Source organism: Aricia agestis, chromosome 2, assembly GCF_905147365.1.
Source record: "Aricia agestis chromosome 2, ilAriAges1.1, whole genome shotgun sequence".
Classification (NCBI taxonomy): Eukaryota; Metazoa; Arthropoda; class Insecta; order Lepidoptera; family Lycaenidae; genus Aricia; species Aricia agestis.
Genome location: NC_056407.1, coordinates 16866229 through 16938317, shown reverse-complemented (window position 1 = coordinate 16938317; position 72089 = coordinate 16866229). Strand labels below are relative to the sequence as shown.

Here is a 72089-nt window from a genome sequence, read left to right as displayed (position 1 = left end):
GAGCATAAATTTAAGACAAAGATCTCTTTATCGTTTAAGTAATAGCTCTACGCGTTCATGAGGAAAAAAGTAATAAGTTTATATTTATTAAAAAATATATATTTTGTAATGCAACTAAAAATTTAAGGTTTTCGGAATTTTTCCTTTATGTGTGCTATAAAACGTTGCTTCATGCCAAATTTCAAGATTCTAGGTCGACTGGAAGTACCCTTTAGGTTTTGATTCCCTTGCGAGTACTTGCGAGTTTCAAAATATGCAGCTTAAATTGCTGTTTCTTTTGATTGCGTTGACATAGAAGTTTGATTTTGTTACAGCTTAAAGGTATTATAGACCTGAGTATTTGGTATGAATTTCAATTTAATACCTCTACGCGTTTATGAGGAAATGGGTAGTAAGTTTAAAATTATTAAAAAAAAATATATTATGTGATGTAACTAAAAATTTATGGTTTTCGTAATTTTTCCTTTATCTATGCTATAAGACGTTGCTTCGTACCAAATTTCAAGATTCTGAGTTCACGGGAAGCACCCTGTAGGTTTTGATTCCCTTGCAAGTGTCGAAAATTTGCGGCATAAACGGCTGTATCTTTTGATTGTGTTGGCTTAGAAGTTTGATTTTTTCACAGCTTCAAGGGACAGTAGACCTGAGTAATTGATATAAATTTCAGCTTCATACCTCCACGCGTTCCTGAGAAAAAGGGTCTTGACAGACGGACGGACGGACAGACGGACAACAAAGTGATCCTATAAGGGTTCCGTTTTTTCCTTTTGAGGTACGGAACCCTAAAAATTATTCATATATTTGACACGGACGAATTCGTGGGCAATAGCTAGTGAGAAAAAATTATATCCAACAGATAAATATACCCTTTCTATACCTGTTTGTTAAGGATAGCTCCATAAAGTAACGTTAATTACTACGATTTTGTGAACATAAAGCGCAAGAATAAATATACTAAAATAATCGTAGCTCAGCTTCGATATTACTTAGAACAATTTTTATTACTAATATGTGTTTCTCTAATGTAGTGCTACAAAATAGTATTGGTTTAATCCCTGGCCGCTGGAAAAATAAATGACGCCACAGGTCCATACAAAGTTACTCAATGCCCTTTGACACGTTTATATGATATTATGTCCAAGATAGGACTATTATAGTCTAGAGTCTAGACGCATTTGACGAGTAATTGCGCATTTATTGAACTGAACAAGTTTTTATCAAAATTGGTTCAACGTTTTGAACTCTACACACCAAAATCAAAGGAATTTTATATAGATATTGGGCCGTAGGCACACATTTAGCTTAAGCATTTTTTTAAGCAAAATTTTGTTTTGATAACTTTATACCTAATGGATTAAATGTAGAGCTCACGTTCCTTCCCATGTACAGATCAAACGCAATACTTTTAACATAGTACCTATATTACCTATACAAAACTTAATAGTATTTTAAAAAGATAAAACCGACTTCAAATTGTACGTACTTAATTATAAGAATTAGGTAAAATTCCCTATCTCAAAAACTACTGAACCGATTTTGATGAAACTTTCAGTATTCCCTAAGTCGAACAATACCTAGCAGTACAACAAAAAAAGAATCACTTAAATCGGACTTGCAGTTCCGGAGATATGCGTGCACAAACATAAAAACATACATACATACACTTTTGAAATTTGGCACATTTGTTCAGAAGCTGCTATAGATTAACATAATATACAAAAACTGGATAGTTCCGGAAATGTTACATACCTACATACGCGTCGAATTGATAATCTCCTTTTTTTGAAGTAAGATGGATGTTTTTACTACATAATTAAGAACCCATGAAGCAGCATTTTAATGATGTCTTCTTACCTTGTATGTCATTCTCAGCTCCGTCGCTGTCCACCTCGCTGCCCACGCTGACCGGGCTCTCTCTCTTCTCCTCCTCTCTGCCCGCGATTTGGGGCGGGAGACCAGACCCGAACACTCTACTGAGCCACGGCTCCTGGTATGCGAGTAGAAACGGAAAATTCACATTCTGCTGCAAGAACGGCGCATAGTACCGCATTCTTTCGACGTTGGGCCGATCCTCCTCCTCCTCCGACGTTCTCGAATGCTCGGAAATATTATTTTCGATGTCGATCTCTGGCGATTGGCGCCCACTGCCGATCAATGATTCTATCGAAAACGGTTTAGGTATCCTCCGCTTTGTCTCCGTATTCGTTTCCGGCTCCATTTCACTTTATTTGTCACGAAACACGGGCACAATTTATATTCACTGGCAAATAAGTGAGTAAAAAAAATCATGAAAGAGGACGTCGCGCAATTTAAAAAGTTAAATTCAATTTTGGAACATGCTGCACGTGTGTACGCCGCGGCACCGTAGTGATGTACTCGCATATTTTTCGTTCGGTACGTGACACGCCCACATATGGGGTGTAGACGAAACGTAATCTTATTTTATTAATGTCCCAACGCTTCGGCTGAACGAACATAAGCTTTATTACCATGGCCATAAAACCACGATCATTACGGCGCAGCGCTTTTCCGTAAGGGCGCAGCTACACTGCGCGATTTTCGAACTTGAGCCTTGCTCCCCTGTGATTGAGTAACTTTAACCTAGCGACAATTCAGTTCTTTGATTTGAACAGTATGAAAGGAAATGAACTCTAAATGCTCCGGTCGTAAGACAGTTTTTACATTTATACTTTTACACTTAACACCTTTGCATTATAAAGTAAAGTAGATTAAGTGTACTTTTGGCAACGTGTGAAAGAATAAGATGAAACACTTTGTCCACGTGAAGGAAAGAGACGGGTATAGAGATATTTGTGGACGCACTGAACAAGGATAATTGGTGATCACTGATCAGAGTGTTTTGCTGGTGTCAGCACTTTATACAGTGATCGTTTCGTGCTGTGCTTGAATAATACTTTTCTTCGACTCGCTAAATATCTGAGTTAATTTTCTCCTTCCACTTGAGTATGTACAAGTATTGCCTCGGCCACGTGACATAATGCAACACAAATTATGCTTACCTACTTAAGAGGGCGACTAACCCCAAAAATCAAACATCGTCCTTCTCTCTTCACACTCACGCCCGTCTTTCATATGCCAGGTGAAGAAGAACGACGCGGATTCATCGCCAAATTAGTTTTTTCTCAATAACTCGATAAATATTCAACATTTTAAAAATCCGCTAGGTCGATCTCTCAATGATAGAATTTTATACAATGTGTTAAAATATTAACTAAGTTCAATGCACGGTTACGACAATATATGAAAAATTCGTGAAAAATAGATGCATCTTTGTGTTTTTTTCCTATCGAGAAAATTTTAAGATATCGTGTTTTTGCTCAGATCGAATTGTCGGAAATATAATGATCTAATTTTAGAAAATGAAACAATTCGGGGCTTATTTTCAAGTACAAAAATGAATTATAAAATCGACTTTTTAGTCGCCCCCTTAAGTTACAGTGCAAGTAGAGATTCGTTAGTTTAGTTCAGAGGGTGCTTCCTTCAGCCATCTGTCCGGTACTGTAGGAGTCACTACGGGTATGCGACCCCGAACTGCTCTAGCTACTGCTGTCATGACCCTTCTCCTGTGACAGTAGTATCCTATGCCCCATTCACCTCCCAACTACCCAATAAGGTGGAAGCCCCCCACCAACACCGACTGGCGATCCTGGCCAGTCACAAGATCTGCTAATGTAGCAGCTTATATTAACGTTAGGGGTCTCGCTAACGTTCACGTCCCTACTTCTCTCCAATTGTAGCGGTTCCCCGTTCCATTGGACTCAGAGTGGCAGGGGCAAGAGTGCACCTGTGTTAGCGCGAACACTGACATTTTTATTGTATCGTGCACTATAATATCTCCTGCGCAAATGACTTGGCTATGGACATGGTTTTCCGATTAGATATAAAGTCCGGCGGCGATGGGCAGAGGTAGAGAGGTCTGTGTCTGATGCAACCAGGCCTTGTCTGATGTCTGCACGCTGGCGGCTGAGGGAAGGTGGTCGCTTCGCATTGCATGGGGCTGACAGTGTGATTCGGCAGCACCCTAAGTGACAAAGCAGCTCTATTCAGGGAGGCCCTGCTTTCCCCAATCCGGGGAGGGGACTAGAAAAGGTGTCCTAAAAAAGGCTTAGCCCCAATATATTCGGAGGTGGTAGCCGCGGCTGTCTCTGCATCACCTTTTACGCGGTCGAAAGCCACATAAGAAAGGACATAACATCTCAAAAATTTATGACATGACTTTTGCTGCGTGGAACGTGCGTACGCTTCTTGACCGCGAAGACAATCTGTGCCCTCCTCGTAAAACTGCTCTCGTGTCCCGAGAACTTCGACGCTACGGCGTGGATATCGCTGCTCTCAGTGAAACACGCCTGGCTGACGAGGGGGAGAGAGTTGAGCGCCTCGGCGGGTATACTTTCTTCTGGAAAGAAACTCCGTCGTCAGAGCCTAGAAGGTCTGGTGTTGGATTCGCGATCAAAAACAACATTGTACGCAAACTGGAGGAATGTCCAATTCACATCTCGGACCGCGTTACCACGTTACGTTTACACCTGGCCAATGACAAACATCTTAATGTCATCAGCGTATATGCGCCAACCATGGACAAGGATGAGGACATCAAGGACAAGTTCTATGAGGAAGTCACGCGCACCCTCTCTAGGATTCCACATAGAGAACAGGTACTTTTGATGGGCGACTTTAATGCGAGAGTCGGACGTGACTTTGAAGCTTGGCCTAAGGTCTTGGGAAGACATGGTGTCGGGAACATGAATAGCAATGGGCAACTTTTACTTACGCTTTGCGCCCAATTCCAGCTTGCTATAACCAATACCATGTTCAGACTCCCGGCAAAGTATAAGACCACATGGATGCATCCGAGGTCGAAACACTGGCACCTGATTGACTATGTAATTGTCCGACAACGTGATATTTCCCAAGTGCATATTACGCGTGTTATGCGGGATGCAAATGCGATCTGCTCTACTGATCACAGACTCGTCATCGCCAAACTGAGGCTTCGCCTACACCCTCCTCGTAGATCCCAACGTATTAAGCCTAAATGCCTAGACATTGGAAAAATGCAGAACCCAAGTGTGCGTGAGTCTTACAATCAGCAAATTGGTGATACTCTTCGATTGCTGGACCTTGAGAACGGTGATACTATTGCCAAATGGCAAACGCTCTCGTCCAATATAGTCGTCGCTGCATCGGAAACATTGGGTATCAAATCCAATGTGTACGAAGATTGGTTTGATGACAATGACGAAATTTTGTGCAGGGCTTTTCAGAAGCATCGTTCTCTGTTACGTCAGCAACTCAATAACAACCGATCGGAGAAAGTTAAAGAAAGTGGTGCGGAGTTGCGCAGGCACGTAAGAGAAATAAAAGACAAGTGGTGGAAAAATAAGGCCCAACGCATGCAGTGGCTTGTTGACAGTAACCAACTGGGAGCTTTTTATGATGAGGTCCGTAAACTTGTTGGTACTGCTAGCCGTATTAGTGTGCCCCTTAAATCACTCGACGGCACAGAGCTGCTGACCAACAAGCAAGATGTTCTTAATCGTTGGGGAGAGCACTTTAACAACTTGCTCAATATTGACCGAGCTGCAGACCTCGCCCACATCAGCTCAATGTCTGCATTGCCCACGAGTAATGAGTTGGATAGCCCGCTGACTCTGCAGGAGGTCGTCGTTGCTGTACAGCAACAAATGAACAACAAAGCGGTCGGCGTTGACCATGTACCCGGAGAATTGTTGAAGTATGGTGGCTCAGAATTGCATCAAGTCATTTTCAAACTTTTCGCTCAACTATGGACTGAAGAACGTGTTCCCGATGACTTTAAAGTCTCTTGTATTTGCCCACTTTACAAGAACAAAGGTGACAGAGCTGAATGCAATTCTTATAGAGGTATTTCCCTGTTAACTGCCCCGGGGAAGGTTTTTGCTCGAATCCTACTAAACCGCTTGATACCCTTGTCTGAAAACATCTTGCCCGAGACCCAGTATGGCTTCCGGCCTAATCGGGGCACATGTGAGGCTATTTTCTCTATCCGCCAACTTCAAGAGAAAAGCCGAGAACAAGGTCAACCACTTTTACTATGTTTCGTTGACTTAGAAAAAGCCTTTGATAGTGTGCCTCGAGAAGCTTTATGGGTGGTACTATCGAAACTTGGATGCACGGATAAGTTTGTTAGAATGATCCGACTCCTGCATGATGGTATGCGTTGTTGTGTCAATGTACACGGCGAGGAATCAGAGTTCTTTCCGGTGAGCTGCGGCGTTAAGCAAGGCTGCGTGCTCGCACCAACTCTGTTCGCTTTGTACTTTGCAGTAGTAGTTCGGGAGGCCCTGCAGACTTTATCCGAGGGAATTCGTATTCGATATCGTATCGACGGCGGCGGAGTCTTCAACCTAGCCAGGCTTAAAGCTCACACCAAAGTGTCTCACATGATCATCACCGAGATGATGTATGCAGACGATTTGTGTTTTGTGGCGGAATCCTCGGAGGGTCTACAAAGACTTATGGAGAGTCTCAATGAGTCATGTCGAAGATCAGCCTAAAAATCAGTGTAAAGAAAACCGAGGTAATGGCTCTGGATACACTGCGTAGACCTTCGCTCGACATCAAACTCGGTAACGACTCACTTAAAATTGTGGACAAGTTCAAATATCTAGGCAGCACTATATCATCTAAGTGCCTCCTTGATGACGAGGTCAACAGCAGAATTGGAGCAGCTGCAGCAGCATTTGGCAAGCTTCGTCTCAAGGTGTTCCGCTCACACGACATAAAGCTCACTACGAAGGTGGCTGTATACATGGCAGTCGTTCTACCCAATCTGCTGTATGCATCTGAAACGTGGGTCCTATACCGCAAGCATATCCGCACATTAGATAAATTCCATCTAAGATGCCTACGCGACATTATGAACATCCATTGGTCCCAACGTGTTCGAAACACGGAAGTTCTACGACGAGCTAATGTCAGCGGTATAGAGGCATATCTAATGAAACGGCAATTGAAGTGGTGCGGCCATGTCTCTCGGATGCCTAACACTGCTGTGGCCAAGCGCGTCTTTTATTCTGAACTTAGTAATGGCAAGCGAAAACAAGGCGGCCAATTACTGCGGTACAAAGACGTGCACATGCGCCACATGAAGAAGTGTGACTTAGATCCGTCACAATGGGAGACAATGGCTGCGGGCCGATCACTATGGAAGCGGACCGTGAGCACTAAGGTGTCAGAGTATGAGAAAGTGCGTGTGGCCGAGCTAGATGCTAAACGCGACGCGCTCAAGGCTCGACCACCTGTAGCCATACACTATCATTATGAAGGAGGGGTACTGACTTGCGCTCAATGTTCTCGCACGTTTAGTGCAAAAATCGGTTACGTCAGTCACCTGCGAGCACACGAACGACGCTTGCAATAGCCGTAGACCCAAAGTCGCTGTGGCCGAAATCGGTCAGGATAGATATATATATATAGAGATACGTTAACTTCTTTAGTTCCACTAAATAAAACTTCACTAAAAAAGGTTCTCTGACATCAAACTCAAGTACAAACCTCAGTTTATTCAATAAACATAATCTGCCTTGTGTTCTTTCCAACTTTATTTTCTGGTTTCCTTCTCGTAATGGCTGCTAGTTCTTTTTTTCCGTCCCCCTAACATTATCATCTGATCGCTACCAGCTCATCAGCTAGTAGGTACTGGCACGGTAAGCGCAGCACCAACTCGGCAGTCATTAGACAGCAATTTGTCCCCACCCGCTCCCCCGGCCCCCGTCACTTAGCGACAACCCTCGCCAAATTGATTGTGGCCATTCCTTACACCGTCATTATGACGGAATTATTCGTCTATAGACGGTACGGACTGGTATTTTAGAGAAAAGTTTCTTCTCATTGTTCCATAAAAGCAAGATATTTTTAATAAAAAATTCTATGATTCTTTAAAATTATTGTGTTTCAGTATTTTGATTGCCAAATACTAAGCAAGTTTTTATATTAGCGTCCCTGAGGGATTTTTATTTGTTTTTTTTTTATTTAATCTGATTCAAACAGTATGGTAGGTTATTTTAATGTTTTGTTTTATTCCAGGAAGCTGAAGGTAGCTATACTACACGTAGTTGACTATAGATAGATCTAATTTAGACCTCATACTATGTGATTCAGATACCGTTACATCAGAACGTCGCAAAAATAATAAAGTAAATAAAAGCTATTAAATTAATGATCTATTGTTTGTCCGGTTAGGATTCAGCTGGCGATGGGCATGGGAACGCTGCACGAGACCGGACTGAGAATGTATCGGGCTCCGACAGATGTGTTTATTGGACTTGTAAAACAATTCCATCATTTAAATCGTATTTAAAGCGATGCGAACCTGTCGATAGTATTTTCCTCAATCTAGTTTGTGGCCGCGGTGTAGACATTAGACATTGTGACATCGATGTTCACTGACTACAAGTTATGTAGAGAGATTGTAGAGCGTATAATTGTAGAGTATCTACTACCTATGTTACCTACGTTGGAAATACTTTGTTGACTAAAGATTAATTAATATTATAATTTATAACCTTCTGAAGGATACACCTACGTCTAAGTAATCTTGATAATGAAAGAAGAAAATTACATATAATATCAGCATAGTAGTTTATAGTAATTTATTATCTTTCATGCAAGTTTTATTTGCGTTGAGTATTTGAAATATATCTTATTATCAAATAATACGAGTAACAAGTCATCGACTAAACGAATTCACAGTAATAAACATTTATCATAATTTGCGTCTATTACACATAATAGAATAAATTCACAACAAAATTCTTATTATACTCGGTCCCATAACATCAAATATTAAAACAGCCTGTGTATATTTGACAGCGCATCCCTCTCTCACACGGCCATTATAGGTACGCGTGAGAGAGACGTAGATGTCGACAGTGCTTCGCTGTAATAGCTCGTTTGTAAGTAATGATCGCGGTCACGCCCCGCAATCACGAGTCGGTCGTTTCATTGGCAGACGCTAGGGATGGCATTTGTTTTTTTTTTTTATATCGAGTTAAGTCGATTCATTAGCGTGTAGTGATGATACTCGGTCCCCCGCCGACCGCGCATCATAATTTATCAAATTAGAAGACATTATTGCTGGTAAATTAAATTTGTGACAAACATTAGGATATGTGCTAGTTCTCAGACATGTTTGATGTGGATTATTTAATTATGAAGAAGGGTAAATCGACTCAGCCCTATAGCTCAGTGGTTTCAAGTAGAACATTTGCGTGCGCCTTACATGTCAAGTGTTTAGTTTCATCTAATATACTTTTGGGCAGGCAACAACCATGAAAACTAACGTATACTTACTTACTAGATTTTCCAAGAATATAGTGTTCACTTCTAATTTTATTTTATTAAGACACATCACTCTGAGTCTCAGTCAGGATGAAGAATAATAATTAATATGTAATTATAAAATGCATAAAAATTTAAGCTAGCATGTAGTAAAATATGATAGAATCAATATACCTATTATGGATAGCATCCGATACGCTAGGTGAAGTAGTTATTAGTGTCTTAAACTCTAAACACACCATGCCGAAGATACGCGGCCGAAGCTAGGCAAGATTACGCCTGCAATGTATTTTAAATTACCGATGACACACCATGCCGAAATTACGTCGTGTAATAGCGTACAGAAGAACTTCGGTCGAGCGTAAGTTCGGCAGCAATTCGGCGGTAATGTTTTTTTTCGGACAAAGTTACGCAACTGAATTTTCGCCACGTAATTTCGGCTCTCATTTGTGCTCTCTCTTATCAGCCGAATGCGTCGGAAGTCGGAACGTAATATCGGCCACGGAACTTCGGCCGCGTATCTTCGGCATGGTGTGTTTAGACACTTAGCGCTTCTTGAATAGCTATTGTGTCTGGATTTCCCTCGATCGAGGTATCTATTAGACGATATTTAGCCGTCGGTAATTTGTGCTTAGTACCAAGTAACTAAATTTAACTTTTACACAGCTATGATTTTTTAACCTTCAAAATATATTTTTAGGAGTAAGTTTATCCAAGTAGAGTACTAACTCTACTAACTCCTCACCACCTATTTTAAATGTTAAAAATAAATTCTTCTACTTATTTGCACTATTGAAGTAGAGATTCTCTATCAACACTTGCTCGACACAAACGCAATCATAATAATTTTGCATAAATGTTCCACGTCATTTTACTGAACAACTCTACAATCTATGAATTCCAAATTCAAACTCCCCTATCGTATCGAATGGCGCGCTGTCATGTCGCAACACTATGCACTTTACGCCTGTCACTGACACATCACATCGCCACCCATCACAACTTGCACCCTAATCTCGTACTAATAAAATAGAATATCGTAAAATTATTAATTCGCAATAATAAATTCTGAATATTTAAAACACGAATAGTCGAATACATTTCAATCATTTTTGTCTCGTAGGAATTAGGATTGTATTAAGAACGAATTTAAAGTACCTAGTTATAACTTATGAACCAAACCAACCAACCAATTGAGTGATATTTTTTCTTATCAAAATATATATTACGCACATTTCAAAAATACAATTTTAATTGCTTTGGAAATGAAATCGAGGGATAATATTTTGGATGATTTCAACAACACTAATTTATCGACCAAAATCCCAATAAAATTTAATTCTATAAAAAAGTAAATTTTAAATATCGTTTTCGGCATCTGAACTGCCCTGGGGCAGGGTGGGCCGATAGGATACGGAAACATCTGAAGTTTAAATTAAGAACATAAATTACGTATTGCATAGTAGGTACTAGTGCAATACGTAGTTTAAATGTTCTTAATTCTACGGTTGTTTCCGTATCCTATCGGCCCACCCTGCCCCAGGGCAGTTCAGATGCCGAAAAAACTAAAAGATTGTTGAAAACGGTATATTTGTAGAGTATGTCTACACGTAGTTATAATACGAAACAAACTTTAAGCAAATACATAATAAAAAATTAAACAAGTTTAATAAATTCTAGAGTAACGTCAATAAGTCATTCCTACTTTGATCTGACATTGATTGCACTAAGTTGCGGGTAGATATTAATAATTATTATACTTAATCTATGGAAATAATTTCGCGCTGTCAAGTGGCCGGCGCGGACGGCGGAAGGGGCGTGGTTTCCGGCCGCGTTCCGTTTTACCAAAACGTAATGCACCCATTAAAATATATTGACAAATTGGTAACCCCAGACCCCAGGGAGATTGGCAATGCGGTTGCCAGTCAGCTTCGTTTTTATTTTGTCATGTAATCCATATTAAAATTATTTGAATATTTTACGTTAATATCACTGTATCGTTTTGGATAACATTTTCATTTTATAGGAATGGAGATATTATACACTCGTAAGTAAACACCAGAGAAGGTGCAGGTGCGTTGCACGCGGTCTTCAAGCAATACGTACAATGTATTATGTACATCAAAGCAACCATTATGTCGATAGTTAAAGTGTTATAAGAGTCCACTTAATATTTTTCTCTACTTACTCAAAAAGTTTTACCTCTATTTATAATCAACAAAATAACCTGACTAATTCATACTTGCAGTAATTGATATTTAAGTTTATAATGAGCACCGCGGTCGTTAGCTAACAATATAGGGTGTGTTTTATAAATAACACGTTCGGGGTAATAGCTGTACAATTAGCGGGGGTCGTGGACAGGGGGGGGGGGACGGTAATGGTGGTCGTTATCAAATCAATATTGATTTGGCATTATGCTCGCCCATTTATGAGTCGAACTTTAGAAATTGTTGCAGCTAAGTAAGTATTAATAAAATTAGTGTAATATCCATACTAATAATATTACAAATACGTATGTGTGTCTATCTGTCTGTCTGTTACGTCTTCACGACCAAAACGATGAACCGATATCGCTGAAATTTGGTATGGAGATACTTTCGTTCCCGGGAAAGGACATATTATGATATTTTTTATCTCGGAAAAATGTGCGGTACCCGTGCAATAAACGAATTTTGGTGCAACGGAGTGGCGGGCGTCACCTAGTCTATTTTAAGGGCATGTTTCAGTTGTGTTTGGAAGTATACAATGCCCGTCACTCGTCAGATACTGCCCTTACTCAAGCGGAGACATCATATTCTATAGTAAGTTACTGAATTGCATTCCAATTTCCAGTTCATTCCAGAGCCCGTTTACATTATTTCAGTGCCAATCCAGCGCCGAATTGGGATACTGGATTGAAATTATGTAAAAAAAAACTGCCTACCGGCTCTACTAGTAAAATATGTATGAACTTTACTTTAATAATTTCAACAAAACACATTATTTGAATCCTTTTTTTCTGCTATAAATAAGTTTCATCATCAGTAAAAAAAACCGGCCAAGTGCGAGTCGGACTCGCGCACCGAGGGTTCCGACAGCTTAAAGGTATTATAGACCTGAGTATTTGGTATGAATTTCAATTTAATACCTCTACGCGTTTATGAGGAAATGGGTAGTAAGTTTAAAATTATTAAAAAAAAATATATTATGTGATGTAACTAAAAATTTATGGTTTTCGTAATTTTTCCTTTATCTATGCTATAAGACGTTGCTTCGTACCAAATTTCAAGATTCTGAGTTCACGGGAAGCACCCTGTAGGTTTTGATTCCCTTGCAAGTGTCGAAAATTTGCGGCATAAACGGCTGTATCTTTTGATTGCGTTGGCTTAGAAGTTTGATTTTTTCACAGCTTCAAGGGACAGTAGACCTGAGTAATTGATATAAATTTCAGCTTCATACCTCCACGCGTTCCTGAGAAAAAGGGTCTTGACAGACGGACGGACGGACAGACGGACAACAAAGTGATCCTATAAGGGTTCCGTTTTTTCCTTTTGAGGTACGGAACCCTAAAAACTAAAAAGACATTGTTAGTATTTTCCCAGCGCAAAGCTATAGTCATATTTTAGGATTACATCACCTTTATACTTAATATCACATTCGTTTCGTGTTTGTATACCTAATTGATACCTTCAATTTTTGATCATTTGATAGATACATACAAAACGATAGATATGGCGACATCATTAAAGCCTAAAAACAATGAGATTCACCATCATATTAGGCAGGTCAAATTTCAATAGTAACTTGATGTGAAATCCTTGAGATTTTAATAACAACTAGTTTAATATTACAGTACCTGGATGACCGAGATTTGCTCGGTATAGCAAACACTCATTGACTTCGTGTTACATAATAACGTCATCTGCTGGTCATTAAAACAATTAGTTGCTAACAAAATAGTATTATTATTCGCCAATAGATGGTTTCAGACATACCTACTTTTTCCTCATTCAAAATTCTTCTATTTTATTAGCTACGACGTAGCGCCTACGTAGCCGCTACGTAGCGCGTTCTACGTACTACGTGTCCGACCGCCGACGGCCGTGTGATCCCCAAAGAATTCTATTTATTAAAACGCGTACAGCGCGCCAGTGAACACTGACTGCAACGGTGTGAATTAGCTCTATTGGAACGGCGGAACATTTGGTGCGTATGGCCCACAGAAATAAATCAAGATAGAACGGCTAAGCGGGTGGAGTACGCGTGTTTCAATCTTGCACAGGTGAGCAAGATTTGTTGAACGTTCATTTAGTCAGCGCGCATTTCTCGACTTGATTACACCGGAGCGGTTGTGCAAAAATGTCTCATTGTGCAGTGTCTAATTGTAAAAACAGAAGTACGAAAGTGAATCGGTCAAAAGGAGGTATTTCTTTCCATGGGTAAGTTATTTGTTCTAACTAAATGCAAAGCAAAAATTGACACGATCAATTCCTTAGCAACGCACGCGCGTCGCCGTTGTATCTTGATTTATTTCTGTGGTATGGCCCTTCTACCTCAGTATAAATAGAAGTCTTTGGTGATACCACGTACAGCGTAGGTACTTCGGGTGCGCATAACAATTTAACTGCATATTTTAAAACAATTTTGATTACACCAATTATTATGATAAAATAATATTTTAATCGACTGGCACTTGGCCGATTTTTCGAGTAAGCAGTTACCATCTAGCTATTGCTGATTGCTAGCTATGCCATGTCTGACCTCGTTCGTAATGCTACATACTCGTAATATAGCAGTGAACGTATAATTTGGTAATACGCGGTTCCGTATCTTGCTTAAGCATTAAATTTAGGGTTTCATTGTATCCCCTAATTCGATAAAGTACCCTTCGGACATAGAATGGTGTGACCATGTTTTATATGATGCAGGACAAATAACGATATTCTATTTACTTAATACTTATCTAACGTTTTAGATAAATAGATAACTAAATAGTTATTATTTTGCCTGACATGTCACATGAGAATATAATCACAGGATTATATTATCTCATGTGACATGTCAAGTAAGAGACAAAGATAATAAAATGACTTTCGACTTCTATCCATAAAATTAAGTTAGTTGTCACCCACTATTTACAATCATACTAGGATGTGTCACCTTTTTTATAAAAAAAAGGGGGCAAACTAGCAAACGGGTCACCTGATGGAAAGCGATTAAACGCGCATGAAAAATAAAATAAAAATAATTTAGGTACTTATTCCAAGCCACGGTTGAATTACCTAAATCCTTTGTTGTTAAAGTAGAAATTGATTATTAGTGTCTAAACATACTAGGCCGAAAAAATACGGCCGAAGTTCGGCATGATTACGCCGCCTGCAAAGTATTTTAAATTGCTGATGACACACCATGCTGAAATTACGTCGCGTTATATTGTAAGTATGCGTAGCGCATTGCAAGCGTAATCATGTCGAACTTCGGCGGCGTATTTTCGACCTAGTGTGTTAAGACCATAAAGTTAATATGCCTAACGGAATAGAGAAACAAAGGCCTGAGCAAGCGAGATGTCCCTATCAGTAACACTGCGCTACTATCAGTAAAAAGATAGACTTTCAGTAAAAAGAAAAGTGTGATACATGCCAGCAGAACCAATTTTTATCAGAAAAAGAAACGTGTAATACATGACAGCAGAACCAATTTTTTTCATCTGTTTGACGTCCAGTCGGCACTCATCGGCACGTTGACAATATTTAATCTCTTAGAAAGATGCTTGTGTTAGTGTATAAGTAAACACACAGATGTAAGTTAATTTCGGTTTCGTTTTGACAGGCTGACAGCTCGAGATTGTTGCTCTATTCCGCTAGGTATATTAACTTTTTGGTTTAGACATATAAATATTAATATCCGCAAACTCGTGTTTGAATCATGGTGAATGGATAGTTTGTCACCCCTGTTGAACCTGCGACCGTCGCTACAAACTCACTTCACTGTCTCCCAAATTGATATCGGATACTTTGACTGGGCATTTTGACGACTGTTTATTATACATTCATATCTACGTCTCTGAGGAATCGAATTAAAACGCATAATCTTATTGGTAGGTTTTTATGCGTAGGTAATATAGTAATATAGGTAGTATATTAGATATTAGTGTTACCTAAAACAGTTTTTACTAATTCTAAAGCTAACTAGTAAAGTTCAAAAATCAAATGACCCTGCAACTGATGTTCTATGTAAAGCTTCATTCACGAAATCAGCATTCAGCGGGCAGCGGAGCGGGCGCAGCGGCGGCGCGTGACCAATTATAGATTTATATGGATATGGATTAGAGATCGCCCAATGGTCGAAATTCGACCTTACTGCCTATATTTTGTAAAAAAAACATTGACTTTATCATATTTTTTTCAACTATTTTCTCTGGGACTCAAGAGTATAATTCACTCAAAAATCTGTTATCTTTCCTAGTGCACGTGTGTTGTAGTTTGTGTAATGTTTTTTTTGTTAAAAAAAATGTATGATAATTTTGATAAACGCATAATTTCAAAATAATATTAGCTCGATGCACTCCTTCACCATATAAACTAAAACTGTGCAAAATTTCATTCACCTACGTTTCCCCATTTTTCGTCAAAAGGGATTCAAAATTTTTCGCTCGCGTATTAATATCTAGATAAGCCTAGCTGTGAATTATGCTTTTCTCATACATTTTTTAACAAATAAAACATAACACACACTACAACACACACACACACATGAGAAATGACAGATTTTTGAGTGACAAGCCTATACCACAGTATAGCAATATGACATCCTATACATACGAATTATACTCTTTAACTTATGGTTGAAGTCCGTTGACAATAAGTTGACAAATTGGAAATGGATTATAGTTTTTTTTTTATTGAATCTAAGATACTATTAGACAATGCTTACAGGGCCAGTCTGAGATCAGCTAAGTCCCAGAGACAAGAGTTGAAAAAAAAATGAAAAAGTAATTTTTTTTTACAAAATATAGGTAGAAGTCCCAATGTCGTTAAAACTATGGTCGAATTTCGACCATTGGGCGATCTCTAGTCCAATATCTATATTCTATCTATTCATTGTCACGCACCGCCGCCGCTCCCGCCCCGCTGCCGCTGATTTCGAGATTTCCGAATTCGGGAATCGTATGAGGAAAACGTGTGTATGCGGTTAGCTTAAGTATCCTAAGGCTTTTAGGATACTTAGGCTAACCGCATACACACGTTTTCCGCATACGATTTCCGGATTCGGAAATCCGAGTGCATATCAGTAGAAAATACATTAAATGGCACGTCATTTTTTTTTTAATTGGGGCCGTCTATAGACTGTTCGTCCATATCCTTTTTTTGTTATTTTATTATTTAGATTTTTCGCACCAAGGATAATTGAAATAATATTATGAATTTTAATTAATTGTGGTCCATCACGCCATGGACACTTTTTTTTTTTTTTTTTTTTTTAATATATATGTGTATATATATATATTTAATAGAATAGAGTATAATATGTTATACATAAAATAAATAAATATATACATTTATTGTTTTATAAATTGCATAATAATAATATTAATGTTTTGAACGGTGAAAACAAAGAACGGTCCCAGTCGGTGTGGCGGCCAGTAGATCCGACATTTTCCGATTTCCTTAGATTTTATGCTGCTCCACCCTTTGCCTTTAGATGTTGTGACATTGGCTTGGTGGAGAGGGGTCACTCAAGCTGGGTGGAGTTTCTAGGTTGTTAAAAAGATATCGTTCTGTGTCGAATCTACCCGCCATGTGGCTTAGGACTTTATCGTTCCTGTCTTTTATAGCCATTTTTATATTATAATCTTTTATGTGTTCGGTTGACACCTCCGTGGCTCTTTTTATGAAGCTTGCCACAGCGTCTCCATCAGTGTCAGTGTAATAGACACAGGTGTTAGTGTGCCGGGATATAGCTACAACTGCATGAGGAACGCTGTCATGGATTGCCAGCTTTCGGGACTTGGTCTGTATGATGATCATGATTGATCATGATGATCACGTCACAAGTTCGCTTTTTACCGAACCGAACGAATTCCGCACGCACCATTTCGAATACAAGCCGGGCACGTAAAAAAACGAATGTTGTGCTAGTCTCACAGAATTTTGAATACGGAAAACGAATTGGGAAATCGTATGCGGAAAACGTGTGTATGCGGCCAGCCCTCGGGCTACAAATAATTCTCCCTGCCCTTGCGATGCCTTATTTAAATATCAAGTCATATATTATAAAAATATATTATTTCTGATTTATAAACTTGCATTTGATAATTTCGACAGAAAATTACTTATAAGTTCTCTGAAATAAGAAATTATCGAATACAAGTTGACTAAGTCCCTACTCGCCGTGTAGGTATTTCCTTTCATTCCTCGTGAGCAATTAGAAAAACAAATCCTCCTAGCATTAGTCGCTTTAAATCTAATTTCGTGGCAAATAACAATTAACAAAGTCACTTATGCCTAACGAGTGGCGGCGACGATTCGAGCTGTCACTTTGACAGATCGGAATGGGCGGATACTTTGACGTCCTTTTGCGCGGGAACGTGTTGATGCGTTCCCGGAGTTTTTGCGTTTTATTTTCGGAGCGATTTAGATCAGACCATTTCTTTTGGCTATCGATCTACTGGCGAGCTCGTGCTATTACAGTAGATTGTAGAGTGCAGAGTACCGTAACAAAGAATACAAACAACTTTTTTCCAACCCAAAAACTATCCGTTTCTTGACTTTCTACCCAAACTCCGCTTCTCTAAATGTCATTAAAATCGGAAAACAGACAAACTTTCGTATACTTACAATAATATAATATTAGCATGGATTGAAATTATGTAGAGCCTACATTTTTGCAATAAAATTTATTAGAAACAAGTGCGTGTCGGCCCACGCGCAATGGGGATTGTCAATTTTTTTTAATTTTGCTCATTACAAAAACATTTCGAGGAATAAGGTCAGTGATCGTTTTTCTGTATATAAACGAAAAAAATACCCATTAGTTACTTATATTTTTGAACAAATATGTTTAACCTTTGTTTGACCTTCAATGGCGTTAAATTAGCAATAAATTCGACCAACATTACGTTTCGAACTTTTGGTAGGCTTCTCGTATCAGCTTTCACATAATGAGAACTTGCATTTGACGAACCAGCCATTATAAATAAGATTGAAAGGAAAAAACATACTGCAGAGGTCAATTATTGGCCGCCGATGATGACGTCAGAGCGGAACTTTAAAAATTTATTGAGAAAAAACTAGCCAATGAATTTCAAAATTATTTAATTTATATTCTTAAAATACCCTATTTTAACGAAAAAAAATATAAAAAGTACATGAGATTTTTTTTGGACAATGCCCATTTAAGTAGGTTTCCGTAGTACCGCAAGTTTTTGATAATTTTTGTACGGTCAATGAATGTACATTTATAACGTGTTTTACACTACTAACAACTTGATATATTTTTTTGTAAGTAACGCAAAGTATGTAACATGCAACCTAGTATACGTAATATGTAGGTATGTACTAGGGCCGATCGTCTCTAATCACGCGCCGTGCTTACTGGCAGTAGTTTGAAGTGTAAGCTACCAGTATTTTACTGTCAATCTCTCAGGACTGAGATATTTATGAACCTTTCCGAACCAATATCGTTAGTCATGCTCGGATGTGGCGTGAAAAGGAACGATCGCCGTCAACAAATCACTAATAAGTTGTCGCTCACATCCTCCCCGCTATAAATAACGCGGGGCAATTAACCAATTTGTTTTGAGAGCTGACACCACCACGCTCGGCTTGTCGTGCTTTATCGCTGGCAACATTTTAGTATCCCTTTGAAAATGGAATCGAAGATTGCGTACTAAAATTGAAATGAGGCGCGAAATACGGTGACGGTTTCGCGCTTTTGCCTCTACCGCGGCGAACTGTTTGACAGATGTTACTAACTTGTTATTTTTTATTTATTTAACACGGAAACTATTATTGCTTCTAATTATATTTAATAACTATAACACATCATGATCAGTTCAATTTAGCTTCGTGTCATTGATCCGCACCATAAATTAGTTTGCAGTTTGGGTCGGTAATATTCTGTTTATTGAACTCGGAAAAGCGGAAACGGAAATAGCCACAAAATGCAGAGATATCTTGAGTGTTGACTGCGTGCAGTCTGCGGAGGGATGTGCGCAATTCATCATGTTTCAATAGCCGGGTAATGGACGCAAATGGCTAAGTGGCTCCCCATTGTTGCCCACCCCAAATTACCTACTTTTTCCTTATATCACATTTTGAAGCATTTTCGTTTTAGAATTCCGTAGTCATCAAGGAACCCTTATAGCTTCGGTCTGTCCATCCGTCTGTCCGTCTGTCTGTCCGCGGTTTTGCTTAGAGACTATAGGATCTACAAATATAATAATATGAACTCAAAAGTATTAAATAACTCTTACTCTATAATAGTGACTTTTTCAGAATTCGTCTAAATCTCAACTATTTCTGTACATACTACAGTCTTCATTACTTTGAAGTCGGTACCAGTCCCAAAAGCTTCAGATATTCTGACATTGACTGAACTCACGATAAAATTAGCTGGTACCGACTTCAAATAATGAAGACTGTAGTATGTACAGAAATAGTTGAGATTTAGACGAATTCTGAAAAAGGCACTATTATAGAGTAAGAGTTATTTAATACTTTTGAGTTCATATTATTATTGTTTTTACCTTGGAAGTCGGTTTTAATTTTTTGTTAAAAATAATAATTTTACTCTTTTTAGTTATCTACAAGATAAGGCTTTATGCGTAAATAACCACGAATGTTAACTATTCACATTATGTTACTGTAAGCGAAATTGTGGTAAATGCTTGCAGTTATCTAAGCGATGCTGCAATTTAAAAACTTTTATCTTTAAAGGTTCAGGAGTTCTGTTCAGTGCCTTTGGACCAAGAGACACCTTCGTACGGACTTTCTCTTATTCGGAACATATGTTTAAGTTACTAGAAACAACATTTTAACCACTATGAGTCTTTTGATAAATTTCAAGGATTTCCCTCGATTGCTTATAGACTCCATCATCAGCTTACCACTTTCGTAATTATTATATAAAATAAAGATTATACCCTATACAACAACACAATAATTTTGAAAATTGGTCATAGTGTGATGACCCATGGCATAATTATGATTTTGATGATGATGATCAAATAAATTGATGTGTTGGCTTATGCTTTCAGTTGTTTAAACAACGCCGAAATCCCCGAACCTGGATCTATAAGGATTCAAAAGTTCTGTTGGGTACCTTCGGATCCAGGGTGCGAAATCTTACTTTTTGGTAGCATTTACCTCGAATGCTTTAGAAAAAATTTAAATCACTATATGTTTTCATACAAATTTCAGGGAGTCCCCTCGATTCCTCCAGGATCCCATCATCAGATCACCCCTTTTGTGAATATGGTACCAAATTCGAGTTAAACCCTATACAACACAAAAAGAATTTTGAAAATCGGATAACAAACGGCTGAGTTATCGTTGAACATACAAAAAAAAAAAAAGATACATACAGCCGAACGTATAACCTCCTCCTTTTTGGAAGTCGGTAAAAAGTATGTATGAACGAAATAAACCTTGATAAATTTACTACAAACCTCTCAAACAAAAGCGATATCACTTATAGTTTCAGCGGAATCAGTTACCAAAAACAAGTGTTTTAATAGTCTTCACGAGAAGACTTTATAAGTTTTTGAGTAATAGCACAGAATATATATTAGTACAAGTAGTAATAGTCGATCAACTAAAACAAATGTATTCGGCGAAGTGTAAAGGAACTTTTCGTTCAAATTCCTTTGAACGTAACATGAGATGATTCCCAAATCCCACCGTAAAAACACCCCTTCCCCACCCCTATCCAATTTTTATATAATATTTTTTTTATATCTACGGACCAATGGACCTAACTTACCTAAAACCAGTCTTAAATTTCATATAACTCATAAAAAGTTATTCCGTTTGATTAAGGGTTAAAGAGCCAAAAACAATGTAATAAATAATAGGTACAGCTGATAGATACATTGTAATAAGTACAACATGTAGATTGTAGAGCTACACGGATTACAAATACGCTTTATAGTAGGTATAGTCTGTCAAGAAAGTCATGACAGGCGGGAATTTTTTTAAATGAAATAAAAAATAAGAAAACTTTATTAATTCGAGATAAAAATGTGCAAGGTGACAATATTTAGCGTTCTCTGTGAAGATATAAAGAAAAAACTACACCTTTTATGCGTGATCACGTTTAGAATCCCGCCTGTCATGACTTTCTTGACGCACTATATGTATGAACTTGTTATAAAATCTCTTGGGCTATACGCTATAACAATTGGTACCGTATCGTTACCCGTACCGTACCCATCGATCGTGGAATAACGAAACACAATAGCTTTTCCATTGTTATCGCGGCCGGATGCGGCCGCTTAGGTATTCATGAATTAAAAAGTTTTAATTTTACAGAAGACAATTCCAAATTCAAATTAGGTAAAATATGTGAGATTTTCATTTGTTTTTCTTATTGTTAAAATAAGTGATTAAGGGCCTGTTTTACCACTTTCTGATAAAGTGCCTAATAGGCTATTCACAACTTTTTTGACAGATTATCCATACTTGATCTGTCAAGTTAATTGGTGGATAATAATAATAGCTCCCACGCCGGTTTCGGTGACGGTGGCCGGTTTCATTGAAACCAGGCCAGCTACGCAGGAGTAATTTTATTTTATTTTATTTTATTTTATTTTATTAAATTCGGAAAACTTACGGCTAAACACAAGAGCAAATACAAATTACACAAACATGAAGGCCAATTACAAGTTTTCACAGATAAACAGAAAAAAAAAAAACTTACGTACAAAATTGGAGTCAGTGGTTAACAAAGTAATTATAGTGTAAGGTAAAAACAGTACGTTACAATACAAAAGACATAGGGTACAAATTAAGATGTGAAGAATTTTTTAACAAGACTGTTCTTCATTTTGGAAATACTGGTATTAAATAAATCTAGGTCTGCGTCATATGCAATCGTATTATAATTTTTACTAGCTCTTATAATGAAACTATTTTGCCTATATGTGCTATTAACAAATGGGATATGAAGCAGCTTGGGCCTACGCATTTTGATGGGATATGTTACCAGACCTAGCTCGCCAAGTAACTCCGGGCAATCAACCATGCTGTTGGCTATCTTAAAGAGATATGTTAAATCCGCAATACATCGTCGTTCGTGTAGGGGCAAAATGTGAAATTTTTTACAACGAGCACTATAAGTAGATATGTAATTACGAGATTTAAATTGCAGAAAATGTAAGAAGCGCTTTTGGATGGATTCTATTCTATCGCTATAACACCTATAATGTGGGTTCCATACTTGGGAAGCATATTCCAAATGGCTGCGGACAAAAGCACAGAAAAGGATTTTGAATGTTTTTAAGTTATTAAATTCATTGGAAAATCGTAGTATAAAACCTAGTGCTTTGTTGGCTTTGTCAATTATACTATTAATGTGGGCGTCAAATAGTAGTTTTGAGTCGAAGATAACTCCTAAATCTCTAACTGCATCAGTTCTATTAATTTCAATATTGTGCAGTTTGTAATGAAATATAAGAGGGTTGGGCTTACGGGTAAATGTACAGACATAGCATTTAGAGATGTTAAGTTGAAGTTTGTTAATTGTACAATAATTTTGAAGGTTGATAAGATCTTGTTGTAACTTAATACAACTTTGAATATCAGAGATGGGGTAAAATATTTTCATGTCATCTGCGTAGAGTAACAGTTTAGCATATGAAAAGGCAAAATGTATGTCATTGATAAAGATGATAAACAGTAGTGGGCCAAGAAGGGAGCCTTGTGGCACACCAGAGGGTATAATCATTGGTGCAGATTTGTAACCATTTAAGACTACTGACTGGGTACGATTTTTAATATAGGATACAAACCACCTGAATAAGTTTCCTCTGATGCCAGCATTAAGGAGCTTACGTAAAAGAATGACGTGATCAATACGGTCAAATGCTTTAGTGTAATCTGTATAGATTACGTCTACTTGGGAAGGCTCAGACATGGTTCGGCTCAGGAACTCACTACACATAATAAGATTCGAGACGGTTGATCTATTTTTGAGAAAGCCATGTTGGTTGCCAATTAAAGTATGGGCGAGGCCATGGTAAACCTGGGAGTATACGACTTTCTCTAAGATCTTAGCGAACAGGCAAAGTTTGGAGATTGGCCTATAGTTATTAATTTGATCTTTGGGACCCTTTTTATGTATGGGTGTTATAAAAGCCGTTTTCCAAATACGTGGCACCACACCTTCTTTAAGGGAACGTTGGAACAATAACGTGAGGGGAAGAGTCAAGCTCTTAGCGCATTGTACTATCAGTAGAGGTGGAATGCCATCTGGACCTTCGGATTTACTTAAGTCAAGTGACTTAAGATATTTGTATATTTCGGTACTACAGATTTCTACTGAACTTATGTCTGCGGCAGATTTACTTTCGATCTCCAGAGCTTTAAGTTCATCTAGGTTACTCAAGGTGGACGAGCTAGGGAGAAAATTACTGTGAAAAAAGTCATTAAACATAGAGCATATAGTTTCGCCTTGGTCTGATGACTTCTGGTCGAACTTCATAACAGATGGATAAGAATTAGATTTCTGTTTATTTTTTACAAAGGTCCAAAAAGCTTTAGGGGATTTTTTAATGTTATTTTCAATTTTCTTTATGTAATTATCAAACATTTCTTTTTCGAGAGACTTAGCATGATCGCGTAAACTAATAAAATTGTCATAGTCTGATAGATTGCCGTATTTTTTATATTTGGAATGGTATTTAAATTTTTGTTTTAACATTTTAATTAGAGGGGGCTTATACCAAGGTGGATACTTAGAAGCAGATTTTACAGTCTTAGTCGGCACGTAGGTGTCACGCGCAGTATATAATCTGGAATAAAATAGCGACAGGGCATCCTCAACAGTTCCAGAGATAATATCTTTGTGCCAGTCGAAACCATCCAGTTCCTTTGATATTGCGGCAAAATCAGCCGAGTTATACAAAAACTTTATTCTTGCCTGGGTTTGCAAAGCGTGGTACTCGACAAGGTTTACGGAGATACTTAGAGAGACGTGATGTGAATCTTCGGGTACAAGGGGGTCAAGACATCTGTCAACAGTAATATTATTATTGGAAAAAATTAAGTCTAATAACCTGCCATTTGCGTTTGTATGGCTATTGTACTGAAATAAATTGCACGTATTTAAAATGTCGATAAATTCCAGCTGAACCGAACCTTGAATGTTTGTTGGGTGAAAATAACAACCATCTTCCGACGCAGTCCAGTCTATATTGGGGAGATTGAAGTCCCCCAATATGAGAAATGTATCAGTAATATTGTTTAGCACTATGTTATTCAACTGATTATAATAACGCGTCAACTGCTCAGGTAGTGAATATCCTAAATTTTGTTTACAAAGGTAAACAGTGCTGATATGTAACTTGTAAGACATATTTTGCTTGGAGCGTTTAAGCGATATAGTCACCCATATATCCTCAGCGGAACTACACCAGTCAATACGTTCCTCTGAAACAAGTTCGCGGCGAACAGCGATGAGAACGCCGCCTCCCAGCGACTGGTTAGTCGCAGAATAGTTCCTATCCCGCCTCCAAACCAGATAATTGTCGCTGAAAAGTTCATTGTTACTAAAATCATCCCTAAGCCACGTTTCCGTCAAGCAGATCACGTCATACTCACTTAAAGTGACATTTCTTAGAAAGTGCGACGCTTTCGTCCGCAGTCCACGCACATTCTGGTAATATAACTTAATCATATTTAAGATTAGAAGGTATTATGCGCAAGAGTAACATTTTATAGGCATACATTGTGTTTAAGCGATATTTATAGAAGGAAAGTGATAGCATCCTACAGCGCTTTAAAGCCCTACGACGACGATGCATCGCAATATAAAATGTAAAACATATCAAGCGAACAGCTGCGGTGTTAGGTGGCGGAATATAATTATTGAAAAGTCTTAACTGTATACCAGCGCTTACAAAAATGTTCAAATGACTGGAAGTACTATTAATAAAAAAGCAAAAACTATGAAAATTATTAGGGATAAAAGAGAATAGAGTTATCGATATTAAATGAAACGGTTTTAGCAAATTTTCTTTAGGTCCATGTCCGTCTTGATGGCGTGTGTAGAGGATGTTGGGTTCTTTTTTGCCAGGATCTTGCAGTTTTTTACCCATATGAAGGAGAAATCTTTCTGCTTAGCTAGAACTTTAGCCTTATTTAAGAGCTGTTTGTTCTCCAAGGTTAGGTGGTCATTTACGTATATTTTGCTGTTGCCTGTGAGACCAATGTCGGAAGCTGTCAAGGATCTAAGTTTTTTGGCGGCTGTAATAAAGTCATCCCGAAGGTATCTATTATGTAAGGCAACAATAATGTTCTTATTATCCTTATTGTTCCGTTGCGGGACTCTAGCGATGTAATTTATTTGCTCTTTGGCAATTCTGCAGCCTACCTTATCACTGATCTTCGATACAATATTGAAGAGGTTCTCAGAGGTAGTGATAGGAACACCTTTAATCTCTATATTGTTCATGCGGGACCTTTGTTCGCTCTCTTGCAAGGAGGCTTCAATCCTACCAAGGCGGTGCTCAAGTCGCAGTATATCATCTTTTGATTTCTGTAATGACTGGATCTCTTGATCGACTTCCAAAAGCTTGGTGCTGAGCTGATCCACCGTAGTATGTACATAGTTTAGGGAATTCTTGACATCAGCCATTTCGTTCTTAATAGACACGAGTTCTGAGAGACTGCTCTGGATTATTTTAACATTCTCGATTAGTTGCGGCAGAGATGCCGTTTGCTCCCTGAGTTTTATTAATTCGAGACGAATATCACTTAAATCATCATGCGCCAGCACCTGACCAACAACTGGTGTATCGATTTGAATACATGCCGGACTCGTAGATCTACCACCACTTACTCTGCACTGACTGCACTTCCAAGTGGCCTGCTTTTTCTCACCGAGTCTTCGATAACCAGCCTCAGTTATGCCAGAACAAGGGTAATCATATTTGTTGAGGCATTGGGTACATTGCACTCCGTCTCTAGCATCGGTATTACAACGGTGACAAACAAACATCGTGAGTATTAATCCTGGCACTGGTTTAGAGACACTTCACAATTGCAGGCGCCCGTAAAATGTATTCTCTCACAAATTGGGAAATTCCTTAAAGCGGGCACCACTTTTCAGATGTCAAAGTCGTTTTATCGAGTGTCACTTGAATTTGACAGCTAGAATAATGAGAGTTGTGGGTATATTATGACGTTTGTTGAACAAAACTTGTGTCTCGGTATATTAGGGTATAAAATTATTTTTTATTTTATCGGTTTTCTTCTTCTAATAGCCCGAAAATTAAGTTGAAAATAATACCACAGGTTCACGGGTCATTAAGCTTCACTTTGTAAATATACACAAATGGGAATTTCACTGTATACTATTTTACGAGAAAAATATAGAGAGCGTACTGCACACTATGCCGGGGTTGCCAGCTGACTGATATAGTGCCCAAGTGTGTGTGCAGTACACAAGAGCACTTACTATTCCTTTACTTTCATAACCCAGTGGGACGGCAGACCGACACGACCGGCGAGAGATCAGGCGCGATTTTTTACATGCCCATCCGACGCATGGATCATCTTACTTGTCAGACAATCAGGTGATCAGCTTGCATTGTCCTAACCAAACTTGGAAATAACATGTTTCCAACGCGGGAATCGAACCCACGACCTCCGAGTCAAGAGCCGCGCTCTGTACCACTAGACCACGGTCAGTTTGACAGTTTTGAATTGTCAAATTTAGCAATTCCTCTCAATCTATTTAGCAAATGAATTGTCATTTGCTAAATTGATTGAGAGGAATTGCTAAATGTGACCATTTTAGCCCCGCAGTTCTGGGTTGGTAATGACTTCAAAAGAATGAAAATTAAGAACAGAATTGGTTGAGGTTTAGTCGAATTTTGAAAAAGATATAAAGAAGAATAAGAATTATTTCATACTTTTTAACCGACTTCCAAAAAGGAGGAGGTTATATGTTCGTCTGTTTATATATTTTTTTTGTATGTTCAACCATAACTTCGCCGTTCGTGGACTGATCTTCATGATTATTTTGTTGTTGTACAGCGTTAAATCCGAGGTTGGTACCATGTTCACAAAAATGGTGATCTGATGATGGGATCCATGAGGAATCGAGGGGATTCCTTGAAATTTGTATGGAAACAAGTAGTGTTTCCATTTTTTTTTAAGTATTCGAGGTAAATGCTACCAAAAAATAAGATTTCGCACCAGGTTATACCCTGGATCCGAAGGTGCCGAACCGAACTTTTGAATCCTTATACATACCTACAGGTTCAGGGATTTCGGCGTTGTTTAAACAACTGAAAGCATAAGCCAACACATCAATTTGATTGGTCATCATCATCATAACAATAATTATACCATGGGTCATCACATTATAACCCAATTATTGGTACTTTTCGTGATATTTTGCCTCGAAGCAGATGTTTCTGATGATTATTTCGCTTCTTGTGAACCGATTTTCAAAATTCCTACGTTGTTGAGTAGAATATGATCTTAATTTTGAATAACAATTACGAAAGTGATGAGTTGATGATGAGATCTATGAGCAATCGAGGGAAATCCTTGAAATTTATGAAAACACTCAAAGTGGTTAAAATGTTGTGTCTAATAACTTAAACATAATATGTTACGAATAAGAGAAATTTTATACGAAAGTGTCTCTTGGTTCAAATGCACTGAACAGAACTTCTGAAGCTTTAAAGATAAAAGTTTGGAAATTGCAGCATCGCTTAGATAACTGCAAACATTTACCACAATTTCGCTTACAGTAATATAATATTATGGATAGTTAATATTCTTAGTAGTTATCTACGAATAAAGTCTTGTCTTGTAGATAACTAAAAAGAGTAAAATTATTATTTTTTTAATAAAAAATTGAACCCGACTTCCAAGGTAAAAACAATATTCTTAAAATGACCAAAAAAGTATGAAATAACTCCTACTATTGATTATAGTGCCTTTTTCAAAATTCGACTAAATCTCAACGAAATCTGTACTCAATTTTTATTTTTTTGAAGTCGGTACTGGCTAAATTCAATGTCAAGTATCTCAGTTCTTTTACTTTGGAAGTCAGATTAAATTTTTTGTTAAAAAATAATAATATACCTACTATACAATATATCTACATTATACATACGAAGTATAAGTATACGTAATATAGTTATTTAAGATTATCATTATAATATCATACACAATACCTACACATATTTAATACACAACCATGACCCAGGAACATTGAAAACTTTTTTTTTGTTCCGTCGCGTCGGCTGGGAACCCGTGACGGGTGTCACGGGTTTGAGCTGCCGTACACTCCGCCATTGAGCCACAGAGGTCGTCTCACTCTCACTCACAGGATTATCTGGTCACGAAGATTGGGAGCTTGGCTTTATTGAAACTTTTATCTGTATCGAAATTCCATGTTATCTCTACCTTAAAAAATCCGTCGGGATCCTGGCTCTGCACATTGATTAAATAATATTATCAAAGGCAAGTGCAACGCACCTGCAACTCTTCTGATGTTGCGAGTGTCTATGGTCGACGATAGGTTGCTCTGAGCTCTCCATCAAGTGACCCGTTTGCTCATTTGCCTCCTGATTTTATGAAAAAAATATTTATGTATATCAAGGTACCTAGTTATATTTTAATGCTAGCAGGCGAAGCTTGCAGGGCACATAAAGGATAGTCAGTTAAATTTACAGTTTCCGTTTCACGATTTTTTTTAAGTTTTGCTATCACAGATGTAGTCAAAATCATTTAAATTAGGTATTAGGTATACCTTTGTATTGTAGATACAAATTTTGCCTACCACTTACCACGTAAAGGTGGTGGTGGTAGAGTCAAGAGATGTAGCGAAAAACTTAGGTAGGCTTTAATATCTAAAAGCATATTACCTACCTATAATTATTTAAGTTATAGGTTATTAGTTACCTTTGAGTTATAAGCCAAAAGTTTACGAGGTACAATATTATATGTTCAACTGTGATTGAAAAATTGATCTTATTTAAGATAAATTATGGCAAAAAAAAAAAAACAAAATGTACAATAATTTTAGTTTTTTCCCATTAGGTTAAAAATATTACAAACAATTAAATTTTTCAACTGATTAGGTACTCTAGTTTTCAAGCTGTAACATTGTAATTTATTTACTAGAATATTTTTTATTAACAAATAGTGACATCTCGTGATGAGTAGAAACAGCTTTGCAAGTTTCAATCCAAGGTCACAAGGGTTTGTAATATTCATAGACAATAGAATGGCTGTGTTATCAATCGTGTATTGTTATCATAACAATTAGTAATTTAAAAATAATAGAACTGATTTATATACCAGTTGACATAATTAAATGTTAAAAATAAACAATTTACGCACGTAGATTTTGTTAAATCGAGCTAACAGCGTCTCATGCACTGTTCCTAGCTCTATGTTGTCAATGTCTAAAGACAAATAAATGTCAACTGCCAGCTGGAGGTGACAGTTGAGTGTTGACAGCTATGAGTTGTCAAAAATTATTGTGTCATGTCACGGTATGTTGTGGTAATTTTTTCACTTTTCAGTAATTTTATCCCACGATCTACGAAAGTTTTGAAAATTAACAAGGCGGAAAGTGTTGAATAAAAAGAAAATTTGACGAATTTAGTGAATTCATCTTTATTCTCTTAGCCGGTCATCATGCATTGGTTTGGAGGAAGTATAGCCGAAGCGGTTACACTTTCAAAACAGAAGAATGCAATTTTTGTTGTTTTCGTAGAAGGTAAATTACTCACCTACTTTATGAACCTAATTTAATATTCATGTAGTAACCTAATTTCTTACTGTATGCTGTGAATTATATTGTTTATTATCTCGTCTTAATTATTAGTTTATGCGGTAAATTACGTCACTATTGCTTTATCTTGCAATCCCACAGCTTCGTAATGCTTATAAAGGTTCGTGCTTCGTAATGTTTATATTTATTTACTACCTCTGTATAATTAATAATAACCCCAAAAGTGGTAGATTAATATAAAATCATCTTTCTAAGCACTGACATAGTATGTACTACGTACTAGACTCGACAATGTAATGCAATGCTTGGTCACATTCAACATAATCTATATAGCAGCAGTGCACTTAGTCGCCCGCGAGCTCTTCTGCGCGCCAGACGTACCACAATCAAAAACGAAACCAAACAAAGTCACAAAAATGCCTAGTTGTGGGTTAAGATACTGCAAAAATGGTTCCAGTAATACTTCCAAATGCAACGGAATAACATTTCATCGGTATTAGCATTCTTATTTAATTATTTTCAATTAAAATACGAACATTCAATTACTAGGTGAAGACACGCGCCATTTTGCATTGTCATAGAGTAGTAGATTCAGAGTGTAATGTAGGCAGAATACAGATCTATGATAAGACAAGGATGAATGAAGTACTTACTCACGTAGACGAGTTTGTATTTTGGTAATATGTATTTAAAATATTACATACATTATACATGTGTACATTATAATAATTTTATTATGGTACATATTTGAAAATATTTAAGTAATTTAAATAAGGTGATTAGCTATAGTGGACTATGGATCCATATTAATTATAAATTTTATAAAAAAGTGAATTTTTATTTTATCCACTTACTCAAATAGATTCTGCATTCATTCGAGTGTAGGCACAAAACTGTGTCACTTCTGCGGTACTGATCCATAGCAATCACTGCCCCGCCTCCCACCCCGCTCATCAAGTGCAACATGTTTTTTGTACGCAATAGCTGCTCTAGTATGTAGTACTACCTCAGTGTTTCTAAGTGATTTTTTACTAAACTTTCCCATTAGAAGAGATGCATGATATATTTGAAAATAAACACACTAAGAGGAGACCACTTAATTAAATATATTTTTATTCAATAGTTGCAAGACTTAAAAATAGTATTTATTTCAATGTGGTATCAGTATAGGGTAAAGCTTTACAAACCTACCCCAATTTTTTTTGGTTCAATAATTATTCTGGGTAGTTCACAAAAAATAACAGCCTTATGATACCTTCAAAACACTAAGTAAGTGACATGTAAACACCAAAATCATAAGACCTAATCTCAAGAGTACACAAATTTCAAATGCTAATTTCTCATAAACGGGAGGTTTTCCGGGGGTAGAAGTGGTATAGGGAGGTTTATCTAACCCAAAACATCCTTCCTCAACCCATGTGACCACCAAAAAAAATTGGGGTAAGTTTGCAAATCTTAGTCGAAAATAGAATTTCTAAAATGTAAGTAATATTAGTACTTTTTAAACATTATGATTTTACAGGCGACAATGATTTGTCAAAGGAGTTAGCGGACACAATTGACAATGAGCTGGTGTTGTCTTGTCTGGACAACCCTGACAAGTTCCTGGCTATTAAACTCAAGAGTGGGACAGACAACTACACCTATTTTGCACAAATATGTATCCTTTTATAAAAAAATAATAACTTTATATTGCATTTTTGAAGTGGAAACTTCTTTAGCGGCGTTGAGCACTTTTGTGGGATGGGTAAAAACTGTGAAACTCGCGTCAGATTCTCATGCTGATCGAAAAACCGTAAGACGGTTGGAGAGTAGTGTTGTAACATCGAAATCGAACAATCGATTGTTTTTTTTCGATTGTCGATATTTTTTAATCGATTGTAAGGGTTTCGATTAATTAAAAAAATTGATTTTCATAAAAATGGATTAAAAATTTAATCGATTGTAAGGGTTTCGATCAATTAAAAAATCGATTTTTATAAAAAATAATGCACAACGTTAATAATCAAGTTTTCACTTCTTCTTTTTTTTTCTACTGTCAAGAATTAGTTTATGTGATGAACGAAATTATTATAATATGTATTTGCATCGTCATATCTCTAAACATGTTATCTCTAAACATGTTATGACTTAAAATTGTCTCATTTATTCTACAAAAATACAATGAAGATTTTTCTTAAGCCAAGATCAGATCAATTTGTGCCAGTCCCATCTTTGTTTTTCATTGGCCGTAACGGAACTCCTCTAGAGGTGGTCTGTGCAGGCATTGAAGCACAGAATTTAGCCTCTCGGATTGATCTCATCATACAAGAACATTGTGAGTATCTCTTAAGTTGTAGGATTTTACTATGGTTATGAAATTCTGTCAAAGTATGTTAGAAAATTATTTTCTAACTTTCTAATTTCTCATCAGAATAGCTTGAAAAGTTATTTCGATTTTTGTATAAGTGGTTCTAAATCTTTTGTAGAACAATATTTCTCCATTTTGTAGGTAAAGAAGGTACAATACCATCAGCAAAGCCATCAACATCTGCACAGAGTGTGAAGGAACAAACACAGAGCCTCCTGCAGTCAGAGGCCAATGTAAATGGACCAAAGCCAAGTAACTCTGCTGCACCAGTCAGTGAAAGCTTAAAGAAGCCAAGTACAGAAGACAAAGGTACATTGCCAATACTATACCTATGCCAATTGGTTTGCCAACTTTACTGCAACAACAAAACTTGACTTTAATTTTTAGGGTTCTGTACCCAAAGGGTAAAAACACGACCCTATTACTAAGACTTCGTTGTCTGTCCATCTGTCCATCTGTCTGTCTGTCTGTATGTCATCAAACTGTATCTCAAGAACGGTACGGAACCCTTCGTACGCGAGTCCAACTCGCACTTGGCCGATTTTTTTTACATATTTGATTATGTGGTGTATGGTATTTATATATTGTATAACATTGGTTTTACTAAGAGCTACCTAAGACTTTAACATCTTGCTATGTTTGTTACTTGATTGGTAGGACTAGTAGCCCTATGTATTTTAAATAAATAGTTAGGCAATTTCCAATTTATAATGTTTTTAATGTAAGTGATATCTGTTTTCCAAGTGGTAATAATGAAATGTTGTATGTTAATTGTAGTTGGACCAGCAGCAAAAATGCAAAAGACTGATGATAAACCACAGGAGTATGAAGTTGTCTGTGATGGTGATGTGTGTGTTCGTAAACCCAAAGACGACCAGGCAGGGACCAGTCAGGACACCAAAACACAGCCTCCTCAAACGGTTAGTCATATAATTAAGACAGTTAGTCCACTCTATAATAACTATATAGAAACTATATTATTCTTTTGCAGTGCTTCCCAACCTGTGGTCCGCGGACTCCTGGGGGTCCACGTACATATTATATTTGAGGGTCCACACTGTCATCTCTGGACCATACATAATCTGAGTTTTTTGTGCTTATTTTATTTAGGGGGTCTTAACTACTCGGATACTTCCAAAGGGTCCATGGACTGTGGCTGAAAAAGGTTGAGAAACCCTGTTCTATTGAGTCAAGAATCAATATATATGGCAACTAGCTGTTGCCCGCGACTTCGTCCGCGTGGACTTCAGATTATAGCGCGCGATATCAACAAAATTGGTGTCAAAAGCTTTTATAAAAAAAAACCCTGGTACCCCTTAAATTAATACAGCTGTGCAGTGTGCACACAATAAGTATTTCATTTTTTTATATTAAACTTTATATTTTATGCCAAATTTTAAAACTTATTTAGCCCTCCAATTACACAACTTTACCCATAAACTATTTATCATTAATAGATTTAAGGTTACCTCACTGCTCAGATAATGTAGTGAGTTATTTAATACCGTAGAATAGATAAAACAATCGAAAAAAATCGAAACTTAAATGTAAGATGATACCACGTCTTATAGGAAGACTTTTGAGCAAGCGTCAGCGCGATGTAGAAGACGCACGGCGCCATCTATTATGAATTGTTGGAACTAACTTAATTTGAACAAATTTACGCATTTTCACCCCCTTACAACCCTTTTTTCCAGTAAAAAAGTAGCCTATGTCCTTTCTCAGGCTTTAGACTATCTGTATACAAAATTTCATTACAATCGGTTCGGTAGTTTTGGCGTTTGGCGTGAAAGCGAGACTAACAGACAGACAGACAGACAGAGATACTTTTGGCGTTTGGCGTGACTTTCGCATTTATAATATTAGTATAGATTATGTGCACACTGCACAGCTGTTTTTGGGTATTTTGATTAATTAAGGGCCGCGCTACACCGGAATGGCAGCGGCGAGGCGAGCACTTTCAGCGCTGCCATTCCGGTGTAGCGCGGCCCTAAGAAGGGTACCACTTACCAGGGTTTTAAAAAGTTTTTAAATTTGACACAAATTTTGTTGACACCGCGCGCTATAAACTAAAGTCCACGCGGACGAAGTCGCGGGCAACAGCTAGTTATGAATAAAAACAATATTATATAGTAAAGTAGGTATGATTAGTTCTGTTACAATAATAAAGTAAAAAAATAAAACGCCATCTGTTTTCATATATAAGAATTAAAATGTTGATTGCATTGATATATTTTCTGGATGGAATATAGGCCAACACGGTACACTCGAACTCCTTTATTTTAGAGCGCCTTCTGTTGTCAACTTGTCACATATATTAGAAATGCAGTAGGAGTTCTATAAGATAAGATAGATTGATTATTATTATACCAAGTGATTATATTATTAAACATAATATTCTAACGTATTAAAAACTATAAACAAAAACATACTAACTAATAAGTATGATTAGTTCTATGTTACAATAAAGTAAAAAATAAAACGCCATCTATTGAATCGTATTAGAACTAAAATGTTCATTGCATCGATATATTTCTGGATTTTTTATAATATTATTATACATAAATTAATACATTTAAGATTTTTGAAATATAATTTTAATACACATCCAAGACCCAGGAACATTGAAAACTTTTTGTTCCGCCTGCGGGACTCCAACCCAGGACCCCCGGGATGAGCGCTGCCCACGCGCAATGCGAATTCATTTTCATCGATATTTTCATGGAAATAAGATATTTTCCCACATCAAAATGTAGCCTATGTCCTTTCTCAGACTCTAGAATAACTCTGTACAAAATTTAATTGCAATCGGTTCAGTAGTTTTGGCGTGAAAGCGAGACAGACAGACAGACAGAGATACTTTCGCATTTATAATATTAGTATGGATAGTATGGATTAGAAATGCAGTAGGAGTTCTATAAGATAAGATAGATTGATTATTATTATACCAAGTGATAATATTATTAAACATAATATTCTAACGTATTAAAAACTATAAACAAAAACATAATAACTAATAAATATGATTAGTTCTATGTTACAATGAAGTAAAAAATAAAACGCCATCTGTTGAATCGTATTAGAACTAAAATGTTCATTGCATCGATATATTTCTGGATTTTTTATAATATTATACATAAAAATATATTTAAGATTTTTGAAATTTTATTTTAATACACATCCTAGACCCAGGAACATTGAAAACTTTTTGTTCCGCCTGCGGGACTCGAACCCAGGACCCCCGGGATGAGCGCTGGCCACGCGCAATGCGAATTCATTTTCATCGATATTTTCATGGAAATAAGATATTTTCCCACATCAAAATGTAGCCTATGTGACCTTTCTCAGACTCTAGAATAACTGTGTACAAAATTTCATTGCAATCGGTTCAGTAGTTTTGGCGTGAAAGCGAGACAGACAGACAGACAGACAGAGATACTTTCGCATTTATAATATTAGTATGGATTTAATTCAATCTAATTTTGAATCATTTTTCTTTGATTAACTTGTGGCAGTGTAAAATTTTGAGTTTATTTGGGATAGTATTATCATTTATCATCATTTTTACAGCAAGAACCAGCAACCGAGGAATCTGCGGCCAGCATAGAAGAAAAGGCGCAACGAGCTAAGGAGCTAATAGAGATAAAGAAGCGGGAAAAGGCGGAAAAGGAGAAGGAGGTACGTAATTTATTAATGTACTATCAGAGAAGTTGATTCCTATGCAAATCGGAGACCTAAGTAGTTTGGTCGCGTTACGTCAAACCCAGCTGACAGATCACAATTAACATTGAATTGACATATTCGACCAAATAACGTTGGTCTGTCTATTGCATAGGAATCAACATCCTCGATGGTACATTATAGCATCGCTCGTAAACAACGAAATCTAAAGATATCAAGTAGTATTTCGATTTTTTGCGAGGCCGTATTTATATGTCACTGGTTTATAAAGGAAAATAAATTGTGATATTTTTCCGCAGTAGAAAGTAGCCTATGTGTTATCAACTAACTCCACACCCAATTTTGTTGAACTCAGTCCACCCGTTTAGACGTAAAGGAGTAACAAAGATACAAACTCACTTTCGCCTTTATAATATTACTGTGATGTAGATGACGGCCGCAAATCCGTTGCGCCAAAACTCGTTTATCGCGCGGGAACCGTACATTTTTCAGGAACAAAAAGTATCCTATGTCCTTTCCCAGGACTCAAAGTATCTCCATGCCAAATTTCAGCAAAATCGGTTCAGCGGTTTGGGCGTGAAGAGGTAACAGACAGACACACTTTCGCATTTATAATATTATAAATATAATATTAAGTATAAGTATGTATGTTGCAGCTGGAGAGGCAGAAGGAGCTGGAGCGGCGGTCGGTGGGTCAGGGCGTCGCCGAGCTCAAGCGCTGGCAGGCCGAGCAGGAGCTCAAACAGTTGCAGGTAACATAATATGAGTATAGAAAAATGAGAGATGTCAAGGGACACCCGGATGGGTTGAAAGATGGGAGGAAACGAAGTTCTAAAAAAAAAGAAAAAAAAAAGAGAGAGAGAGACTGAGAGATAAACACGCGCTACCGCACGGCTTACAACTATAGCAATTTTGCTATAGTAATATACTCTAGTAATATACCGACACTTTTGTGTCATATGATTAATATTATCTACACTACTATTATATAGAGGAAAGATTTGATTGTTTGTTTGTCTTGAATAGGCTCCGAAACTACTGGACCGATTTGAAAGATTATTTTACCATTGGAATCTTACATTAATTCTGCTAAACATAGGCTAAATTTTATTTTGGAAAAAAATAGGGTTCCGTAAGCTATTTGGGATTTTCGGACGCAAGGTGTAAAAAATCAACCAGAAATGTTACTTTTTTCGCGTACGCTGCCTGAACTATAAAAGATAGAACCATAAAATGTTCTAAGTAATTGTAGATCTTTTAAATATCTACAAAAAAGTCCGCGACACACTATACCTATCTAAGTTGAGTGAGGCACAATAACAATTTTTTTATTAAAAAATCTTGAAATGTTTTTGGACTACATTTAAATGCATTTATTTTACTCATGGCATTAATTCTTATCAAAATAAATTATTTCGTTACTAAGTACAGTTAATGTAGATAATATTTGGTCTTTGAATGATTAAAATTGGACGTTTGGTTTTAATGTTATGGCGAAATTAAAATATTACGATTTCTGCTGCACGTTGCGAATTGGGCGTCGTCAAGGCGCGCCGCGCGGGTGTGCTCGCCCGGAGAGTCCACGTAAATATTAATTATTATTACCTCGATCATGGGAATCGCAGACACAATAGATTTATAATATAATAGTTATGCGACAGCCGGGTGCCGCTTCATTGGTGGGATAATATTATAGTGCTTCATTAATTCATTACGTTTTGAATGGCTATTATTTTTAATTGCTATTATAATTAATTTCTATAACTATAAATCAAACATAACACTTAAAATATAAAAAAAAATACAATAAAAATGTGTATAATAATTATAATATAGTAGTTACAGGCTAAATAGTGTAAACCATTTTTATGTTCTGCTTAACATAAAGATTGACTAAGAAATAAAGATTGAAAAAAAAATATTTAAAAATCAATGTCCACCCGTGCGAAGCCGGGGCGGGCCGCTAGTCTATAATATAAAAATGAGTCGCTGAATGTGTTACTAAGCGCAAAACTCGAGAATGGCTGAACGGATTGGGCTAATTTTAGTCTTAAAATATTCGTAGACGTCCAGGGAAGGTTTTTAAGTGACACGAACTTCACCGGGACAGCTAGTTCAATATAAATATTTAAACCAATACGACTGTTGCGTATGTAACATTACAGGAGGAGCGCAAGCGCGAGAAAATGGAGAACGCCCTCGCCCGGCAGCGGATACTCGACCAGATAGCGCAGGACCGTGCCGAGCGACGCGCGCGCGAGGCACGCGACGCGCCGCAGACTCCGCCGCAGCCGCAGCACAGAGTAGACGCCGGTATGTACTATACTGGACCAGATAGCGCAGGACCGCGCCGAGCGACGCGCCGCAGACTCCGCCGCAGCAGCAGCACAGAGTAGACGCCGGTATGTACTATACTGGACCAGATAGCGCAGGACCGCGCCGAGCGACGCGCCGCAGACTCCGCCGCAGCCGCAGCACAGAGTAGACGCCGGTATGTACTATCAGAGAAGTCGATTCCTAGGCAGATGGGGGACCTACGTAGTTTAGTAGCGTTACGTCAAACTCATCCGATCGATCACAAATAACACAATTCACAGCTAACATTGAATTGACATAAGCCGACCAAATGCGTAGGTCTTTCAACTACCTATGAATCAATTTCTTCGACGGTTCATGTTTATTTCGGTTTTGACAAAAATGTATACCTACTTATAGGCGTAATACCATAACTCATAAATTAACATTCATAATAATTGTCTTTCATAACATTAGTTTTATTATCCTGTCTTCATCATAAATATCTATGATATTTTTTTTTTTATCAAAGTATTATAACAGGTTACACCATTGTCGACCTCTGTTGTTCAATAGTTTATTTAATTAAATAATTACAATAAATAATTACTTAACAGTAACTTAAATTTATTTTTTATTTTAACAATGTTTATGGTATTGCAGGTGGCGCTGTTGGCGCGGGGGCGGGGTCGGGGGCGGCGACGTCGCGGCTGCAGCTCAAGCTCCCGGACGGCGGGGCGCACTCTGTGCAGTTCCCCGCGACCGCCACGCTCGCAGACGTGCGCCGGTACATCGCCGACAACCTGCAGGTAATCAGCACCCTTACCCCCGACATAATCGAGAATAGAATCAATTAGATCTCAGTAGAATTTGTTAATACCGACATCTATTGTGCACCCGGCGAATAGAGGCGGTAGCGGTCATTGATCCCATGTCAAAAACTTTTTTTATGAAATAAGGGGGCAAACGAGCAAACGGGTCACCTGATGGAAAGCAACATTCCGTCGCCCATGGACACTCGCAGCATCAGAAGAGCTGCAGGTGCGTTGTCGGCCTTTTAAGAGGGAATAGGGTAATAGGGGAGGGTAGGTAAGGGAATAGGTGAGAATAGTTGCACAACAGGGTGTCAACTGTCACGCTCTGTGTGATTGTGAACTATAATATCACTATGAACTCATGAAAAGTTGTAGATTATCATCAGCAAGTTACCAAGAGGTTTCCCGTTGAAACTATAAAATCTCTGTTTTTATAAGAGTTCATTTTTTTAACTTAACTGAATACAGTGCGAGCATTTTTCATATTATATTTATTTATTAATATAAATCAAACACAAAAATAAAACACAATATTACGTGCACTTTTTCCACTATATTCATTAATTACTACAAAATTTAACTTAAACCGAACGGTTTCGATATAAATTATCATCAGGTGTACTGAATGTCGGTAGTTTTAAATAATTAAATATAATCAAAACAAATATAAGGGTTGTCAGCATCATGGTATTTTTTACAATTTGGTAGAATTTTTCTTCCAAATAGGACTATTTTCTACTGATGTTAAAATTAATATTTAGTTGGATTTACCCATTTTATATTGATAAATTAATAACGTTGTACGATGCAAGCATCGCACATTCCTAGGTCAGCATAACCACAAAGATGTACGGGTCTGTACACCTTACACGCTGATAATGATGATTGATTATAGAAACAGCCGTACTCGTAGTATAACTGTTTATTGATACACTAACAAAGGTACAATGATATAAGATTAATGTTATAAGAATAAGTGCTATAAGTATAAGTGATATAAGATTAAGTGCTCGCGTATTATAGCAGACACATTTTATATACACAAAGATAATGATGAGTATAGCAAAAATTAAAACTTTACGAAATCGTTTAAATTTTGAAATATTTACAAAATTGATAAACTAATTATTATGCTGACCTAGGAATGTGCGATGCTTGCATCGTACATATTCCCGGCCGCGAGATGAAGATAAAAAAAGAAAAAACATTTTGAAAAATTAAATTAAGTGAGATCAAATTTAAATGAAATGAAATTAAATACGATCAAATGCTGTAGGGACGTTAACCGTAGCGTAGTGGCTTGTTGTGTCCCGCTTGGTTCCTTGGTGATGCTGATGCTGATGAGATGAATGCCGTTGCTCGGGAGCGCGAGATCCACAAGGCTGAGGCTCGCTGGATGATTTTGGGGGCGGTGTCGGCTGCCTGCTCTGTGCAGCTTCCCGCCCGAGGTGCAGAGGGGGAGGCGCGATCAACGCGCCGTCACGACGACGTTTCAAGCAGCGTCGTATGGAGAATGCTGCTATCACCACTAATATAGCAGCGACCACATAAATACCGACGTAATGATGGATGTCATGATAGGATAATTGATCCACGAAGACACCGTCGGATTTCATCTGCTCTATTTGCTTCTTTATGTGCGTTACAAGCTTGTCGTTTGGCTTGTACTCTTCTACATCTTCTTTGTTCGGAATGGATAAATTAAAAACCTTGGTGATTGTAGAAATTTCGTAAAGTGGTACGTCTGCTGGAATCTTTAAGTCGCTTGATGGTGCCTTTTGGGAGTACAGAGTAAAGGAGTCCCCCATGACGACGCAGTTTTTTCCTATATTGAGTATTCCAGCTCCCTGCAGTTGTTCTACTTTTAATTCCGCGTCGCATATGATTTTTGTAGTACATTGATCACAACAAAAAAATAAGTATGTATTTCCCACACTTAATTGATTCCAGCTGTTTTCGCAGACTGCGGTGTCAGCTTTACACTTGTTCATATTGTGATCCATAACACACAGGTCAGTGTCTGCCTTCAATTGATATATGGGACCTTTTAGCTGACAAATGAGTGACGTAATGTCGAACGTCACACATTCGTGTGTCGTCACTGGAACGTATGATTCCTTCTGTATATTAATGGCGATGTGAGTTGATATCGGAGTGATGCTGATGATGTTTCTTCCCTCTTGATGTGGAATTGGTACCAGGTGAAATAGTTCGTAAATGTCTCTATTTACCAATGGTATTTTAATTTCAAAGATAATAAATTGCTGATTCAGTCTTCTGCGCACCTTCATTATTTGATATTTTATCGAAGTAAATTCCTTGATTGTTATTGAAATATTATGATATGTTGTGCTTGCGTTCCCAGCTGATATTTGCTTTCGTTATTCTGCCGCCAACTCGAAGCATTCCATCTTGGTCCAGAAAAGGTTGAAGGCTGAGTATTCTACTTTTCGAACTTAAATTTTGATAATTTTTAAGTTTCTTGATTTCACCCGAAAAGTCGATCTCTTGTTGATATTTAATAATTATATTTCTTGCAGCATGTAACTCACTTGTAGTGAGGTAAGTAGGTTTTTGCTGACGCCGGGGCCGTAACCGGAGCATCCAAGCAATGACCCGAGTGGTGCGTGCTAAGCAACTTGTTCGAGTCAATAACTCGTTGATTGTATTGTCTGAAACAAGTGTTGCCGCCTGACATTGCTTTGATATTTTAATATCTTCCTTTGTTTCAAACTGGATTTTTTCTTGCAGTGGTCCGAATGATGATAGCCATGTTGGGCCTTCCCACCACAAGGAAAAACTCTTCATGATTTGTGATTGTTGATTGATAAATGATTCCATATTGATTGATTAAAATTTCAAGCTTGATTTGATAAAAATGATAATGATTGTGTACCTTTGTAAATTTGATAATGATATAAATTCCAACGTTGGTGATAAATGATATTGATAAATCTTGATTGATTGTGTCGACGTCCATCTTGATCCTTATATGATTGGATACTCTTGATTGATTGCGTCGACGTCTTGCTTGATGCTTGATTCCTTCGGAAGTAGATGATTTCCAAAAGGCTGATGACGCGGCTCCGTGCTCTATGCGATATGATGCGCCTTCTCAATCTAGTCGGTGAGACCCGCTTGTGGGAGGCCGACCAAACCGATTCGCTACCGCACAAAACCCAGAACCACTTGTTTATGATTGAAGGACTACAAAGATGCACGGGTCTGTACACCTGTGTATGGTGTACAGACCCGTACCTGATATAAGAATAAGTGATCTAGTCGGTGAGACCCGCTTGTGGGAGGCCGACCAAACCGATTCGCTACCGCACAAAACCCAAAACCACTTACTTGTTTTACTCGAAGGACCACAAAGATGTACGGGTCTGTACAAACGTTATGTCACATATACAGATGTAAAATTAAAAAAATAAATAATAATTATTGTTCAATTTAATATTTTCGATGTCACAAAAATAACTATCCATTTTTTTTTATTTAAATCAAGCATCTTGGCCCACATTATATGTATCTTATAGACTAACATACATATTATAGCTCCTGGACTAAAATGGTCAATGACCGCTACCACCTCTATTCGCCGGGTACACTTTACACTAGTAAACGATCGTGCTCAATAATTTGTAACTACTGAAAAGTTTGCTTTGAGTTAGTTTGGGAGTGCGGACGAAACTGAATTGAAATCGGCTGATCCGATATCGTTTCCGAGATGTTGCCACTGGGATAACATTGACAAGGGTCATGAATGTAACACCACGATCACCTAAAAGAATATATTTTTATCTTTTTATAAGTTTACAAAATAATAATAATAATATTAATAGATACTGAATGAAACCAATGAATCCAATGATACATATAATAGTAAAGGTAACCGAAACGGTAACAAACTCTAATGTAATGTGGAAAGTTTTTGAGTTAATAATGGATTATTATTACTAATATTATATTAAGTGAGAAAGTGTTTCTGTCTGTCTGTCTGTTACCTCTTCACGCCCAAACCGCTGAACCGATTTTGCTGAAATTTGGCATGGAGATACTTTGAGTCCCGGGAAAGGACATAGGATACTTTTTGTCCCGAAAAAATGTACAGTTCCCGCGCGATAATCAAGTTTGTACGCAACGGAGTTGCGGGCATCATCTATATATTGATAAATTATTTGATTCTGTAGCTACGAGGGCTGCTATTTATGTATCCGGAACTGGCCACTTACAAGAACAATATTTAAAAAGTAATTACAACATTTGAAAATAGAACTCTTTGGTTGAAGAATACATTTTGTTTCATGTGACTGTCAATTATTTTTCCATTGTGGCGTCATTTTGAAAATTGCGTGTCTTCATTTGCCATGGATTTAACGCGTGAACATTTTCGTGCAATGATTTACTACGATTTTCGGCGTGGGCTAAATCAACAACAGTGCTTTATTCAACTCACCGCAACTTTTGGAGATGAAGCACCATCAGAAACCACTGTTTATCACTGGTACAGTGAGTTTAATCGTGGGCGGTCTATGCTCACGGATGAAAATAAAGAAGGTCGCCCAAAAACAGCTGTTGTCCCACAAAATATAGATGCTGTGCGGGAAATAATAATGCGTGATCGTCATGTTACATATCGCGAGATAGAGGCGTCCTTAGGCATAAGTATGACGAGCATACATAAGATATTACACGAACATTTGGCTGTAAAAAAATATGTTCGCGTTGGATTCCGCACAACTTGACAATCGATCAAAAACGGGCTCGTGTCGATTGGTGCAAAAAAATGATAAAAAAATACAACCGTGGTACGTCAAAAGCCGTTTATAATATCTACACAGGTGATGAATCTTGGATCTATGCATATGACCCCGAAACTAAACAACAGTCAACGGTGTGGGTGTTCCAAGATGAGCCGAAACCAACAAAAGTTACTCGTGCAAAAAGTACTTTGAAGCAAATGGTCGCCTGTTTTTTTGGAATTAATGGACATGTGCTATGACTCAACTTCTCTGATAGTACCTTCTAAAATTTATAATCGCTATTATAAACAAATATAAAAAACTTGCAAGGTGTCAAGGGACACCCGGATGGAACGAAGTAATAAAAAAAAAACAAAAAAAAAAATGAGAGAGATGGACACAGGGAGACAAACACGCGCTGCCGCACGGCTTACAGCTATAGCATTTTTGCTCTCGTTGTAATATACCGACACTTTTGTGTCATGTCGTTACAACTATTTCCGTCTAGCTGCCTTTCGCAACGCGCGATAAGGAACTTCGTTCGGTAATATGTCTTTTCCCCAGCTGCCGTCGTCACAGTTCTCTCTGTGGACGGCGTTCCCGCGGCGCGAGCTGACGGATGGCGACGCGACGCTGTCGGCGCTCGGCCTGGCGCCCTCCGCCGCGCTGCTGCTGCTGCCGCGCGCGCAGCCCCTAGCACGCCCCGCCCCCTCCCCCGCTGGCCTTATAGGTACGTTTATTCAATTCCGAGTAATAAATGAGTCGTCACCGACTCATTGGCCACATAGTTTAAGTTTGTAAATACACTTAATGTTACTAAGATTTTTGACAGGAGTTTATCTTTGCTATTGAATGGCTTACGTTAATATATTATAACAAAAAAAAAACCACGCGGTTGAACAGATGTTGAGTCATGACGTAAAAAAAACTTAGAAATCGGGCACAATTAAAAAAAGATTGCATTGAAACTATAGTTTGGTTGACGTTCAGACGATGTAAGGTGCGGATTAAGTCGACTCGTTAAGGGAAGAGGGACAAAGTTAAAGTAGTGTTATCCAAATAATGAGGCTAGTCATAAAATGCCTTGCACAAATTAACATTTAATATGAAGTTTTGTGACTTATCAATTACTATAAGCGATAAGTTGAGAATGGCAAAATACAGAGATAAGGGTCATAAAAATACGTGCGATAGCTCATTAGATTCGGGAAGACGTCTAGAAAAATGTATCGAAAGCTTGTATTAGCACACAAAAAATTGCAAAAGTTATAAGCGAATTAGGTTGCAAAAAAAAGGTATTATGTTTTTTGTTAAAAACTCCGAAACTATTAACATTTAAGAAATTTAAAAAAAAGATTCTTAAAGAAGAGGAAATTTCCATAAAAAAATCCCAACTCCCGGAATTTTATCTCTATTATTTATATTTTTAATTAAACGCTGAAAGTAAGCCTCCGCGCGACATTTTTAGGTAGCGCGCGTGGCTTCAAAACCGAGCACGTCACACTGATTATTTTTTTAAAGGTATTAAATATTAATTTAAAATTTTCAAAAACTTATGGTGTATTCCGAACACTTCAAAGAATTTGCTTCCGTTGGGAATTTAACTTAAAGTTAATTTTTCAACAAAGTAGACAAACGTTAACTAACGAAATTTTTTCGAACTTCCGTCCTCATTGTACTTTAAAGAAAACGTTTAAATAATTTTCGTAAAATTTTTCACTTCGCCCTTGATATAAACATACTTAACAAGATCACGCCATAAAAGTTTTAAAAAAATTCATACTTTGTTTATAATCATTTTTTAACTTGAACAAAAAACTGGAAATCTACGTAATATTGTCAAAAAAAAAGTTGTTTCATTTATTATCACGTAATTGATTTCATATCAATGAAGGACATGTATTAACTAAAAACATGTCCTTCATTGATAAGAAATCAATCACTTTGGACTTACTAATTTTAAAATCGTTTCCAGCGTTCCTCACGCAACTGTTCACGACAATGATCCTGGACCCCACGTACCGGGTGTACAACTGGCTGCGTGACCAGCTGTTCCCGCGCGCGGGCGGGACAGGGAGCGGGGCAGCGGGCGAGAGGGGCGGGGCGGCGGGTGGTGCGGGTGAGAGGGGCGGGGCGGGCGCGGGGGGCGTGCGGCGGCGCGGCAACGTGCACCGGCTAGCGGGCGACCGCGATGATGACGAGAACAACACGTGGAACGGCAACTCCACGCAGCAGATGTAGCGGCCGCGGGCGAGGGTGAGCTGGTGAGTGGTGTATCCATACTTCCATACTAATGTTATAAACGCAAAAGTGTGTCTGTCTGTTTGTTACCTCTTCACGCCTAAACCCCTGAACCGATTTTGCTGGAATTTGGTACGGAGATACTTTGAGTCCCGGGAAAGGACATAGGATACCTTTTATCCCGAAAAAATGTACGGTTCCGCCGCGATAATCGAGTTTTTGCGCAACGGAGTTGCGGGCGTCTTCTAGTATTATGATATGTTAAATGGAAAAGTGTGCGTGTCTCTCTGTTGCCTATTTACGCCCAAACTGTTGACTGATTAAGGAGAAATTTGGTATGGTTTGTTTTTGTGTATAATTTTTGTCGCGGAATGATCCGTACCGGCTAATTCTTCAGCGATAAACGTATTTGCCTTAACGCAGCTGTTCCCAAACTGTGCGCCGCGGCGCCCTGGTGCGCCGTGGAAATGCAAGAGGGGCGCCGTGCGTCGATCCTCCATCATTATCCATGCCAAAAATTATTATACAAAGCAGGCAGATGATTAAATATTTGTTTATTATTATCTACTTGCTTAACCTAACTACATATAATTATTAAAGGTGTTTATTTATGTATATTTTTGTAATAGCTAGGTAGAGTAGGGCGCCGTGACAAAATATTATTGACTTGTAAGTGCGCCGCAGGCCCCTGGAAACCCCTGCCTTAACGTATTTTTGGGCAACATCCAATAGGCAATAAAGCTGTTTGCCTCAGCAGGGCTAAAATGGTCACATTTAGCAATTCCTCTCAATCAATTCATCAAATGAATTGTCAAAACTGTCAAACTGACAAATGTCAAATCAGTACAAAAATACAGAAATGAATTGCAAGCAGAGTTGCATTTTGCGATTTTAGAAAAATAAATCATATTTTGATTCATATCATGATTCTTCAAAGCGACCATTTTAGCCCCGCTGGACTGCTAATAGAGCTGGACACGTGTTGCAGTATGCGCTATGTTGCATCTCGCTCGATTAAGAATGTCATCCAAGTACGAATATAGAGAATAGAATTGCAGATAGTTAATATTTATTTGAATTAGAAGAAAGTGTAATACATAATATAAAGAAATCTATACTACTAAGTTTTAGTAAGGGCAGAAAAAATCATGTTATCACATTTATCTAAGTTTAACATAAGTATTGTACTAAAGAGTTCTTCTTTTTTCAGTGTTCCTGAAAGCAAAGAGGCAGGAGGCGTAAATTCCACGACTACACTTAATTATTCAAAAGTCAAAATATTATTATGTCGTTAGTATTTATCATCACTATAATAACGAGGTGCAAGAATCCTTCGTATCGGTGTATATTTGTAATAAAAATAATTATGTATGATAACTATTAAATTATAAAAGAGTTCAACTATGATGCCAATGGTCTTCGGAAATCGTTATCATCTAAAGGTGCTCCCTCACCGCGAGCATTCAGTGTAATGTAACATTTTAGATTCGATTTTGAGCATTACATTACAATACTACCTCCCCGACTGTCGAGCACTCGCGTATAATGTAACATTATGACTTTGAACATTCCATAGCAAGCTGACTTCACTGTCACGTAGCATAGATGTTACACGTTGTATCATTACAACGTGCGCATTGTAATGCTCGGTTCTTATCCCTCACTGATGTAACGCTCGACTCTGTAACGTTACATTACAAGCGAATGCTCCCGGTGAGGGAGCGCCTTAAGGTTGCCGAGAACCATTGGGAAAATGGCCGAACTTGATCATATTCTGTGACATATCGGTGTGACAATGTACACATTATAATGTGTTTTTTATTAACTGTGATCAAATTCCAATAAGTCACGATTTAATTTTAAATACCCGTGAATGTTATTTCGACTTCAGTTGTCTAGTATTGTTACAAATTGGTATTATTTATTGTCAATAAATATTTGAAAATTATGTATTTTTAATAATTTTATTCCTTTCAAATTTTTGCATTTATAATTATTATAAAGTTTTGTGGCTCACCTCGTAGCTTTTCTATTACCCTGAAGAGAATAATTAAAATATTATCTCGTTTATTCTATCATATTTTAAAATCTTTTACGTAAAGTTTTATGAGTCATAACTGTGATGAAACTGAAAATTTCTTCAACAAATTGGCAAACATAATTTCAGAGAAATCGCCGTTCTCATGTTTCGCGAGTAAACTGTTTACTTTTCCTGTTGTCGCTAATTGGTCATTAACAAGAACGTTTATACAATAAACTTTATCGCCATTTATTATTTTTGCAGTAGTAACTTGTTTATAGCTGTTGTCTCTTGGATTTAATGTAAGGGTCATGTCACACCAAAATGCAGAAAATGTGTGTTTTGTCTCTGTACTGACCCATACATGACTTAAATTATGTTAGAAGAGAGAATGAAACTATGGCAACTTGATACATAACCAATCTAAAATTGCTGCGCAAGTTCAAACCATGCGCATCTGTTCTACTGTTTTTCCGCGTATAACTTAAGAGGATCGCTCTGAGAAACTGGGAGGACAGGGGCATATTATTGTATGCAGTGCACAATATTTACAAATAACCTACAATAGCTACCAATATCGTGTTACGTACTAATATGTAAGTATTCTGTGGTTACGGTCTGATATCAATCTTCCGATAGAGACTCGTTTATCTGAGCGCGCACCTGCCCCGCTCATCCCTTGCCATTTCTGCCGACCGATCTAAATGTCTTGTGCTGCCCATAAGTGTACTTTTATTGTCATGGAGATAGTCTTTTCCAAATATACATAATTTTTTTTTAATGAAATAAAGGGGCAAACGAGCAAACGGGTCACCTGATGGAAAGCAACTTCCGTCGCCCATGGACACTCGCAGCATCAGAAGAGCTGTAAGTGCGTTGCCGGCCTTTTAAGAGGGAATAGGGTAATAGGGGAGGGTAAGGAAGGAAAGGGAAGGGAATAGGGGAGAGTAGAGAAGGGAAGGGAAGGGAATAGGGGAGGGTAGGGAAGGGAATAGGGTAGGGGATTGGGCCTCCGGTAAACTCACTCACTCGGCGAAACACAGCGCAAGCGCTGTTTCACGCCGGTTTTCTGTGAGAACGTGGTATTTCTCCGGTCGAGCCGGCCCATTCGTGCCGAAGCATGGCTCTCCCACGTATATAATTTTAATTATTGTAAGTTTAAAAACCGTTTGAACTCTAAAATAAGAATCCGGGTGGTCTCTACATATTCAGTCAGGAGAATAATGACCATTGTTCAATGTTTACATTATTTTCCTATGCTAATTCGATGTCGGGTAATGCTTAGTGATTGTTAATTTTGAAATAGCCGTTTAAAACTTTCTCGCTTTTCGTTTTCGAATCGGTTCTACTTCGATTACAATAGTTTATGTCAGCTAGGTAAAAAAAAGCTAAAACGGGACCCGCATACGTTAAAAGCGAAAGTTTTTTGTACCGTGTGTCCACCGCCCTAGTGAAAGATGAAATTGCTCGCACCGCGGAGTCAGTCAAGACTCGGTCTTTCCAACGGGATGTCGTTCTACTACTTTCTCATTTTACGCGTACGTATTTATTTAGATTCGAATTAAAATGGGTTTAAAAATCGAACGACCGCGTGCTCGGTGTAGGAAGTTCACAAAAATGGATGTAATTTTGTGTTTATTTTTATGTTTTAGTCCAATCTTTGCGGCGAAGTTGCCCAGTGATATGACTCTAGTTTACAGTGATAACAGTATTAGAAGCGATGCCAAAAATTATAACTTTACACGCAGTGAGAACTATTTACGAAACGACCAAAGTTACTCGATAATTAGAAGAAGTTTTAGCACAGAAGATGCATCTGTCGGTAAGTAATCTTGGAAAATTATCATGCAAGTATAATAGCATTATTTATAATTATTTATAATTGGCAAGTATAATTTAAAATATTGAAAACATATTTTTCTGCCTTGTATGTCCACTGTAGGTTGATGAAATTGATATTGTCTACGATTTAGGTAAGTGGGTTGGCAAAATAATAAGGTTGAGCGATAACATTTGCGAAGAAATTATGGTTTGTTTACATGACTCTACACTCTATCTACAGTCTACACTACACTAAAACCTCAAAATACACCTACGAAGTATACTTCCTGTTACCTGCCTATGCGGTCTGTTTCAAGAATAGATAGCTTTACAAAGCCTTAATAAACAAATGATGACGAAACATAGGTAATAATATAACTAGCTATTTGACCGAGCTTTGCTCGGTATTCGATAAAACACGAATAAAATGTCATTTTCGTAAAATGATTCCTTGCTAGATCGATTTATCGTCCCCGAAACCCCCTATATACTAAATTTCATGAAAATCGTTGTAGCCGATTCCGAGATTCCAATTATATATATACAAGAATTGCTCGTTTAAAGATATAAGGCTATATACTAAATTTCATGAAAATCGTTGGAGCCGATTCCGAGATTCCAATTGTATATATGTCGCAGCCGACTGGTTTAAATAGCCGTTCAATCAAACAGCTAGCCCTTTGACTGAACAACGCCATTCAATCACACGGCTATACGCCGTTTAGCCGACTTGTTGACTACAACGTTCAACACTACAGCTAGACGACGCTTAGCCAACTGGTTTGTTTTTGTTTTGGCGGGGGGCTGCGCCCCCCGAGCCCCCCTTTTATTTGACGGCGGTCGCCGGCTGCTGCCGCAGCACGCTCGCTGCGCTCGATCGGCTCCCTCTGCGTTGTGGTCTAAGTTCTAACCTAACCTAACCAACTTTTGGACTTTCTGGATTGTGTTTGTTTTTGTTTTGACGGGGGGCTGCGCCCGCCGAACCCCCCTTTCGGGGGAGGCTGCGTCCATCCATTTCATAATCCCGTAATTTCTCCTCAAATATTTGTTGAAATTTTAATTCACTCTTATGTGCCTCCACAATTTTAGACGGCGGCTTTTGAATCAGCTGTAGTGTTGAACGTTTTGAGCGACTAAAATATTCAATATAAAAGCTAGCAAACCGAAAAAATAATACTCCTGCCTGGTTTGGCCATTTTTGCGCCCCCCCCCCCCCCCCCCCCCTACGCCCTGTGCCTGGGCACCGGTGGCACCGCCCTATTTACGGCACTGTGTCAATTAGACAATCTTTTAATGATTAGCGTTCTTAAAAAAAAGATAAATCATAATATTTTTACTAAAACAAAATCTACAAAACCTAATAGGATAAAATATGTTGTAAATAATAATAAAAATTGATCGTAGTTGTCGAGCTCTACATAATTTGTCCATAACTTGAACCGAGATTATTATGGGAATTCAAACTCATATTTCACTAAACTTATCTTTATTATCAGACCGGAAAGTTCATTCCTTTACAAAAAGGTAACGGTTTTCTACAAGATATTAGTTACTTTTAATGCAAATTGCATATTCATTTTTGAGAGCAATACTATTAGAGCTATAACTTATAATGGAGTTATTACTGTTAGTAGAACAGATGTTAGGACAATCCTAGTGAAAGTAATAATTGCGATCTTAATAAATACGTACTTAATTTTTAACCGAATTTCCAAAAAGGAAGAGGTTATATTATGTTTGTCTGTTTATATAAGTACATGTATATTTTTTTGTATGTTCATTGTTCAGCGATCACTTCGTCGTTTGTGGACCGATTTTCAAGATTTTTTCGCTATTGTATCGGGTTTTTGAGTATAGAATAAGATGAGGTTTAGCCGAATTTCGAAAAAGGCACTAATGAAGAATAAGAACTATTTCATACTTTTTAGATCATTTAAATAATATTGTTTTTACCTTGAAAGTCGGGTTAAATATTTTGTTAAAAAATAATAATAACAGACACCAACATACGATTTTGAAGAAATTTCTGATATAATTTAAACTTATAGAGTTGTTAGTTAGCTCAAGCCTCTACTATATTATGTTACACTTAAAATATTACTCCAGCATAAGTTCAGAAAATGAATAAGATAGGGTTGACCGTATGTTTAGTTTATGCAGCTATTTGATAATCGGTCTAGGTAGTCAAAGTAGCTTTTGTCACCATTATCATAATCCGTATGTTTTTAGGGTTCCGTAGCTTATAAATAGTATAGGCTTCTGTTTGTCTTTCCATCTGCTACTTCACGTTTAAGAAGTTAAACTGATTTTGTGAAGAATGGTATGAGGATACTTTAGGTTTTAAAGAAACACGTAAAATTATTTTATTGTGAACAGTGACAGAAAATGAACGACTTGAACTTTGAACGCAGGTCTCAGTAACTACTGGTTGGAATTGAAAATTCTTCCTGTGTTGTATATTTATCGAGGAAGGATATTATATAACATCACGGCACGGCCACTAAAAGCGAAGAAGCAGAGGAAAAGGTTGAAAAAGCGGGGAAAATTATGATTCACAAACTACTGAATCGGGTTTTATGTAATTTGGCACAGATATATAGAGTAGATCACAGGATAATACACACTTTTTTCGGGAAAATGTACGGTAACCGCGAAATTCCTTATTTACGCAGGCGCAGCCGGAACGTCTGGTTAATTTACAAAACTTGCGAATTTCACTGACGTTTATCACGTATAATATGTAACAGATATGTAGGTAACGGTCATAGTTAACTCGTAGGTCATAGTTAAACGGCCTACTTGGGAACGGTCGCGGTGGTTCAGCACACACACACTTGAAATTAACATAAGCCAATATTATTGAGGGCGACGTAATAGCCTCCGAATAGTAAAGCAATATGCAAGACGGTGAACTGAGAATAATATAGAATATAGATCATTGTCGGCAAAATCGGGACGTTCGTTTTCCAGCTACGACGACACATGAAGGGGAGAGATCTTCCAAACTAAACCTTTTTAAATACGTCGTATATTTTCGTTAGTCTATGGTCGTAGGTAATAACAATTTGTCCAAAGACCAAGACTCGTCAATTGAAATACTGCGTATTGAAATTGACTATCTAAATTAGTATTGAATAAGTCCATTATACAACGCAACATAAGTAAATGCCCTGGAGATCATAATAAACTTCATTATCGCTTTTCTTTAGGCACTTAATCCACCAGGAACAAGTTGAACAAACTCAGCGACGATGAGCAAAAAATTCATTACCCTCGCCGTGACCGTCACGCGAGCTCTCGCTTTCATCTGCCGCGTGCCAGCCACTGAATAAATGGACACAGAAGACAAACTGCGTACATTCTAACACGCACATCATGCATAAGTGTTATGAAATTGCATTGCCCAGTCTCATTAACAAAGGACAAAACTCAGCAGCTATGTACATTGTACACTTTTGAAAAGTGCAGCATTTGGAAACAATGTATTTGTTGTTGTCCTGCTTGAATATGTCCAGGCTGCAGGACACATGATTTCACCATTTTGACGCTTCACGAGATCAGCCATTCTCAAAGTGTCTCTGGGGGTGTCCTGGGGCTCCGTAAAGCCTTAAACACAAGTGTCTAGTAATAGTGGAATCTGTTACGTTTTAAATATCCTGTTTGGTGGAAACTCTACAAGAAGCATGGCAGCAGCTTTACAAAGCAATGCCACTCAATGATTTTTGGTACATGATTGGTGATGAGTAACTGTTTTGATGAACAATAAACAACATTTTCATACAACCCATTAGGTATATGTTTTTTTCTCGAATGTATTTTTTTCTTCTGTATCTGTCTTTTCTGTGGCGTTACCTTATTACATGGATAGTCGGTAACTCCTCGGCTAATTGTGCGTGACATCGTGAGTGACATAACAAACACTGTAACGCGATATCCGTGTTAGATCTGTCTCGTGGCAATTAATTAGTTTCACGCAGTAATTAGTGAAATCTCTGTTTCAGTTGTTCAGTAGAAAGTTATCGTGAAAATATTTAATTACATATCACAGAATCTGATAGTTATAAATTACGATTCGCGAACGTAGAAAAGAAGTTAGACAATTACACGCAGAAATAAATTTGGGATTTGCTTTCATAGAGTTTCCTCAACTTAAAACGCGGTACCTACCCAGTTAACAGTGTAGAGATAATGTATTTAACTCGATGTCATATTTAACTCTCCGTATACCGAATACCGATGTGGAGCAACTTTATCGGTATTAACACATAGCTTGCAGGCTACCATTTATCATTGAAACGTGTAGTTTCCATGAGATAGAGAATTCGTTCAAAGTTAATAGAGTCGCATGTCGCAAGCAAAAGCTTGTACGTATAAACTGGCGATTAACGGCGGTGTCGATTGTTAAAATGTTGGTCGAGCCGCAGCCGCAGCTACGTGTGATTCAGGTTAACGTCGTACCGGGCCATTGTCAGTGACATGACGATATTAAGGCGGTGTACACACGAATACTGGGTGTAACTAAACTAAGTGATAAAACTTTTAACAATATGTAGTTATGTGCCCGTTATGAGGATATGAGGAGTTCATTCTGAAAAAGAAGACATTTTTTTTTGTAATTTGTATTGGCAATGAGCCCCAGCGTCATGAATTTTCCCGTACAAGTCAAGTAAGTACAAAAGTAATGTAAACCAAAAGTTGCTCTTTCAGAGCTGCTACTTTCACAGCCAACTCTATACACGAAACACATACACACCCACTCTAGAGACACAAATGTCGCAATCATCTAATTTAATGGTATCATTCAATGAACGCGTCGAATTTCAGATTGAACCAGATGACTGCGGCATGTTATATCTAAAGATTACCTACTTACTATTTAGTAGATTTGACATAAAAGCTCTTAATAATAATAATAGGTCTACACTCTACCGGAATCTGATGGGCGATGGCACATTTTGACGGCAGATTTTCAAAAAATATCCTTGATCATTGGATAATTTTTTATAATTATAATGACAAAGGCAAAAGAAGAAAAAAATCGGCCAAGTGCGAGTTGGACTCGCACACGAAGGGTTCCGTATATTCGTTATAGAGCAAAATTAGGCCAAAACTTGTATTTTTTGTATGGGAGCCCCCTTACATTTTTGTTTTAATTTAATATTATCAATAAATATCTAAGTACATAGGTATATAATTAAGGACTTTGTAAAAATTTCATGTCCCTACCTGTTACCATTATTGATATCGAGAAAAAAAAGCCAAATAAATTACGTTTGTTGCATGGGAGCCCCCCTTAAATATTAATTTTATTTTGTTTATTATTTTTGAGATACAGCCTGGAGACAGACCGACAGACAGACGGACAGACATCGAAGTCTCAGTAATAGTGTCCCATTTTTACTCTTTGGGTACGGAACCCTAAAAATTAAAAACACGGCTAGACATTAAAGTCACCCTGAATTCAAGTATTCAAGCTCTCCTACTATCACAGCCAGATCTCGAAACATATTTTCTTAATTCTTCCTAAAAACTGACCTGCCTCACTCCCAGGTCGCACCTTCGGCCCGCGCTTCAAGAAGATGCTGCAGGCGCTGGTGCCGCTGGCGTTCAACCTGGGCATGGCGTCCACGTGGGCGGTGGTGGCGGCACTGGTCGGCATCAAGACGCTGGGCGTCACGCTGCTCATCCTCAAGCTGCTGCTGCTGGCCGGTGCCGCGAAGGTCAGTTGATGTTGCCGATGGCGTTCAACCTGGGCATGGCGTCCACGCGGTGGTGGTGTTGACGCCAATCATGCATCTGCAGCGCTCCATACTCCGTACCCACGGTACCTACTTCACTGTCGGTACTGCCTCAAGCCGTTACTACAAAGGTTTGCAGGTCACTACTACAGAAAGCAGAAACTGTAAAATCGTTTGTCTTAATACTATCAACTTAGTTTATATATTTTTATACCATACATAATATTTCTATTAAACCTAATAGAAATATTATGTATACAAACCTGTAACATATCAAGTGAAGACGTTGTCTAGAAGCTTCTTTACTGAGTGATACCGTGGTTAGTAATTGTGCGTACCCCAGATATGTCAAAATTACCTAATTAGTAATAGAAAAATGAAGATTAATCGTGACTCTTCAGTTTTTATCTAGGCTAGACGTATACATTATATTACGCTCTTGGCGAGAAAGTTGCAGCAGATTTTTCGTTTCGGTTTTTTAATTGGAAAGGATAGGTTGGTTCGAATTACAGCACTTGATTGGCGAAAGGCTCGATATATAATCTTGCTTTTGTTTATTGTGCGGTTATCGGCATTAGGTTTTACCATAATAATACATATCGTTTGTCTTAATACTATCAATCGGCCGCAATGGGGTATTTATTTTTGATAAATTTTGCCAATTAAAATAAGATACTGCGTAAGAGGCGCGCGCGTGCGCCACGAGTCAATTCGCGGCAACCATTGAATCGCCCCGACGACGGCGGAGTGGCAACCCCCTGGTTGTACACAGAGCAGTGAACCAGCAGACAACATTAAACAATAAACATGAAAGCGACAAAACTTTAAGATAACCACAAAAGGACATGACATAGTTTGTTCACACGCGATAAGCATACCTACATCCTTCTTGGCATTTGCGTGAGGTACTGACTACTGACATAGACACTAGACTGACATGTATATACAGTCTGCTAAGTACTGACATGCGGTTTTGCTGGATAGTTTTACTCCAAATCGAGTAATAATTACTGTGTGGACCACAGCTGTATAGCAATATGACAAATATTGCTATACTGTGGTGTGGACCGCAAAACTGACAGCTCGAAGGCTCGCATCGAGCCGCTCGAAGGCTCGCATCGAGCCGGTTTGATGGAATTAAATCCATACTAATATTATAAATGCGAAAGTATCTCTGTCTGTCTGTCTGTCTGTCTGTCTGTCTTGCTTTCACGCCAAAACTACTGAACCGATTGCAATGAAATTTTGTATACAGTTATTCTAGAGTCTGAGAAAGGACATAGGCTACATTTTGATGTGGGAAAATATCTTATTTCCATGAAAATTTCGATGAAAATGAATTCGCATTGCGCGTGGCCAGCGCTCATCCCGGGGGTCCTGGGTTCGAGTCCCGCAGGCGGAACAAAAAGTTTTCAATGTTCCTGGGTCTTGGATGTGTATTAAAATAAAATTTCAAAAATCTTAAACATATTTTATGTATAATATTATAAAAAATCCAGAAATATATCGATGGAATGAACATTTTAGTTCTAATACGATTCAACAGATGGCGTTTTATTTTTTACTTTATTGTAACATAGAACTAATCATACTTATTAGTTAGTATGTTTTTGTTTATAGTTTTTAATACGTTAGAATATTATGTTTAATAATATTATCACTTGGTATAATAATAATCAATCTATCTTATCTTATGTAGAACTCCTACTGCATTTCTAATCCATACTATCCATACTAATATTATAAATGCGAAAGTATCTCTGTCTGTCTGTCTGTCTGTCTGTCTTGCTTTCACGCCAAAACTACTGAACCGATTGCAATGAAATTTTGTATACAGTTATTCTAGAGTCTGAGAAAGGACATAGGCTACATTTTGATGTGGGAAAATATCTTATTTCCATGAAAATTTCGATGAAAATGAATTCGCATTGCGCGTGGCCAGCGCTCATCCCGGGGGTCCTGGGTTCGAGTCCCGCAGGCGGAACAAAAAGTTTTCAATGTTCCTGGGTCTTGGATGTGTATTAAAATAAAATTTCAAAAATCTTAAACATATTTTATGTATAATATTATAAAAAATCCAGAAATATATCGATGGAATGAACATTTTAGTTCTAATACGATTCAACAGATGGCGTTTTATTTTTTACTTTATTGTAACATAGAACTAATCATACTTATTAGTTAGTATGTTTTTGTTTATAGTTTTTAATACGTTAGAATATTATGTTTAATAATATTATCACTTGGTATAATAATAATCAATCTATCTTATCTTATGTAGAACTCCTACTGCATTTCTAATCCATACTATCCATACTAATATTATAAATGCGAAAGTATCTCTGTCTGTCTGTCTGTCTGTCTGTCTTGCTTTCACGCCAAAACTACTGAACCGATTGCAATGAAATTTTGTATACAGTTATTCTAGAGTCTGAGAAAGGACATAGGCTACATTTTGATGTGGGAAAATATCTTATTTCCATGAAAATTTCGATGAAAATGAATTCGCATTGCGCGTGGCCAGCGCTCATCCCGGGGGTCCTGGGTTCGAGTCCCGCAGGCGGAACAAAAAGTTTTCAATGTTCCTGGGTCTTGGATGTGTATTAAAATAAAATTTCAAAAATCTTAAACATATTTTATGTATAATATTATAAAAATCCAGAAATATATCGATGGAATGAACATTTTAGTTCTAATACGATTCAACAGATGGCGTTTTATTTTTTACTTTATTGTAACATAGAACTAATCATACTTATTAGTTAGTATGTTTTTGTTTATAGTTTTTAATACGTTAGAATATTATGTTTAATAATATTATCACTTGGTATAATAATAATCAATCTATCTTATCTTATGTAGAACTCCTACTGCATTTCTAATCCATACTATCCATACTAATATTATAAATGCGAAAGTATCTCTGTCTGTCTGTCTGTCTGTCTGTCTTGCTTTCACGCCAAAACTACTGAACCGATTGCAATGAAATTTTGTATACAGTTATTCTAGAGTCTGAGAAAGGACATAGGCTACATTTTGATGTGGGAAAATATCTTATTTCCATGAAAATTTCGATGAAAATGAATTCGCATTGCGCGTGGCCAGCGCTCATCCCGGGGGTCCTGGGTTCGAGTCCCGCAGGCGGAACAAAAAGTTTTCAATGTTCCTGGGTCTTGGATGTGTATTAAAATAAAATTTCAAAAATCTTAAACATATTTTATGTATAATATTATAAAAAATCCAGAAATATATCGATGGAATGAACACTTTAGTTCTAATACGATTCAACAGATGGCGTTTAATTTTTTACGTTATTGTAACACTAGCTGTTGCCCGCGACTTCGTCCGCGTGGACTTCAGTTTATAGCGCGCGATGTCAACAAAATTGGTGTCAAAAGCTTTTATAAAAAAACCCTGGTACCCCTTAAATCAATACAGCTGTGCAGTGTGCACACAATAAGTATTTCATTTTTTTATATTAAACTTTATATTTTATGCCAAATTTTAAAGCTTATTTAGCCCTCCAATTACACAACTTTACCCATAAACTATAGATTTAAGGTTACGTCACTGCACAGATAAAGTAATGAGTTATTTAATACCGTAGAATAGATATAACAATCGAAAAAAATCGAAACTTAAAAAGATGATACCACGTCTTATAGAAAGACTTTTGAGCAAGCGTCAGCGCGATGTAGAAGACGCACGGCGCCATCTATTATGAATTGTTGGAACCAACTTAATTTGAACAAATTTACGCATTTTCACCCCTTACAACCCTTTTTTCCAGTAAAAAAATAGCCTATGTCCTTTCTCAGGCTTTAGACTATCTGTATACAAAATTTCATTACAATCGGTTCGGAAGTTTTGGCGTTTGGCGTGAAAGCGAGACTGACAGACAGACAGACAGACAGACAGACAGAGATACTTTTGGCGTTTGGCGTGAAAGCGAGACTGACAGACAGACAGACAGACAGAGATACTTTCGCATTTATAATATTAGTATAGATTATGTGCACACTGCATAGCTGTTTTTGGGTATTTTGATTAATTAAGGGCCGCGCTACACCGGAAGCACTTACCAGGGTTTTAAAAAGTTTTTAAATTTGACACAAATTTTGTTGACACCGCGCGCTATAAACTAAAGTCCACGCGGACGAAGTCGCGGGCAACAGCTAGTATATCGATAATAAAACTATCAAGCAATGCTGAATGTGTGGACGAAAGCCCGAGCCGCGAGTTTTGCTCGACGTTATAGCTCGATCGAGCATAACCATATGTGAGTACTTAGCCTATAAGTAACGAACAGAATTTGAAGTTTTCCTTTTTTTATAAGTCGGTTAAAATGGTAAACAACGACGAAACATGCTACATCAGACAGTACCAGTAAATGCTTACTGTACCAGCAAGTCGTTATACAATTTTGATGGATTTGGTCTCAGTAATGGTGGTCATTAGTCATTAACCATGGCTACCGCCGCTGGACCGGAGAAAATTTATTACAACTGTAACAAAAAAAAAACTATTGTTTGCCCAGAGAAAGTTATTTGCTCTCGAAGGTCCGAGCGAGACAGGGGTAATTTGGACACTAGCGTAAGCGAGACAGACAACGTGATTCAGCGAACTGTCATCGAGGTCAAGGTCGCACTTTCTCGCCAACACCTAGGATATTGGTTGCGGAATTACCCACGACTCGTTTACCAGAAGTTTGACGGATCTCATCCAAATGACCAGTTATAGGGCCTGAATAACTAAATATCTCTTATAATTTCTTTTTGCGATCACAAAACGAATCGCAGGATATTGACAAAGGCCAAATTTAATCAGATTCAGAGATAATTATATATTTCGTCAACTTCCTGGTTCTATTTTGGATCTTCGCAAATCTCGACTATACAGAGTATCACCTTATTGCTCTGACAAATTAAATAGGACTTTTTGCAAAAATATTTTATTAATAAACCCATCCTTACACAAAACGTACTGATTTCAATAACTCATAAGTCCTTATTCTTAATAACGTCGACTGCACATAGGTACAAGCTAGGCAAACAAACATACAGTCAGAGTTCAGACGCACTTTTACTTTTACTGGTGGTGGTCCCTTTTGAGGTAGACCGGCCGGCGTGGAGGGAGTCCTGTGTTAGACAGATCCAGTATATCCTTCCGTATACGGCTGAAGGTAAACCGCAGGTTTTAGTGGGTAAGCCCGACGTCCCACATACCCCCGGGCTGCTTCAGCTTACTGAGGCACATCCCCAACCCGGGGCACCCATAAAGAGTTTCTCCTGCGTATCAAAAAAAAGGGTTTGTCTGTGCCCCCTATATAGAGTTCACTGTGAAAGTAGCAACGCTGAAAGAACATTTTTTTTGTGATTTGTATGAGCAAGGGCCTGAGCGTCATAAATTTTCCCATACAAAACTCTACATAGGCGACCCCTACACACCCTAAATTACTATCACTTAGTTTGGTTACACCTTGTATATTTTATGTACACAGGTGGGCGCGTTCTTCGCTAGCAAGGTGCATCCAGCGCCGGCGAAGTGGGAGCCGCAGAAGGAGATCCACCTCCACATACACAACGGACACCATGATGAGGAGCATATACCTATCGCGCCCGTTGGTGAGCACTAAGCCTTATTCAAACGGATTGCATGATTGGGGCGAGCCGGGCATTTGCCCAGAGCGGCAAAAATGAGGAGTAATAAAATTGACTTATTCAGTACATAGCCATTGGACATCCACCACCAAAGTTAGAGAATTTTACCTTCTAACCTACTTCAGGTTGGATAATGGAAATATTATCTCTCAACAAAACTAACTGACTTATATGGTTTTCTGTATGTAAGCGGTGGCAAAAATGATCTTTGCCCGGAGCGGCTAAATAGCTAGACCGGACCCTGCACAAGGCCGGATCCAGGGGGGAGGGGGGGTGTCAGGGGGGTCATGGGGGTCATCTGAGATCCCTAAAGTGTTGAGGTTGAGGTCTGAACAGTTTCATACAAATCACAAACCATAAAGCTAATCACAAACTTTTAACATTCGTATACACTATTACCTACAGATTTTACGACTTAGGGCCAACGCTAACGTGGCTAAAACTCGCGCAGGCGCACGCTCGCGTGTGTATAAATGAAAAATACTATGGGCAGCGCAGGCTGTCGGCATTTTTAACCGACTTCCAAGAAGGAGGAGGTTATATTATGTTCGTCTGTATTATGTATATATATATATATATATATATATATATATATATATATATATATATATATATATATATATATATATATATATATATATATATTCATTTATACCCACGCGAGCGTGCGCCTGCGCGAGTTTTAGCGTTGGCCCTTAGGATGATGTTGCAAAAAGCCTCTCATAAAAACGCTACGTATGAAGTTGTATTAACTGAACTATTGATCGGTTTCCTAAGCAGGTACAGTATATAATAAACAAAAACAAAATCGTTAGACCTATCGTCAATTAGCGTCCGATATACGTTTTGATAAGGATTTTGTAGAATACACAATAAAATGAATATTTGCTAAAATTATGTATCAGGCGTTTACATAAAAATGTTATCCTGTGCCATTTTGTGCCATCTTAAAATTACCGGTTGGTGACAAAATAAGTATGTGGTTTGGCTACCACTTTCCAGCTTTATATTTCAAGGCAAAAAATCTAGAAAACTTACATAAATTAAAATAGATACATATCAATAACAAATCTCGCCTCTTGCCACGTGTAACATTAAGATTTTTCAAAAATTTATTTATTTCTAAAATTTGCAATTTTGGAAAAACATGTACAACATTATCACAATTGTACTGGTACAAAATGGGCGTACATATATGTACATTAATTAGACCCTTACGGGCCCGACCTATGTAGGTACCTATTTAGCCGCTCCGGGCAACGATCATTTTCACAGCCCTTTATATACAGAAAACCATACAAGCCATGAGCTAGTTTTGTTAGGGGATAATGGCGGAAGTTGAAGTAAAATCTTAAATATTTCCACTGTCCAACCTGAAGTAGACCACGTCGGGTGGTAGCGCATAAAATTAACGAACTTGGCTGGTTGGCTATACCTAAGTAAATTTTGCCGCAACTCATTCTTGCCCGCCCCTTGTAGATCAGGCCCCGCTCAAGGCATATAACACTAATACAGTAAACTTCAAATTATTTTCCTTAATTTTCAGGCGCGTGGAGCAGGGAGGGGCAGGTTGGGGACACGAAGCACATCGACGCGCCGTTCAGCCCGTACCCGGGGCCGCAGACCATTAGCACGCCGTACGGTAACTACGTGAGGGTGGAGCCCGGCCAGCCGCTGCCTGCCATGATGCCGACCTTCCCGCAGACTAACCATCAACGTTAGCCCTTACCGAACACTATGTAATACAGCACTGAAAGATTACTTGATACAGAATTGTGAAGGCATTAGATTACTCTCTTTATCGGGACGCTGATTCTACATTTTATAGAACATCAATGCAGCGCCTTTGTTTGTTTGTTTGTAGTCTGAAGCAAACAGGCAACAGTGTCGGTATAGTGTATACGTATTTATTGATGTCAAATCTTCATTGTACAATTATAGGCAACATTAATGCAGGATCACTCCTTGATCGAAACATTAGTAGATCAAAACAGCCAAATTGTATTCTCTAGAAATGTCAAACCAAGTTTATAATGTTTGTTCACGAAAAGTAGAACAGTAATTTTCTGTTTACTTTAAACGGAATTAGGTTAGGCTTACGGCTTAGGCTGAATAATAATGTTTCACAAAGCTGCATTAGTGTTGCACAAAAATGAAATAATTGAGGTACTGGCCTCAGACAATCAAATTGTTAGATTAGAACAAGTATGGATTACCCAATATCCATAATTTAAATTCCTGAGCAAAAGATAGAATAGCTACAGAGCTATACTATCTTTTGCTCAGTATTTTCATAAAATAGGCAACTATGTCACCATCATTATCAGTGTTTATTTTACATGTAGAGCCGCCAGGAGGTAGCCAACATTTGCAATTACAGAAAAAGCCGAAGAGGAGTTGGCTATAATATGGGTTAGGATTTTATGAACATAATATACTGTTGCAGTTTTTAATGTTTGTTTATAGGAAAAGTAAAAGAAGTTGCTTTCCTGTAAATAATATATTAGAACACAGCTACACACATCGTTGCAATGCAGCAATATTGTGGTAGGTACTATCGAGGAAGTTGATTCCTATGCGATTGACAGACCAACGTTATTTGGTCGAATATGTCAATTCAATGTTAATTGTGATCTGTCAGCTGGGTTTGACGTAACGCAATCAAACTACTTAGGTCCCCGATTTGTATAGGAATCAACTTCTCTGATAGTACTTGGATAACATTGTCATTGCGTATGAATACAAAGATGATGCCACTGCCCACTCAGAATTACACCAGTGTTAGTTATTGTTTTGGCCACATGCTAAATTAAATTTGGACGACATTGACAGAAGGTCGTGAGTGATAAATAGCTATCTATCAAGATAGTCCATTGAAATCTTATAATTTAAGGACCGAATATTGCATTTATAAGAGGACGCAATTTTATAAGGGTAGCGACCCCACAAACTTGAGGTTAAGATTCTATTGCCCCCCCCCCCCCCCTTGTCCCAAAAATAAAATTGCGTCCTCTTAAAGTGTCTCTCATGATCTCATCTAACATTTCAATAGACTAGATACTTCATAACATGGCGGCGTTAGCGCTGATTTAGCCACGTGCCAAAAAAGTTTTGTAGATCTGCTTTTCACACCCACGCCCTCTTTCCTGTCCAGAAATACCACAAGATCTACGTGTCTGATCTACGTGAATTAGAAGAGGTCTACGTGTTCACGACACGTCGGTCCTAGTCTACCGGACGCAGGGTCTCCATGACTACATAAATGAGTAACCGCTTAAAAAAAAAAAATTATTCAGTTATTATCATTGTACTATAATTACTACGTATAGAAACGACACAGCGAACTTGTGTTTTTTGCGCTGTGCGTTGATGCTGACTGGCATCGACTCAAAATGTCACTTCATGTAAAAGTGTCGCATCTGTCACGGTGATATCGTATTCTATGACTAATGGTTGGGGCATAGATTTTGTTCGCGCTGTCTTTTCTATACGTAGTAATAATAGTTCAATGGTTATTATTCACTTATTAATTTAATATTGATGATATCACAATTCTTAAATCAAGTTTATACCGATAGTTACCTACCACGACAAAAAACTTACTTCAATTTAAATATGTTTATTTGATCATTAATTTTAAGATAACAGAGCATGTAGCCAAGACCTTTTATTTATCGCTTCTTTATAGAATCGCCGATCAAAATGTATGGAATTGACATTACACGAGTCGAACGTCAACTTCATATTAACGAACGCTTAATATGTATATGTGTATAATAATATGTAGACTGTATGGTAGAGAGTAAGCAGTCTGCAGGAACCTTGTGATTTAAGTATTGTGTATTATATTATACTGTGCAATGTATATTCTAAATAGCAAAATGTATATCTATACTTATAATAAAATCGTAATTTATAAAGTTAGAAAAATATTATGTTACAACTAAAAATAATCGGCTTTTAATTTTCCTGCCTCTGCCTCAAAGTGTAGTCAAGGACGACTGGATTTTAAATCGTTAAATTAAAATGGCTCCGATGTTAGACTTTGGAATGAAAATCGTGTGATCGAGTCAAGTAATCACTATCATAAAGTAATATTATATTATTTATTACTATCATTTTACAAATTTTACAGTCCAAACCACAAGTGTAGGTTTCAAATTAACCCGGCGAGAGTGTAGCAGGGTATGTCATACCTACCATGTTACTAATTTGAGCGCATTTTTCATTTGTGACCTTGAAACATGTTGTTGCCTTAAGTAGTTGGAGGTACAGGAGTGCGGGATGTAGTGGCATGATTGTAGTGTCGCGGCACGCTGCGTTTGAGTTATAAGCCTGCAAACTGCGTTCGTGTATGTGATACCCTGCCACATAGTTGGTGTACATATTATTATTTCGTGACAGAAACTAACATTGCTTTTTCTGCTATTTTAATTTACGTTCTTTGTTTCATTGTAGATTTAAATTAAAAATTAACGTTGACAGTTCAGAAAAGTAACCGACTTCGGTCAATTCTGGAAGAAGTACTAAAATATTTAAATGCCCATTTTCTACTTTATGCAGTAGCTATAATTAACATATATAAATTTAATATTACCAACAAAAATAGGAAAACATAGTAGGTAATAAATTGAAACAGTGACATAAACAAGCCTAACGTCGACACAATATAGTTCCCACCGACTTCCCCCAATCAAAGCGTAAGGCCACATCGACACTCGCCATTAAAATGCGACCTTCTAACACAAATCCAAAAACAAGATATTTCGAGGTAAGGCCGCATTAATAGAAGTCATTTAAAAATCTCGTCGCTCGTTGTTTGACTTTTAAATGTCGTCGTTTCAACATTTATCACGTTAGCCAAGGGCGACTGGGTTACGACTTGTGAGCTGTGGCGCGAGACGACGCTCGTCGCCAGAGCTCCTCTTGCCACCAGCTTGCGGGGACGATGGGTAATTTTTGGGTTCGATAATTTCACCTTTCAAAATTGTAAAAACTGTATGGGATTTGACACAGGGTAACGAAGCGTTGGTGCCATTTTTGATGTCACTTAGAGTCTAGACTCTAGAGATGTGGGCTGTGGCCTGTGTGTGTGGCTATGGCCTGAATTCACTTTGATTTGTAATAAGTGCAGACGTGATTATTGCAAGTTGTTAGAATGCAAGTTGTCTCAGTATGCTGGATGAAAGAACAGGTATAGAGGAATAAGATGGTAGCAGAACATCTCTTATTCCTATAATATGAGGATAAGAGGGGTTCTGCTAATATATTTTAATGTATTGATTCTATTTTGGGTCTTGTGATGAAACAATATAATAACTATAGCACTTTCTATAAAATCGTAGTATTTTTTGGTAAAGATGACATGCATATCACGACTTTCTTGTGATTTGGGATGATTCAATCTTGTCGTAGAATAATTCACCAATTCAACAGTGACAAAATTGAAAATACCAATCTTTGTTATGTATTTGCTGGCGAGTAGTGTTCAGCAACGTCCATTTTTCAGATAGTGCTGTGTGTGTATTAATGGACGTGCACATTAATACACACACAGCACTACCTGAAAAATCGACGTGCCTTATAGGTAGCGCGGTTATTTGCATCGTGGTCGGGTTTAATTGAAACCCCCCCCCCCCCTCCTGCCCCGCGTCTAACGCGGAATGACCTCCACGCGAGCACCGAAATGACTGAGACAAAGTCACCGGTGCATTCTCGCGTGTGACGTCATCGTCAGCGCGGCGCTAGCGGCCGCGGGACTTTGCCCGCTGTTTTTGCTGCGAACAATATAATAATGCACGAGCGTTTAGTTATAATACGTTTCCTGATGTAAAAACCGAAAAGGTTATTGGTTCTGTATGTTCTTACACGCTGACTCTAGAAAGGTCAGTAAACAAGGCGACTATGACCTCCAACTGAAAATCGATGAAGCTGAATTCAGCTGTGTCCGCTGCATTAAATCAAAGAGGCAATTGTACTATTTCAAAGACGTACAGATCAGCAATTTAAAACTCGGACCACGTTTGAGCTTCGAACTGATAAAGTGAGCCGGATATTATGTCTTCAATGTTTGAGGACATATTCGTCCTTCACGACTTTAAGTTCAAAAGCTGTACATAATATTAGGAACATAATATTGTATAGCGCGCGATACGTCATTCTGTAGAAATGAATACTGTACATTATAATATTTTACTTACCTCTACAATCAAAACAATCAACGGTGAGTGTGAGCCGGGCGTGCAGCAAGAACTAGAGGACCTTGATTGCGGGTGATCTGTATCGGGTCGGCCATCATCATTACCACCAGCTGCTTTCCACATATTGACACCGATTCCGGTGAAACCACAAATTGTATAACACGTGGTCGATCTAATGCCAGTTGACTATACATTACACTACTCAACAAATTTTCAACTTTTCTTTTTATCTGAGTTCTTACTATGTAATTATAATTCCTTGTTATTGGTATAATATAAATATATAAATAAAATTTTTCTATCACATCTCATTTCCGAGATAAATGAAATTATTCAAACATATGATTTTCTAGTAAAATCAAGCTCATCCGTTAGGTTTTTTGATGTTTTGATTAAAAAGGGGAAGATTTCTTGGTGCAGCTGGCTTTACGCTTGTATTAAGATCCTGAAGATTCACTAATAAGGCTCCAACAGTAATCTGCTAGCATAACAGGCCCCCATCTTGGAAAAAAATTCAGCCGTATCTTCATGAAAGCGGTTCCCATGTTCATGGCTAACTGATCCCATATTTTCGGGTAAAAAGTCTAAATGCGAAGTAAGTAAATGACATAATATATGATATAACATTCCTTTTTAAGGATACAGTCCAACATCAGTTGTATTTTTGGCGAAAGTCAGCGGATTTGTTGTCACCGAGAAAATTCTTTGTCACATCAATAAAAGCTTCCCCTGCTTGTTTTTTAGTATGATTAAGAGTAAGTTGATGTAAAAGATGAATCTTCGATCAGCTTTCTTACGCCCTACCTACGAATAAGATTCGATTTTGACTTCGATTTTCACCTAACCATAGAGAAAATGGCCTAACAAAACTTTGGAAACTTGCAAGAGAAATTGTAATGCAGGACTATCTTTGTTCAAGTGTTTTACGAAAATATTCATAAAGCCTAATTTTATGTGTTACGGCAGCAAAATAATTTAATCGGACTGAACCAATTAACCAAATTTATCAATCTTATGTCTCGGTACGAGTGACTTTCGTGATGGCCAGATTTTGGCGTAAGTTCGCCAAAAATGTAACAAAATAAGTTAGACTGCTAACATTCACGCCTATCAAATAAAAGTTCATCAAATAAACTAAAGTATAAAGTAAGTTTTGTTTGTAAAATAATCTTATTTTCGAAATACCAGCTACATAAGCATCAAAGTTACGTCCACATTACAGAAAGTTTGAATTCATATTTCTCAGTTTCTAGATGTGATATCAAAATAAAATGCCTACATATATTTATTAGAAGTCAACCTCGATATGAAATTATATGTACCAAATCAGATTTTTTTTTAGTGTTGAGTTTCTCAGTTTCTAGATGTGATATCAAAATAAAATGCCTACATATATTTATTAGTAGTCAACCTCGATATGAAATGATATGTACCAAATCAGATTTTTTTTAGTGTTGAGTAGTGATTACCTGGGACAAAAAATATATCGTCGTCTCTGTACTGACAAAAAGAGCAAGTTGTTCCATTAAATAGATTTAAAATTTCTAGGACGATTTTCATTTTGCACTTATACTATAGAGTAGACCACAGACCACAGTTCAGTGCAGAAATAGAAAATACTTTGCTTCAAAACTATATTAGTTATTATCTTATGCTTCAATATTTAGTGCATCGATGCTGCTATAAAACCTAATTGTTTTTTATTGAGCAACAAGCACTTAAAAGTTTTATCGAGAATAAAGTAAATACTTCTCGACTTGCGGGGGAGGACGACGAAGGAATCGTGAGTTTTGTGACACTGGCCTCTAACCGCTTTCGGGCGCTGTAGGTTTCGTCAGAGCCAACGAGCTTTAAAACATCACGAAGTTAGAAGTATAAACTATCAAACACATCGCATTCATTTCTATTCTATAATATGACCATTTTGCACTTATAATAAGCTCTTACAAGCCTTAATACGTAAAGGATTCTAAACCATAGTTAGGTACCTGAAATCATTGGCAAGTACGTTAAGTAATCTGCAAACTGCAGAAGAACAGTAAAGTGTAAAATATATTAATAGGAATAATACAATAAAAGTACCAGATGTCAGCAAAATCTAAATATGTGACTATTTATACACATGTAGTACACTTGAATTAGCATTATATATCAGACAGTTCACAAAATATTGTTAGATAGATTCTCTGTCTCTAGAACTAAAAGTAATAATATCGACTTAAATATCTGATATGACATTGTAGACCTAGCACCGACCAACACCAGCTAGGTAACAAAACGAGTTCCGACGATGTTCGTCGCGAAGTCACCGCGGGGGCCGCCGGCCTTGACGCTAGAATCTTATTTTAACGTATATACAATTAATCACTACTCGTGGAAAATTTAGTGGCAACATAAAACAAAGACGTCAGAAAAATCTTCAATTTCCCGGATTTTGTTCTTCAAATCTCATTCTTCACGAAACTAAGAAAATGTTACTTCTCCTCGAAGGCGATGGTTTGTCGTGGTCGAGGACGTCCGGGACAAAACGTAACCTCTATCAGGCTATGTCTGAGACATGAACAAACAGACAAAGCCAAGAAGAGGCTAGGTCAACATCCCCTGAGGCTTCCCGCTTCAAGGCGTCTTCCAAACTTCTGCCATTTTCATCTTGTGACTTCTTAAGTTGAGTTCTTCTTAACTTCTTAATCAGTACCATTACAAAATATATTTTTTATAAAACAAATTTTTATCACAGCTATATTGATATAACTTTGAAATGTTATATCATCACAATGTAACAATTATAGTGAACACAGGTACAGGGTCCGGTATAGACGTGTATGATGTAGCCCTCCTAACAGCACAATAATTCTTAGTATAGGGATTGCACAATTAATTTTGAAAACTTGTAAGTTGTAGGTGGGGCATTCCACGCTAAGCGGACAGGAAAAAAAGTCGATTTCTCCGATTTCGATAATATTTTAAAATTATGTTTAAATACCTGTAGGTACGTGTTATTAATGCGTGTGCCAAATATTTTTGTAATATAATGTCTAGATTAAGAATGATAGGACTTTGAAACGTGACTTTTTAACCGATATATAAAAAGGAGGAGGTTATATTATGTTCGTCTGTTTATATAATAAATACTCATTACTCGTATTATATGTTGTATTGTTGTATATTCAACGATCACTTCGCCGTTTGTGGACCGATTTTCAAAATTTTTTCCGAATCAAAGAATCCGATTTGCTACCATGTTCATAAAAGAGGCGACTCGATGATGGGATCCAAAAGTAATTGAGGGAATTCCTAGAAATTTATACTAAAACACCATTTATCTGGATGATATTGTGATTTCGATTCATCTGAAGTATTTCAAATTAAATGGAAACATAATATTATAGTGATTTTGGATACATATAATAAAGTATTGCAAGTAAATCTTAGCAAAAAAATAGATTATTAGAATAGTGGTGAACAGATCTCCGGCCTCCTTATATGTTTGGGGGTTTCGACGTTGTTTTAAGAGTTGAAGGCATATGCTAATTGTTAATTAGATTAATCATCGAGGTTGTCAAACAACCTTCATTATAACCAAAAACATATGAAGGTTATCTGATGATGGAATCTATAAGCAATCAAGGAAAATTATTGAAATTTATAAATACACATGGTGGTTAAGATGCTGTTTCTAGTAACTCAAGCATATGTTACAAATAAGTGAAATTTCAAACGAAGGTGTCTCTGGATCCAAAGGCACTGAACAGAACTCCTAAACCTTTAAACATAAAAGTTTGGAAAACAGCATCACTTAAAATATAACTGCAAGCATTTACTACAACTTCGCTTACAGTAATATAATTTGAAAAGTCAACTTTCGTAGTGGTTATCTAGGCATAAAGCTTTGTGGTCGTGTAAATAACTTACAATACATATTACATACTTAAATAATTTTTTTCATGAAAAATGTTTTTTCTTGTAAACCTTTTTTTGCCTGTTACTCTTTTAAAGATCTATTGAAAGTTACTTCTCACTACACTACGAATCACTACATCAGAATTTATGTTATTTGCCAATTTACACTATGCACAGTGTTTTAGAAATCCCCAAAATCGGACATAACTAAGTTAATGCAATGAGTCGATGGCGTCTTATATTTCAAATGCAAGAGTAGAACTCCCGTGTGCGCATTTTACTTCGTTTTTGAGAAAATCAATTTTTAAAATAGTCATTTT

At 37.6% G+C, this 72089-nt stretch overlaps 3 protein-coding genes across 3 annotated transcripts in view; 2 read left to right on the top strand and 1 right to left on the bottom strand.

Annotated features, from left to right (window-relative positions):
• LOC121739895 (homeobox protein GBX-2-like) overlaps positions 1 to 2360 on the bottom strand; it is a 15311-nt gene extending 12951 nt beyond the window's left edge. Inside the window, exon 1 of the mRNA XM_042132494.1 lies at positions 1855 to 2360. Within this exon, the coding sequence (XP_041988428.1) occupies positions 1855 to 2218 (364 nt within the window). The 5' untranslated portion in view covers positions 2219 to 2360. The remainder of the gene's footprint in view (positions 1 to 1854) is intronic.
• Positions 2361 to 30043: 27683 nt separating this feature from the next.
• LOC121739664 (UBX domain-containing protein 4) lies at positions 30044 to 48378 on the top strand. Its single transcript, XM_042132185.1, has 12 exons — positions 30044 to 30288; positions 31826 to 31963; positions 32495 to 32620; positions 32795 to 32962; positions 33431 to 33573; positions 36224 to 36331; positions 36991 to 37086; positions 38500 to 38647; positions 39293 to 39438; positions 44754 to 44919; positions 46165 to 46453; positions 47641 to 48378. Exons 1-11 carry the CDS (start codon positions 30207 to 30209, stop codon positions 46428 to 46430), a joined length of 1587 nt encoding a protein of 528 aa, XP_041988119.1. The 5' UTR covers positions 30044 to 30206; the 3' UTR covers positions 46431 to 46453; positions 47641 to 48378.
• Positions 48379 to 49971: 1593 nt separating this feature from the next.
• Positions 49972 to 64210, top strand: LOC121739666. The gene is made up of 4 exons (XM_042132186.1): positions 49972 to 50272; positions 55822 to 55991; positions 61510 to 61633; positions 63216 to 64210. Exons 1-4 carry the CDS (start codon positions 50017 to 50019, stop codon positions 63389 to 63391), a joined length of 726 nt encoding a protein of 241 aa, XP_041988120.1. The 5' UTR covers positions 49972 to 50016; the 3' UTR covers positions 63392 to 64210.
• Positions 64211 to 72089: the final 7879 nt, after the last annotated feature.

Bases quoted from the DNA above. Each gene is read 5' to 3' on its own strand.
- LOC121739664 (XM_042132185.1), top strand. From the start codon at position 30,207: ATGCATTGGTTTGGAGGAAGTATAGCCGAAGCGGTTACACTTTCAAAA. The intron at 31,964-32,494 runs GTATCCTTTTAT...AGCCAAGATCAG, and splicing joins CACCTATTTTGCACAAATAT to ATCAATTTGTGCCAGTCCCA. The intron at 32,621-32,794 runs GTGAGTATCTCT...TCCATTTTGTAG, and splicing joins TCTCATCATACAAGAACATT to GTAAAGAAGGTACAATACCA.
- LOC121739666 (XM_042132186.1), top strand. From the start codon at position 50,017: ATGGGTTTAAAAATCGAACGACCGCGTGCTCGGTGTAGGAAGTTCACA. The intron at 50,273-55,821 runs GTAAGTAATCTT...CCTCACTCCCAG, and splicing joins CACAGAAGATGCATCTGTCG to GTCGCACCTTCGGCCCGCGC. The intron at 61,634-63,215 runs GTGAGCACTAAG...CTTAATTTTCAG, and splicing joins TATACCTATCGCGCCCGTTG to GCGCGTGGAGCAGGGAGGGG.